Source organism: Panthera tigris, chromosome D3 (assembly GCF_018350195.1).
Source record: "Panthera tigris isolate Pti1 chromosome D3, P.tigris_Pti1_mat1.1, whole genome shotgun sequence".
NCBI lineage: Eukaryota > Metazoa > Chordata > Mammalia > Carnivora > Felidae > Panthera > Panthera tigris.
In genome coordinates this window covers 73,397,557-73,458,504 of record NC_056671.1, presented here as the reverse complement: position 1 = coordinate 73,458,504, position 60,948 = coordinate 73,397,557, and the positions used below count along the sequence as shown (strand labels likewise).

Sequence of the window (60,948 nt, the reverse complement as noted above, 5' to 3'; positions counted from 1 at the left end):
CCTACATGGGGCTCGAACCCACAAACTGCGAGATCATGACCTGAGCCAAAGTCAGACTCTTAATTGAGCCACCCAGGCACCCCTACTGCAAGTTTTATATGTGAAAAAAAATTAGCATCAATTCTTATCTCTCACAGTGTATAATTAACATGAAATGGACACTATACCTAAATGTAAAACTAAACTAAAATTTCTAGCAGAAAACAGTCTCTTTGCAACACTTTACAACCTTTGTGTTTAGTACACAAAGAACACAAACCATAAAAGGAAAAAAATTGATGATTGAATATTAAAATTCAAATATTGTGCTCTTTGAAAGACACCACTAAACAAATTTTAAAAAGCAACCTACAGAATGGGTGAAAATATTCACATGTATAGGATTTGTATTCAGAATATATAAAGAACTTTTAAAACAATGAGAAGGCAAACTAATAAACATATGGACAAAAATGTTCAGAGAGTCACTTCTTAAAACAAGATAGACAAATTACAAATACACGTATTAAAAGATGCCTCATCCGTTGCCTATCAGGGGAATGCCAATGAAAACCTCTAAGAAATAAATACCAAACCCCCACTAAAACAGCTAAAATACAAACACCGGCCTTATTGAGCATGTGGAGAAACAAAATCATGTGCTAAAGGCGAGAATGCAAAAATGGGACCAGCACTTTGGAAACCAGGCTGTTTCTTTAAGAGTCAAATATACACCTGCCATATGACCTAGCTGTTCCATTCTTTGTTTTTTGTTTTTGTTTTACCCAAGAGAAACAACAGCTTCTGTCCACAAGAAATGTGTATCTGAATTTTCATGGCACCTATGGTTGTGATAGCCAAGAACTAAACACAAATGTCCATTAACAGGTGATATAAAACATAGTACATCCATACTTTGGAAGAGAACTTGACAATAAAAAGAAACAAAGCATAAATATATACAACAGTGGATAAACTTCAAATCATTATACTTAGTGAAAGAATCTAGAGGAAAAAAAGAGGACACACTATGTGATCCCATAGTGAAAGAGAGCAAATCAGTATTTGCCTGGGGTAGCGAGTAGAGGGAAAGTGCGAATAGCAAAACAGAGAAATATATGGGGGTAGTAGAAATGTCCAGTGTGTAGATAATGGTTATGTTTTCATGGATATCTTCCATGCCCAGAACCAATATATTGTACAATTTAAATATTAATTTCAATAAAGTAATAAAAAAATTTAAGTTAATGCTACATTATTCTATACCTACTCAATCAGGTTCTCGTGTAGGAGTCGTTCATTTCTTCTTTCAACAAATATATATTGATGCCTTCTATTTGCCAGGCACTGTTCTAGATGCCAGGGCTATGGCAGTGGGGAAAGAGGAGGGTGTGAATGTGTCAGAGAAGAAAGAAAAAGGAAAAAATCTGTACCTTAATGTAAATATATTCTAGTGACAAAAAAAAAAAAAAAAAAAAAAAAAACAGATAATAAAGTCAGAGATGTCCCATGGACTGTGAATAAAAATAAAGCCGAACACAGGGATCAGGAATTACTAGGGGTGAAAGGCTGTGGTTACACTTTTAAACTGGGTGATAATTTAAATGTAGTAACCATGGGGGCGCCTGGGTGGCTCAGTCGGTTGGGTATCCAAGTTTGGCTCAGGTCATGATCTTACAGCTTGTGAGTTCAAGCCCCGCATGGGGCTCTGTGTTGACCACTCGGAGCCTGGAGCCTGCTTCGGATTCTGTGTCTCCCTCTCTCTCTGCCCCAACCCACTCGCATTCTGTCTCTGTCTCAAAAATAAACATTTTAAAAAATTAAAAATAAAATAAATAAATGTAGTAACCATGGATCGGTAATTTAAATAGGATGGTAATTTTAAATAAGGCCTCCCTCTTTAAAGATAACATTTAAGTAAGCAAAGATAGGAAGAAGGCTAGGAAAGTGACCCGAAAAAGGTATTATTTGGTGGAAGAAGCGTCCGGGAAGGGGCAAGCCAGGTGCACTAGCTCCAAAGGACAGGCAGACCAGGTGTGTCCCAGAATAGCTGGGACATCAGTGCAGCTGGACTGGCAGGTCAAGAGTGAGTCCTAACATTGTCTCAATCATTTTCCATGCAATATAGTCTTTCATGTTTCCTTTGTATAAATCATTCCTTTTATTTGAAAAGTAAATTATCCTTCTAGTTCTTTGAATTCTGAGCAGTGGTAAACTAACAGTTTTTAGGAATCTGTATCTTAATTCTTGGTTGTCTGTGTTTTCCTAACATGCTGAGAAAACCCATGTTTTCTGGAAGGCGCAGTGAAGGGAAAATTGCTCTTGAGAGGTTCAGTTGAGTGGTCTTATTCTGACTTTACACTCTGCCTAGAGGAACTCATGAGGAACTGCTTTTGGAAGTCAGGGGAGGAGAAGAGTGTCCATGAAGCCAGATGATGCGTGTTCACAATCCAATATGCTAACTAGCATGACTCCAAATCATCTGTTTCATTATTTTTCATCAGTGAATGAGTCACGATACAAATTTCTCTGGAGAATCAAGCAGATTGAAGTTGTTGGCTACTAACCTTGCTGCTGCTTTTTTAATTTTTTAAATTTATTTATTTATTTTGAGGGAGAGAAAGAGAAAGCCCAAGCAGGCTCCACGCTGTCAGTGAAGAGTCCAGCACGGGGCTCAAACTCGCGAACCGTGAGATCGTGACCTGAAAGAAAACCAAGAGTCAGACATCTAACCAACTGAGCCACCCAGGTGCCCCTATGATATAGCCTTCGTCAAATTGTAATTGTTCTTGGTATAAAGAGCACTGAATAATCCAAACACCTTACATACAGGTTCTAAAAGATTTTCCCTTTCCGCATTAAAGACATTGAAGGTCAAGATGGTCTTCCCCGACCCCACCCCCAATACGGAGCATGCTATAACTATTTAAAATCCTATAAAGCCTTAGGGAAAGCAAGTTCCTAATGACTTGTCATGAATTATTTAAGACGAACCCAGGGGCGAAAGATTCTGCCTATGTGAAACAGCATTACTGCTACCAGGGAGTAAAGTTGAAAGAACAGTGCCAAGGATTTATTTTGCTTGCAGTGGGAGAGTTGTTTATCTCTAAATTAAAAACTCATCATTATCTTGGCAAAGACTGACTAAGTAACATATGGAATGAGAGCAACTCTGGGAATAAGGCAGCCTTTGCAAATGAACATTTAAAAGGAAGCTCTTTGGTTGTGGTCTTGAATTGGTCCTTTCACCAGTCTGGGACTAAGGAAGTTACTACCTCCTGCCTCAGCATTTTGTTATGGGGAAGAAAAAGGTTGTAATACGTTGAGGTGCTTACGTACCATGGAATACTTCAACACGTTAACTGCTAATTTCACACATGTATAATTCAAAATTATTAGAAAATTTCCCTTGCAAAGCCCAGTCTTTAAACAAATCGTAAATGAAAAAGTTTAGAGAGATGGATAAAAATCACTTGGCTAAATCCAAATCATTTATTTTTTCCTAGTTCCTAATGGATACCATTTCAAATATGATACAAGTTCCAGGTTGATACTGATTTAATGTTCTTCATGCACCACACGTTCAGCTGCAACACAGAAATAAGTTTGCTTTGAGTACACAAGATTACTGATAAAAATGCATTTTTATTTGAAAAAATGTGCAGAAACAATCACTGAATACAATTCTCCACCATAGTATTCAAACCCAGACACCACAAAATCATTGGATGCTATGATTTCTGAAGCCACTAGAACTTTGATACAACAAAATTATGATCTAACAGTGTTTGTCAGGCACCACAGTCTACTCAGGGGTGCATAAAATAAAAACACCGTGTTTAAGGTTTTCATTTACATTCATAGCACTAGACAAAACAGTGATCTGTGTAGATGACAGACAAAACAATCAAAAGTGCTTAGCCTAACAATGAGAATAATATCACTTAAAGGTAGACTGTCGGAATACAGTGAAGCACTTCAGTGTTATGTTGAACATTATCTATTTTTAATACATTAAGCAGGATAACTTATTTCTCTTAGATAATTTCAGATGCAGTCAGTACCTTTTGCAAGGCTATGGACACAAAAGCCCTATTTGTACAAGGAGGATCTGACCAAGTTGTAATATACTATCTAGAATGTAATTGGACTCCTTGAAAGAAATACAAGATGACATACAAAATGAAATAGAGCTCATAGTTTTTTCAAGAACTTGAGATATATTAAACATTTCCAATCAAATACAATGACTTCAAGTTGCTAACATTTTATGCCTTCCAATATCCACTTCTAAAATTGGTGTTTTGTCCCTGCTATGACACTTCTTCTCACAAGTGGTTTAAATTATTACTGTAATTTTTATTACTCTTAGCTTATGAAAATAGTGCCTGTTTACGAAAGGGAACATAATTTACAAACCAATTTCTTAGATGTAGTTTCCTTTGATACTGACATGAACTCTATGAGGGACACAGGGTTTATAAGTTCCATATGAGGAGAAGCCACTAAGATATTTAATGGCACACTCATGAGCCCCAAATTGTTCTTTCTGACGAGTCTCCTTTCTACACTACTAGGTTTCCTCTCAAAGAGGATTTAAAAAAATAACGTGGAGAACAGAAAATTATAAGAATACGTTTACTAGGGATAGACACTATTTTGATGTTCCAACAGATATAAGGACAAGAGCCTTTGGTTAAATAAGGGATCCATTAGGTTAAGGACAGACATGCCCACTTCTACAAAATTTGCTAATGATTCTTAAAGACTAAGTTAGTTGAGGGATATTAGCCATGATTTTCGTGACCTGTTGGAAAGAAAAGGAGCCATTAAACAAGTTTGATCGACTCAAAGATGATTTCTTTGTAAGTTTTTTTCTTCAAAAGCTGACACCCTTTTAAATAACCCCATTATTTTGTTACTAATGTTTTTTGCTTGTTTTTTGTTCTATCTATATATGAAGCTAGAAAACATCTCAACCATACACTGTTGGTAAAAGGAGATCTGCAGAGAAGCATCTTTTTGATTCTATTCCTTGAAAAATTAATCAAAATGCAACTTATGAGAAAATTAAGTTCGGATAGAGCAAACAAAATGTTTCAAAGTTCCCACATTTTGATGCCACTAATGAAACATTTGGCGTTTGAATGTTTTTATTAGCTTAGTTCTAAAGGCATAAACTACTTGGTAGATAAAAATGATGGTTAAATATTTGCCATGGATCTAGTTACAAAAACTCTGTTACTAATTCTCCGTTTGTTTTCTACCTAAAAATCAAGCTCAAAGTATGGCCTTCTGTGTGTTCTGCAATATTTAAGAACACTATTCAGACAACATTTAACTCTAACCTCCCTTTACAGCTTTTCCCCAACAATGTCATCACGTTTGGGTCTCAACCTAAGAGTTCTAAGGCAACAAATTTATAAAATTCCTTAGATTTCTAACAATGATTTTACCAGTTCTACTTTGAGGCAAATATCGCCATGGGTTTATAAAGCATTGAGACAACATTCATCTCAGATAATACTCTATTTCTGCTTTCCATGTCTAAGAGCTCAGCGCTCTCCCCGGAAACAAGTTTATATCATATTGGTCGAGGATCAAGGAGAATATATACTGTTTGGTGAATTCTCTGACAACTTTCTCAAGCATCTTGGCATCTTTAAAGATAATAAAGCTTTCCCTAAAATATTCACAGGCACCAGCCTTCTTTAATGTTTTAAAGCTTGGTGGTACAGGGTGAAAGACAACTTTTCCATCCCTTTGGCTAACACCAGCTCTCAGATGTCTCTTTTAAAGAGTTCATTCTCTTAGGAAACCAGAAATTTCAATATTATCTCTTTACAGTTTGAGTTTGAGATGATAACCCCAAAATTCTTCATGGATGAGAATTTTCCTTCAGTGTTTTAGTATAATAGACACTGAAGACAGCATATGTAACCTTTTTAAAAGTGAACAGAGATACAGAGCAGTGAATAATTTTGTGTCATGGACATAGGTTCCAGGTTCCTACTATACCTAGCTATTCACAATTACACATATTGCTTCTCTTTCTGGCTGATGAGTATGTAGATGAGCTTCATCAAACTTATTGATTTCCACTGGATTCAATTAACACTTTATAGGATATTTTGGCTGTTATTAAATTATTCTTAATGTAGTCATGTAATTCCCTATGGTCAACCTTCTCCCTCTTACAGTGGAGACCAGAAAGATATGATTAAAACTCTTACCCAGTTCATTTTATTTTATGTGTGCAGGTTGGCAGAGAATAATTTATGCTAGAAGCATAACAAAGACATCCGCTGATACATGGACTGGACTGGCCCATCTGGTTAAGAACAACAGATGAAATGTTTACTTTGCTTTAGAAAATGCTGGTTTTGAATTTTTTTGCAGTGTATAGCTGATAATATGGAAATGATAGCAAATCACTAGAGCGGTTTCAAGAATTCTAAAACTTACGTAGAGACCCACAAGCTCAATTCCTAGCGTTTTGCACTTTCTCTGCCAATTTATGACTTGTGACACCCGTCATACCAAGATGACATGTTTTCTCAGCTATTTTTTGACACGGTTTTCAAAGGATTTTTCTTTTTGTGTATTAGAAGGTAACCTTGTACCTACTCACAGTTGAATCTCAAGCGATGCCCTTTCCGTGAGAAGCTTAGGAGAAAGAGATGGTGGTAATCATCTCCAGATTCCAGTAACCTCCTGTACGCTTTGCTGAAGATACCAGGATATCTTTCACTGTATTAGTGTCTCTGTGAGGCCCTCTTCTTTTATGACATCATAGGAAATGTGAGCTATGTGGTTGGAGACAAATTTGGTCACAGAGGTATTCGAGGCACTGTGTTAGAGCAATGTAAACATCAAACTAGTGTAAGCACTCCAGAAGTGATTTCTATATCAGAAAGAAGTTTCATCTACATTTTAAATATTTCCCCAAAATACAGTATGGGGGTTTACCAAAGCATTTGGGAGATAACAATAACAGGATACATCTGGGCTAAAAATACATGCTGTTTTGGGTTAAAGGAGGTATGCAATTCTTTAAAGCAGTCTGTATACTAACAAGCAATTTCAAACCAATTTGAAATTATAAAACGGATTATGCATAATTATTAATTCTGAAATAATTAAGTGAAGGAATTTCCAGTAATGGTGACATAGAATTTGGGATCAGATGTCAAACTTGTCAGAGAAAATATTTTTTTAGATCAAGTACTTATTTATAAGTAGGATGCTATTTTAGTTCCCTTGTCTTCTTTAGATTTCCTGCCTCTTGAGAATGCTACCCAATAATTGTTATTTTTATAGGCATAGTTCTATAATTATGGGCATCATCGCCCTCTGCTTCATGCTACATCTATCAAATAATGATCTTAAAATAGACTCCGAAGAAATTCTTGTGAAATAACTGACAATGACAGAATCTTGGCAAAAATAAGTCAATCATACAACTAGAAAAAGAATAGAAACCAAAAACAAACAGCAAACAAAAACAAAAACAAAAAACCAAATCCAAAATAGAATACCTTTAGGAGTTTATAAAGGCTAAACATTCCCTATTACGGAGATGCAGGGGACATCACAATTCGAATCCAAAGAAGACTTGATAAAATGACCATAGGAAGTTTGCCAAATTTTGCCACAGCAACGATTATATTGCTTCTTCTCACTTTACTCTCAGTTAAAACATCTTTGAGCTTGGCTAATAGCTTCCTATCCCCATGGCTCAGGCACTGAGGTCACGAAGAGCATCGTAGAGAAAAACACCATTGGAAGGAACACCCAAGCATGATGGATCTTAGAAGCTGGCCTTATGCTGCAGAAGTCAGAGGAACTGAGCAATTAACACTGAGAATTTTGCAAGAACATCTTAGACAATCCTTTGGATCTGTGTTCCTAAAACTGAGTCAACACCAGATGTAGACCTTAGAGAGAGGCTCAAGGGGAGAATGGGGGACTTGGATTTAGGGTTCCTAATGTTTGTAATTTAAAAATATACAGAGTATGGCAAAATGAAATTTAATTAGCAAATTTTATAGGAAGAGGAACCATCCTATCAAAATTATATACTCATGATAAAAAGAGAAAACTTGAAGCGTGATGCCTTTGTTATAGGTAAAACTGACAAGTATTTAAATAATCGTTTATTTAATATGATTAATTAATGATTTATATGATTAATTAATCCTTAGGCTTACCATAAAGATAAAAAAAAACAATGTAATACCAGTTTAGACACAATACTAAGAATAGGACAATGGAAAATATGTTTGTGATGATTTTTTTTTTAAAAAGGCAGTTTTATGTGAAAAAATAAAATGATTAACCAACTTTTTAGAGATAAGATATAGCTCCACTCTTTCCCTACCCCCAAATATACCTCAAAGGTGGGTATTTTGCCTGAGGTGAAATGAAAACAAATGTTAAATATATTGTTTTATGGCATGAGGTATCATCAATTTTTATGTGATGAATGACATGAAAATTCAGAGCGAGCATAAAACCAGCCACCATTCTGACGTTGTTGCTCTACCAAGTGATACACCTGTATTTTTACAATTGATTCAAAGCCAGGGGTGGGTGTGGAGGGTAGAACAGTGATTCCAAGTTTCCGTTGTTTTTGTAAATTAAAAAGAAACGCACAACTATTAGTCACTTTTTGTTTTCATATTGCTGACATATTTTATCTAAAAAAAAACAAGTAAGGCTAAATAGTTTTTCTTGACTGCATTTCTAAAGAAATAAAGAAATTTGGCAACCTTTAATTTCTCCTCATGACCATTTGCTAAGAAAAATGAAACGTGAGACTGAACAATGAACTGATTTCCAAAATTTTGTTTGAAAGGGAAACCTCTGGAGATTCTCTTAATCCCAAGTGATAATGTCAACTTCTAATTGGCTTGGGTGAAATTTGGCTAAATGACTCTTCCAGACATCTGTGACAGACACATTTAATTTCATTTGTCCAAATGCCATGTTATCATACGTTCATTTTTCTTCCAGGGCATTTCTTTTGTACTTTGTCGTTCACAGTCCTGTTCTTGTCTATTTGCCATTTATTAAGAATATAAAAAGGACATTAATATACAATCTCCCATATTTTAGCAGAAGTCTGACTTTCACACACTCATAAACTTATCAGCAATTAAGCCATCCTAGGACAGCTTATTGGGTGTACATAGCCATGTCATTCTTAACGATCGATTTAGATTTCTTTATTGGGTACGCATTTTTAGCTAAATATGTCCCCCCAATGCAAACTGAAAGGACAAATCAAATTCTATATGAGAAGTAAATCCAATCTTTAAGAAAAAAAATTGTCTTTCTATATTTTCCCTTTACTGGCCTATCCCTTTCCCCCATGTGACATGGTAATTTTTGTTGTGATTTAAAACTCACAGATAATCATCTTGAATACTTTCTTATCTACTCATCTTCTTTATAAACACACACACACACACACAAATTGAGCATCCATCGTAGTGAGACCACATTAGGAAATCTCTGATCTTGTCTGGAGGGGCCTCAGAGACAACTGGTCAATCCTTTGAACACTGTTGACTATTCTCATATCTTAAAATAGATTTTTCAGGCAGAAAAGCAAGATATGCCAGTATGCATGGTCTACTCAACAACAATTTTGTGGTTTGCCGCTGTTTTGGGAAGTAATATTTGGGTGGGGTTTTTGATGATCAGTTCCTATGCAGGGACTAGCAGCCACATTTCTTCTCTGCTGGTTTCTCCCCATCTAGCTTTCCCGAGTTTCCACCGTTGACGGTGTCAGGGACTTGTGTCTTCTCTACACACTGTTCCATTCGCTTCATTATTAAGTCCAGAAGGGTTTCCACGGCTTTCTCCACATTCTGGCCAGTTGCTGCACTTGTTTCAAAATATGGTATGCTTGAATGGAAGAGATGACAAATATTTTTGAGAGGAAGAAATCAGAAAAGACACAACAAGATGTACAAATGAGTCACACATGCAAAAGCATGGCTGGCTGAGAGACTGTGAAATAATCAAGATTTTGCCGGCTGAGTTGGAAAGCATCCTTGTTTTTCCTCAGTGAGTAAAAGCTGGTGGGCTGCTTTTTCCTATGGGTATCACCAATTTTATGGACAAGGAAATGGATACAGGAGGTACTCAGGAATTTGAAGCTAATGCATTACCACTGTTTCAAAAAAAAATTAAGAGGGTAGAAATACCTAAACTAGTGGCAAATATTGCCATTAAAATATCATTTCCCTTTTAATCAATTATCTGGAAATAGGACTTAGAAATTAAGCAGGCACTGAATAGGATATACATGTAAATAAATAAGTCTATATTTATTCGGAATCAAAAGTTTCAAGAAGACATATTTTCAAAGCCCTCAAGGAGAATTAATTCTTCAGTAAAAAATTGGCAGATAAGATGAAACTGTTTTAAATTTGAAGTCTGTGGTGGAACTCAATTCATAATCACAGGGGGGTATTTAACATTTTTGTAATCTGCCATTTAAGCTCAGCTTCGATGAGGATTACATTATGTCCATGCTAGTATTATTTCTTAGAGTTTTACAACTATTAGTTGAAAGGCAGTAGAATATAGTGTTGAAGATCATGAGCTCTGATCTCAGACTGCCTGAGTTGAATTCAAACTCTGCTACTTAGCAGCTACAGGACCGTCCATTGGTCACTTAATCTTTCCATGCCTCAATTCTTGGTATCTAAAATGGGATGACTCCAGATCTCCTACATATGGTTATGAAGGGTTAAATGAGTTAAAGTCTAGGGACAGTTGTTAGCACATAATAATTACCCAGCAAATGTTAGCTGCTATTACTATTAAGTAATTGGTTTGAAAGATCCCATACATTCCCCTGAAAGATCTTTTTCATTCATGTGCCAGTATTGATTCAAGGGGCGTCCTCCTAGTATCAGCCTCATATCCCTGCCCCATTACTAAGCAGCAGTGTGCAAGATTAGATGACATCTCCACGTAAATGACTCACCCGTATTTGTCAGCCAGGTCCCGGGCTTGCCTTTCATTGACTTCCCTCTGGTCTGGCAGGTCCGCCTTGTTGCCAATTAATACTATATCTGGATTTTCACAATAAGCATTTGCTTGCAGTTGGCCTTAGGAAGAAAGCAGATGGACCCAGCACGTTAGTTATAAACAAGTGATGTCTAATGACTGCTCATACTTCAAATTCCTTTTTTTTTCATACTTCAAATTCCTAAACTAATTGTTCACCTCCAGCTTGGCTGCCTACTGGTTATATTAGCCATGTTACTCAACGCTTCTCAACTGCAGCTTCCTCGTTGGTAAAATGAATGAAGATAACGTCTCACAAATCACAGATTGTGATCGTTAATAATAATTCATATGAAGCAACTATATGATCACGTATCAGTGCTCTTCTACATCTGGGGAAATGGACGTACCACTTCATACTATTTGTTCCTCAAATAAAAGTAGAGATAACAGAACAGGATTTTTTAAAGTTTATTTATTTATTTTGAGGGGGGTGGTGGGGAGGGACAGAAAGAGAGGGAGAGAGATAATCCCAAGCAGGCTCCATGCTGACAGTGCAGAACCTGACATGGGGCTCGAGCTCACAAACAGTGAGATTATGGCCTGAGCCCAGATGAAGAGTTGGACACTCAGTTGACTGAACCACTCAGGTAAATAGGATTTTTAAATGTGTAAGTTTACTCTTTCCTTTAAGAGACTGCTACATTTCTCTCTCCTGAAGTCCAAGGTGATGATCTGTAAGAATAGAATGTTTCTGAACCACCACAAGTTCAAGTTCATGGAGAAATAATTTTAAGACAGGTTTTTCTCTTTTCTCTAGGGTACACTGTTCAAAAGAGAGAAGAGAGAAGGAGGGAAGGAAAAAAGGATGGACTGGAGGGTTGGGGGAGGAAGGGAGGGAACAAGGAAGAAAGAAGGAAGGAAATAAGAAATCTATCAACCTATGTTTTTAAAATTACAGGGATTACTTTAATTTCTATCTCAAGAAATGCTGTATGAAACTTTGCCAAGGAAGAAGACAAGGCTTAACCTGTAACACTAATTATTTGGGTGTTAAAAATTAAAGTGTTATGAGACATGCCAATTAATTATCTTAAATCCCAACAGTATCCTTCAGGAATTTTTTTTTTAAATAAGGAAGAATTTTATCTGCCTTGAAAAGGGATGAATAAGTCATTCTCTGAAAAAAATCTAATAATCTTATTGTTTATCTCCTCAGAATCTAATAATACCACCAAAATTTGGATAAAGAAATACAATAATAAACAGAAACAGAGACAGATTCTAAGATAAACACTCAACTGGAAAAGCAATTAACGAAGTCAGAATTTGTTGGTATTTTCCCCCATGGTAGCAAGTGCATTATTGAATTTGCATTTAAAGCAGTAACATATATTAATTATAAATCATATATAATAAGAATAAATAGATATTTTTCGAGCATCTATTCTGTGCCAAACACTATTCCTACTGCAATGGAACAGAGCAGACGAAGCACTTTTATAGAGCTCCCATTCTAGTGGAAGAGAGTCAAAATGACAAGTAAAGAAATATATAATATAATGTCAGGTGGTGGAAGTGACAAAAGAAAATAAAATGTACATTGGGGAGATACAAAGTAAGGAGGTGTTCTAGTGTAGACGGTCGTCAGGGAAGGCTTCCTCCAAGAGATAAATTAGGTTTGAACAAAACCTTGAAGGTGATGAGAGAGCTAGCACACTCCATAAACAGGAGATGAGAAATCAAGGCAGAAAAAAATCAGAAAGTTCAAAAGCCACAGGTAGGAATGTGCCTTTTGTCCCTGTCAGCAAAAGAGACTTTTGGCTGGAGGCCAATGAGCTGGGGGAGAATGAGAGTAAATTACACAGGAATCCAAGGCCTGATATCCATGGCCTCGCAGGTGAGTGAAGGAGTCTGGATTTTATTCTAAGTGATTTGGGAGGTCCCAGAAAAACTTTGAGCAGGGAAATAACATGATCCAATTTTTTAAAAAATATCACTCTGGCCATAGACGGCCCCAACAAATCTAGAAATGATAAGACTATCACTAGTCCCATAGGACAACTTACATATATATATATTATATATATTATATATATTATATATATTATATATATTATATATATTATATATATTATATATATTATATATATTATATATATTATATATATTATATATATTATATATACATTAGGATCAAAATTCATGTTTGTAATAAAAATGCAAATGAAATATTCTCTTTAGTGCTATATCAATTTTTAAAAAAGGAAATCAAATGCTATTTTCCTGGGCTGACAAATATCAATCTGTCTTTAATAACTGATTAGGCTACTTTTAACGTAATGTTATACCTAACTTTCTATTTTTCTATTCAAAGCTTCCTTACATTTGAACATTTTTTCCAAAAATGTAAAATTCCCATGTGAGATGATTGACACACTGTATCTTATCTTCACATGGCTGGTCTGCTCTGGAGCAGTTTCTTACCAAATTCATCCATTGGTTAATTAATCCATTAGTTAACCCATGCACAAGGGCACACATTTTTAGGTGTCAGTGAACCCTCTCAGAAAACACGGCTGCTTTTCCCTGTCTCCTTTCCAGATTAGATGTGGTAGCTTACACAGTTGTAAGAAGTCTTTTAAGACTCATTGGATAAGTGGAATTAATAGCCTTTCAATTGCAATTATAATGACCTTGAATATAGGTGGTGATAGAGCTACATAGGCTTCTTCTAAGATACAATTCCAAGTCACCTTAGGTGAGCCACATTAAGGCCATCACTTTGAAGGTGAGACAGGAAATGCTAAACTCATGAATTCTCAAAGTTAATCTGTGGAACCCAATCTGGTTTCGTGTGGTGAAGCAGAGAAGCTGGGGCCCAAAGTGGCCAGTGCAAGCTAGTTGATCCCACTTACTCATCCAGTTTCTGACATTCAAGAAGCTCTGTTGACTGGTGAGGTCAAACATTAATAAGAAACCCATGGCATCTCTGAAAAATGCAGTTGTGAGGCTCCGGAATCTGCCAAGAAAACACAGTGGATAGTTCTGGAAGTTAGCCCACAAACATATTGCGATGACAATACACACAACACTATTTTCCTTTGAAATGTGAAATCTCCATGGCATCCCTTATGGATTCTCCTACAGAAGGAGAAAGTGGGTAGAAAGAATGCTAAAGGATCAGGGGAAGACATCTGGTTGTAGACATTTTTTTAGGACCACATCCTGGCTTTATGGTCTAGAACACTTATATACACTGAGTTTGTAACATTCAATCACACACTGACTTACACAGCCCCTTGGACTTGTTGGGCCCCTTGCTGGCTCATGGATATCTTATGGTCCACAGGTAAAATAGAAGCCACTCTCAAATGGGGACTTTAACTTAAACTTTTCAATCTCCCTTGTCTGCGCCTAGAAGAAAGTTTGGCACTCGGTAACCTAAAAATGAATGCCCATGATTACATGCAGAAAACCACAACTTGTTAGCAGCCGGAGATGGGGTTCTTTTGCAGGGAAAAAAAACAATGTTGGTGAGAAAACTCTTTTAGAAGCATTCTGGGGGTAGAGTTGATTTTGAGTCTCACATCCATGTCTCAGGAAGAAGAGGGAAAAACCACTGAAGAAAGGAGAAAGAGAAAGATGATTAGGGGAAGAAAGGCAAGGTCAGAGGGACATAGTAGGTGGAGACAGAAAGCAAGAACGCTCATCTCTAGTAGAGGATTTTGAAGAATATACTCTGTCACGTACAGTATAAAGACTTTTTTCCTCGGCTCCTACCTCCTCTACCCCAAAGCCTTCAGTGAAATTGAAGGTGTGCTGAGATACGCTTCAATGTTAAAAATGGGCAAAACCAGAGACCACACAGACGGAGCAGAGAAGGTTTGGGCTATATTGATACAGAATTGAATTTGGAAATAGGGTTTTAGAAGGGCACATAACTTTGAAATACAGAATACCACTTCCTATCCTAAATGTCCTCCTAATTTTTGTACTCCTATGTTAGCCTATTTGTAGATTCTTTGGTTTCCCTGGAGTTCCACTCTCAACCCCTTCCCGCTCTACATACACTCACTGAGTAATCTCATCCATTTCCCTGGCTCAGTTACCACCTGTGTTGGACCCTAAATGAATAGGTCTAGGTTTGTCCTGCCCTTCATGCTGCATGCCCAATTACCTGTTGTATGTTTCCAGTTGGAGGAAACTGAGGCAAATCTAACTTCCCATGTCTAAACCCAAACTGGCCCCTCCTCCTGATTTCTTCTTCTGTCAATGCGTCATGATCCTCGGTGATGCAACATCTGTTCTTTCTCCTTCACCCACTGTATACAATCACTAAGCATCTCCTGACCTTCTCATTTCTGTCCACCTGCCCTAGTTTTGAACCTATTATCTTTCCTGTGAATAACTTCAACAGCCTTCTTAACAGGCTTCCTGCCTCCAGTTTTGTTTGGGACCCTCCCCTTCACTGATTCCTTCCCCCTGGTTATATAAATCCTCTGCTGAAAACATCTAAACAATGATGCAATGCTCTTAAGATAATGACTGAACTCTTTCATAAGCTGTCAGGCTCTGCATGAACTGATCCTCGCTCATCTACCCTGCTTCATCTCCTGACTACCCACAGGCATACCAATCTTCTTTTAGTCCTTAGAAAGTTCACTCTCTCCCCTGGGCTCCCACACACGCTGTTCTTCCTGTGGGTAACCTTGCCTTAATGCTTCCTCGATCTCCCGCCTCTTTAACCTGTTAAGACTCCCTCACTCATACATTATGTATGAGTGTGTGTATGTGTGTGTGTGTGTGTGTGTATGTATATGTATATGTGTGTATGTATCTATATATCTATATATCTATATCTGTATATCTATATATATCTATATATATCTATATATATCTATATATATCTATATCTATATCTATATCTATATCTATATCTATATCTATATCTATATCTATATATATCAGAAGACGTATCCCTTTTCCAAGCAGCCTTCCTAACATCCACATCTGGCTAATGGGTTTCTCCTGGTGCACCTGCTTATCACCCTTTGTTTTCCTGACACTGCCCTAAGGCTATATTGCAAATGCTCCTTATCTATTCAGATGCTACCCTAGACTTGTAAGCCCCAACAGGAAAGAAGTTGTATTTCTAACTTGTTATCCATTACATTTTCACGGTCTTGAACATAGTATTTGCTCATGAAATGTTTGTCAAATTAAGAGAAACGTAAATAAGTAAAGAGACTAGTAAAGGATATAAAATTATTAATGATTTCAATGACTTCAATAGACAACACTCCTTTTAATACCAAAGCAAGGAGAATAGGTATTTTAATGACTTTATTCCCAAATTTGATTTCTTTAGTAAGGCATTAATCATGATAACTCTGAAATACCAAAAATTTCACTCAATTTTTTTTCTTGTGGAATTGCTCCTACCAGTTGCTGGAAGCTCAGAGATTATAGAGCTTTTATAAAAGTTTTCTTTCTCTTTGGTGACTAGCTGTATTCATAAAATTGTCTCCTACTCAGCCACAATAGTGTGGCTAAGACAACTGCTTTCTGTTCTCTTTGAGAGAGAGAAAGAGAGAGAGAAAGAGTTGTGTATGTGTGTCTCATTTAAGGACAAGACTGTGCCATATCCCCTTTTAATTGCCCATAGCACATGACAAAGTTAATTTTAAAACATGTTTGCTGTACAGATTTCATTGGGACAAGCATTTCTGCATCCACAGCAACATGGACAGGACACTGTTATTCTGCCACAGGCTCATATCCTGGACCATTCTGCCCAGCACCCTTGATATCCTCCCCCACCCATTCTTCCCAGGGTTACTCCAGGGGAAAGGTAATTGACTTCCAGTTTTACTCACCAATCTCATTTTGTCCAGTGAGTCAGTAGGGTGGGGAAAGCTAGACCCACATAAAAAAACAAACAAAAGAAACCGATCCCAGAGTCACATTATTACTCTCTCCCTCACTGGGAACTAAGGCTGTGTCCTGTATCCTTGAGGTTTACATAAGGGGTATGATATTTTCCCTTGTGCCCAGGATACCACTTTTATCAATAAGCATTATCTTATACGTATTATACTGCCAGATGTTTTTAGGCACAGGGTTGAGGTGTGAGACACTGTTTATCTTGTTGCGTAGCTACACCTTATATATATACAGAATGCAACATTCAAGGGATGAAAAACCCCAGTGCTACTAAGACTATCCCTGGTATTCCTCCCTTCCCTCATAGAGCAGCTGTCTTAAGGGGGCAGAGGAGAGAAGCCTACCATCATGCTAGGCTGACATATCATGTGTGAGGACATATGGGAACCACATTTTCTCATATTACTTCTTCAAAAGTGAATTAAATTGGTCTATAAAACATACATCTTTGTGACAACAAAACTGACATATGAACAGAGATTCTTGTGAGGAATGACTTCAGAAGAACTAGCAGTGTTGAAGAATGTGTGTAAATGGAATTCACAGTCAAAAGAGCTAACAGAGAGGGCCCAGCACCTCTCCCGGCGTTTACACCCACGGAAAGCGAGAACACTTTGGACGCATTTCAAACACGAAAGTGTTTACAAGCATAAACATTCTAAGACATGTGATGCCGGATTTGGAGGTATGTGCCTTCTAAATATCTTCTCTGACAATCCACAGCCATTTTTTATTTAATCTGATATTGAAAAGCTTCATTAGCTTGTGGTCTTTACCACGTGGAAACCTTAGGTCCCAAAGAAAGATATTTTCATCAAATAACGGAACAGTACCTCCAGCTCTAACTAAACAACACTCCTGTCTACTGAGCTTCTCTTGTCTTGGACATTGTACCAGAGAAGATGCTAGAAAACCAAGCATGGTCTCTGCCCCAGTAATGCGGACAATTTTGTTGGGGTAAGAAGGCCACAGGTGAATCAATAAAAGATTTACCTTACTACAAGGTGGTGTATAATTAATTAACTTAATGGACAAAAGGATCGGTGTCATAGGAGTTCATAACAAGAGGGGATTTGTTTCAAGTGAGTGTTTAGAAACGCTCCCACAAAGGAGGTGGTACATGAGACAGGCCTGGTGAAAAGAGAGGATCAGGGAAGGTGGGAAGGGAGGAAAATATTCTAGCTAGAGAGCAATGGTGTGACCCAAACTTTAGAAAACTAAGCCAGTCAAGTGGTACAGGACAGAGGAGCTGTGCAGAAGAATGGAAAGAAATGAGAAAGGTCTTACCCCCCTTTCCTTAATTCCCTCTTTAGGTTGCACTTATAATAATGTCAATTGCCCACCTTAATTTAATTAAATGCTAAAGAAGATTATTTTTTCCTATTAGAAAGTACAAAGACAACACAAGGATCTTCAGAGATTTTTGAAGATCTGACTTTTGAAATCATACCAAATACACAATGCTAGCTACGGCCAATTAACTATAAACAATTTATTCTCATTTCGTGATATAAATGTCTAATTTGAAACCAGGAGAAGAGTTGTAGATCATCTGACTTTCAAGATCACATATGGCATTCACTTTAAAGTAAGTTTTCTAAGCTGTTTGTAGCTAGAAACAAAGTAATTTACTATTACCGTTCTTGTCCTGCAGTGTCCCACAGCTGAAGATGCACCTTAAATGCTTTCCCTGATGATCCATTGGGTCCCTGTGCATTATAAACCTAAAAGATACAATTTTCATCAGTTGATATTACTTTGGATTTTGTCAACATTCAAATTCTCTGGGTTCACGCAGTATGTTTTTTCTCAATTACTATAATCAAAGTTCAGAGTGCAGAATAAATATTTGCTCTGTTTTTTTCCAGAAGTATCACATAGACTCTCACTTTTAAATGTCAAGTACAAGTATGATTTTCAACACAATTTAGGCATACTGCAAACTTAAATTAGACACCTTCTGTCACTTCCTCATGGAGACAGCAAACATTAGATTGAGGACCCAAGTTCTAGGTTCAAGTATCAACTCTTCATTTCACTTCTTTGAATCTTATTGTCTTACAGCAAATTGAGACCCACAATCTCTTCCTACTTTACAGAGTTCCTGCAAACCTAAATAGCAGATGTGAATGCACTTCTAAAACAGTGAAATGCTTTACAAATACCTGAATATCTTTTACTGTGATGTGGCCTTTCAAAATGACCTACCCACAAAATAGGCACAGAATTTCTTAGTACGTTTACACAAGATATTTCAAGTTTTCCTTTAGTAGCCATTTTTCCAAAGGCCCTTTTTATTAATGTTTAAATTTTCAAAATTATGGCCTTTTGACTTCTTATTTCAGCAAATCATAACAACTTTAACACCTAATCAGCTCTCCTAAGTATGTGTTAGTAAAAATGTTTAAAGGGAAAACTTTGTAAGGACTTCTACCTAGATCAGTGGAGGCATTTGGGAGCAGGGAAGCCACAGGAAGGGAGGGGTTAGAAGCAAGGTTAGAAGCCAAGACTACACTAAAATGTACTGACTATCAGATCAGGCACAAGATTTATAAGGAACCATGAATTTAACTTCTCAACCACTATTTCCTCCCCCCCCACCCCAGTTCTCAAAGAAAAGAGTAGACTTGTGACATCAATTGGAAGCCGCAGCCATGTTGGCAATCACAAATACCTTGGGTGGCAGTAAATCTGGCTAAGCTTATGTGTCTATGCTACATGTCTCACATGTCACAATATCTTTATTCCTGTCATTAGTGTCTAGCATAGGAGCAGAAAGCAGTTGTAATTCTCACTTAAACTCCCTTATCTTGTAAAATAGCATGGACTGGTCTCACATTCTGTTCATAATAAGCTAGTGATTGATAGCTGAGTCTACACATAAATACAAATGCAGCAAGAACTTACAAAGCTCATATTCCAGCTATTTGCCAATCATCCTTTTATTAACTTCTCTCTTAAGAGTGGATAAATGAACACCACTGGTTCTTATTGAGAAACTTAACTCAGATCAAGAGTGAATGCTTTGGCAACCTGGATAGTTCGGGTTTTGAAAGATTCCTAGAGAATTCATAGAATTCATATAGACCCATAAAATATTTATTTGTCCTATATACTTTTGGAGACAAGTGATAGTGTCACTCAACATTTTTCTTAGCAAAAATGTGATTTATGGTTGACAAAATTAAAAATATTCTAAATTGAATTAAAGTGACAGGTTATGAATTTCCTGCAAAAAAAAGACAGACTCCTTGCAATGCAGTAACCATAGCTCCTTAATTCTATTTAATCTGAGAAGGATCAACAACAAGGTTAACATAACAGTATGGATCAAGACTCACCACACGTTTTTCCCGGAAGTCTATCCCTACAGTGGTGATAAACTTGGGATTGAATTTATTGTCTGTGTATCGATAAAGAAATGTCGTCTTCCCCACCCCCGAATCTCCAAGGGCCAGGAGTTTGATCAGATAATCATAGTCCCCATCGGTCATAGTGATGGACTCGGCAGGCCTGCATAGAAGAGGAAAAACAGTAGGTTACGGGAAAAATTGGTTCCCCTTTGCCTTCCTTCAAAACACAACATAAATTTACATTGCAAGCTTAAAATAGTTGATTACTTCCATTCTGCCAATTCTGAGTGACCTTGCACAGAGCAGCTTCAGGAGGAAAAGCACACCTACTACTATCTCACTCAGTGCAAAGCTTTTTACGTCATGTCAGCTAATATGGAACAAAAGGCTATATGATTTTATGACACCCACAGTAGCCACTGCCCCAGTGATAGTACAACTTAAAGAGCCACAGCCCTTGTTTTAAAGCCAGTGCCCTTTGAGACCAGGAGTATGGTGCTAGGAAGAGAAGAAGGTCACAGGAAACAGAAAAGCCTGCCCAAAATGATGCAGGTAGGCTAGGAAGAGATTGAAATTATATATGGGTAGTGGAAGAGAAAAGCCTAGGGGAACATTTTGCATCTAATCATGCATAATGAGCTTTCTATTATGTGCATGCAAAATATTCCTTTTTAATTTAAAAAATTTAACAACTGAGATGACAACCTTTAAAAACATTGATTTGAAATCATTTCAAAAGCAGCATCTAACAATCTTCTGTTTTGAAATACCAAAGCCTCTGTTCTCCAATGGCAAATCTGTTGTATTTGGCATATCTGCTGAATGTTTTCCAGACTTTGAAAAAGGAGAAAATCTAGGAAGAAGAATAGCTGTGGTAATTCTGCTAGTATCTCACCTACCTGAAGGAATGTCATTTGCCATTTTTTTCTATTGCCCTAACCTCCTTTGCCTCAGTCTTAATTTCTTCTGTTACAATGGCTATGGGTGATGCCATGAGTAAATGCCAAGAACACCCGTGCTGGTAATACCTTTGAATTACACTACCACCTACCACATACTTACCGACATTTCCACTCCTGAGGTCAGCAAAACGATTTGGCATTTGGTAAAACTCTGATTCATGAGTTGCAGAAAGGGGTTTATTATAGCCCATGTAAAGGAAGGCCTATAAAGATATTCCTAGAAAAGTATCTCTCCTATTATATGAGACAGAAGAATATTTTCCCACCTTTACAGATCCAGAAAACATCATACTCTTCAGTTATGGGGTGATTAAAATTAACTTCCAACAACAGGTTACCCCATAGACATATCTGAAAATTGCTAGATAATTCTAATCATTTCCTACCTGTAAGAAAATAGTGCACATGTTCATCAATTCAAACAAAACTTTATTTTTTGATGGTGTCACTTTAGTTAGTCATCAAAACTAAAAGGTTTCATGTCTTTGGATAAATAATGATAAAGATGATAATTAGGTACTTAGCAAATCAGTATCGTTACATCATTTGGAAGATCGGCAAATTTTTTACATTAGAATTTTCTAAAATTTGAACCTTACTGCTGCAAAATCCTGCTAAATTTATTATTGATGGATGTTTCTTTAATTAACAAATTGTTTTTGAGTTAAAGTGTTTTGAGAGCTGCCAGTACCTACTTCTATGCTAAAGCTCTCCTCCTCTATAATATGCTTTCTTCACTGAATAGGACTCTCACGGTGAATGTTGGCTGATGGTAAATGTTCTCTCTTTTTTGTTGTTGCTTTTGTTTAGTATCTATACAAAGTATAATCATGGCTCTGGAAGAAATGCTTAGCTTCCATCAACAGCCAGCCTTCCTTAATAAAAGGATATGGGCATCTGAAGTATTGACATGAAATTCATGGGAAAATGTTCTCAGTGACGGTCTATAAAGCAGGGGTTAGTTCTGAGTTTTGATGGTCCTGAATATCTTACCAGGACTTTACAGTTGAAGATGTTGCTGTTCCTAGTCTGAGCCAAATGGGTTGCTAGAGGAGATTGCTGCCAGAGTAGTATAATTTCCCCCTATTTGGGAATATCAACGCCACCATCTCTCTGCCTTCTTCTCTCTTTCTCTCCCAAACTTGCTCATGTGAAACTCCTCTGAAGGATGAAAAAGTCTATCATTTCACCAGTATTACTGGGTGAAACGGTTAATTCTCTTGGGAAAGGTTAAATTTATTCTAACTGAGATATAAGTGACCAATGCTAAATTCTTCCCTGAGCACAAGTCTTGATCAGGGGGAACAAGTTAAAGCTACTGGTTGCCTAAATGCAAGATAAAGTTGGGGGATACTGCAGCTCCTGGAGAAATGAAAATAATAGAGTCAAGAAGATTTAGCAGCATACTTTAAAATTTTGCTTAAAGTTAGCTATGTTTTTTTGTAATATTTTCTGTGACACTGTTAGGACAAGCTTCGTCTTGAGCAAATCTATCTAAATATATTCAATATACAGTATCAGGCCCAAAGATGAAAACTTCTTCAATGTAATTTATCATCTAGTTTCTGATAAGGCACGTGTATACTTAAAACTTAAAGAAGCAAGAGGGGCACCTGGGTGGCTCAGTCGGTTAAGTGTCCGACTTCAGCTCAGGTCATGATCTCATAGTCCGTGAGTTCGAGCCCCGTGTCGGGCTCTGTGCTGACAGCTCAGAGCCTGGAGCCTGCTTCGGATTCTGTGTCTCCCCCTCTCTCTGACCCTCCCCCGTTCATGCTCTGTCTCTCTCTGTCTCAAAAATAAACATTAAAAAAAAAATTAAAAAAAAACTTAAAGAAGAAACTACAACACAATTTTACAAGATGGGGAACATGCTTAATTGATAAATGAGTCAAATAGTTGTGCTTTTAGTTCACACAACATGGTAATCTTCATGGATTGCAGTGGTCTGCGAAGATTTTGTAGAGGAAGATGAACTTGTATTTAATCTTATAACAATGGGAGGACCTAGATATAAGGAAGAAGATACAGGAGCACTGCATGGGAGATGCCTTTCCACCTGTAGAATGGGGCTATCATCAGTAGCCAGCTACATGACCTACCACATATTCCTGATATGCAGTCAATTTGTCTCTGCTGTTGGTACATAAACTCACTTGGGGCAATACTGGAGTTGCCTCTCAGCCAGGTTCTAGTCCAGAGTGAACTGGCTAACCATGGATCAATTTCACTGTGGCCTACACTGGCTGTTTTCTATAAGTGAAGGGTTGTGCATATTTTGTGGCATTTAACAAAAATTCCACCCAAAATGAGTGCAAAGCTTGGCACTATGGAAAACCTTTATTTAGTGTCTCCAGCAGACCAGTTAAAGAAACTGACAAAGTAAACTCGGCATGAGATAGTTTGCCTCTTAAGGTTCTTTCGAAAATGAATTTTATTTCTCATTTTTATATCACTACTCATATATAGTTTGGTTCCTCTTTTATTACCATGTGATTTTCTGAGTCTTAAAATCATATGACCTCAATATTCTATCCTTGGCATGGCAAATATGACACCACAAAGAAAAATTAAAGCCTTGGCAAGGTTTCCTTTTCCAAGAACTGAGCTAAAAAAAAAATGATCTGGGAAGGATCAAAAAGCTGACAAGTTTAGCAGTATTTATTCCTGCACAATGATTGATGGTCTTGTCAGTTTTTGGTTCTATGGATCTAAAAGGAAAGAAAAAGCCAGAAGATTGCTGTGCTTCAGGAAACATGTGGACTCTCTACCATTATCACTGCATCCCAAGCTATACCACAAGAACCAGGAGGTCTTTTCAGATATAGGAACTGAGGCATCATCCTCAGAGCCCTTCGTGGGATGGTAAGGGGCTGGAAAGAGTAGAAAAAAGAATTCAAAACATTTGTGAGGCTCTGCTTAATGAAGAGTCTCAAAGGAAGAGGGAAACCTACCTAAGTAATCCTGTGGTCTAGTCCTCAGTTTACAGATGAGAAGTCACATGCACAGAAGTTAGATGATTTGTGGGATGACAGTTTCTAAAAAGGAAACCCAAGACTGTTTTTTGTTATAATTTGAAATGAAAAGTGAGTTATATAGGTAGAAAGTAGAAATATTTTCATCCTATGGGGGAAGGGAATTTTCTCTGCTTATTGACAGGAACATGATTTTCAGAGTTAGACTATCTCAAATGAGGCTACCCCTAGTTTCTTTCTCTCTTTCTTCCCCTTCATCCCCCAATATGCATCATTCTTGTTCAACATAAATTCCATTTGCTCAGGAACTTAATATTCTTTGTCCAGTGCTGGAGCCACAGGGTCCAGTACCATGGTCGGCATGTATTAGGAGCTCAATACATATGTGTTGAGTATCAGAGCCATGAAAATGCCATAATTAATGTAATTAATCTTTGAGCAGTTGGTGGACGTGGTGTCCCTCCAAGTTCAGGACATATTCTCCCTGCTTCCTCAACTGTGAGGTGAATATTTAGATTAAATAATAACTATGGTACCTTCCAGGTCTCACTTCCTGAGCTCATTTTTCTATTTTAACTTGCACAAGAATATAAAAACTTTATCAAAATAGAATATTTGTATCTTCAAAGAAGCAGTTTCAAAGAACCCAGGAAAACAGAAAATACACAGGGACTGTAATTTTGGAAGTGAGATTTGTTTTGGCAGAGAACGTCTAAACTTGTCAGTTGAAGACGTCACAGCTCAGAACTAGGCTTCTCTGTGAATGCATCCATTCACCCATCTGACACACTCCCATTGGAACCTCTTATTTTGCATGATAGTCTATGTGGCTCTGAGGATATACTCTCTTTTCTCTAGAGGGGAGTTTACCAAATGCTACAGAGATGTATGGATGACTATCACACAGACAGACTTACCCATGCAAACTTTAATGTTCTCTGCATGGGTACTGTTCTCTGTACTTCTCCATGTAACAATCTTAAAAATGCCATGACAACCTATGACCCTGTGATTTGAACTTACTAATGAAAACCAACTTAATAGTCTTAAGACACTTTGGAAAGCTTAAAATAGTAGACAAAGTATCAGTGATATCACTTTGTAGGTGCTTTAAATAAAATAATGCTGTCAAACATAAAATGGACAGATGTTTAATATTTCCTCATTCATCTTTATTTGACTGGCTTATATTGGGCTCCAGAAGGAACATCTTGAGATCTGGAATTCTCATAGCAAAAATGTCATTGAGTGAGTGATGGGTGGTTCTCATTGACTGACCTTGAAATTCTGCTTTCCATAACCACACTCTTGTCCTACAGGTTATAGACGCTACTCAAGGACCTATGTATAGCATCTGTGCATCAGTAAAACAGAACACATTTTCTGGAGGAAAGAAAGGTAGGGGTAATTTAAAACAAACAAACAAACAGAAAGTTTTCTTTAGTGTATTCTTTAGCATTTTGTTCTTTTAGGAAGGTTTTAATTTTCATTTTGATTCTTCTTAATGACTATTTATAATTAATGGATGTGAGCCTATATGGAAAATTCAAACCCAATTATAAATATAAATCAATATCAACTTGATCAAACTGCCTTTACTTAAGCTGACAATGTGTTTTTTGGAGCAATCGCATCTATTTTAAAAGATAAAAGTATCCATTTTTATGATTAAGGGATTCAGTGAAATAGAGATAAACCAAGAAGCTATTGAACTCTGAAGTTCAGCTTACTTACCCTGAAAATAAGGGATAAAAATTCTAACATAAGTCAGCTTTAACTTGATTTGTCTCTATTGATATATTATTCTCACATTCTTTATTATTCTCATATATTAAACCCACTTCTGAGGCAATGAATATTTTATTTGTCTAAATGGTTTTTTTTTCTCAAAAGTCACATTTTTTGCCTGTTAGCTTCATTTTGTGGGAACGTTTGAAACTGTGTGGGGTTTTTTTTTCCTTTTATTTTCTTTACTTCTTATTACAAGAAATTTCAAACATATATACAATGTGAGAGAATAGTAGTATACCCCCATTTATTGATCAGCCAGCTTATAAATTACCAATATTCTTAGGTCTATACCCAAAAGAAATGCAAGCAGATATCCACACAAAAACTTGTACACAAATGCTCATAATAGTCCCAAACTGGAAACAACCCAAATGTCCATTAATGGGTGACTGCATAAACAAAATGTGGCATGGCCACACAGTGGAATATCACTCAGTCACAGAAAGGATGAAGTATGAACACATGGTATGACATGGATGAACCTTGACAATACGCTAGATAGAAGAAGCCAGATGTAAAAGGTCACATAATCCGCAATTCAATACATATGTAATGTCCAGAATAGGCAAACTCATGGAGACAGAATTTCAGTTAGTGTTTGCCAGGGATAGAGAGGAAGGATGGAGAGTGACTGCTGATGGGAAAGGGATAATGAAAATGTTCTGGATTTAGATAATAGTGGTAGCATATCCGTGAATGTGCTAGAAACCACTGAATTGTATATGTTAAAAGGGTAGATTTTATGGTATATGAATTATACTCAGTGGAGTTGTTTTGAAAGCCCAACGAAGTAAGAATGCCATATTTTAATTTACAAATCTTATTTTAAATTGGGGCGCCTGGGTGGTTCTATTGGTTGAGCATCTGACTCTTGATTTTGGCTCAAGTCGTGATCCCAGGATCTTGGGATCAAGCCCTGCACTGGGCTCTGCACTGAGCGTGGAGCCTGCTCGCTCTCTCTCTCTCTCTCTCTCTCTCTCTCTCCCCCTCTGCCCCTATACTCTACTTGCGTGCTCTCTCTCTAAAAAAAAAAAAAAATTTAAAAAGATTAATTTAATTAATTTTAAAATCTATTTATTTACATAAAACTTCTTTAATTTATTTTTAAAATAATTTTTTTAGCTGAGCTCCACTAGCCGGGTGTTAATCAATCCTTGTTTACAATAAAGTCACTTACTAGTAAGAATCATGTGTATTTGGATAATAACACCCTTCTGAATGGAAAGGGCCTGATATGCACTCTATGAGCCTAATTCTCACATTTACATTAATTTCTTATTTATAAAAATCTTCCTTATTTGACAGGGTCCTGCTAGCCAATCTACTGAGCAAATGTGCTCACAAATCAGGAATGAGTAATCGAGAATCCCTGGGACACAGCAGGGCAGACTGGTTGTCAGGAGCCTGTGAAACAGCACCGCAACACAAGTTGGGTGTGCAGAAAACCCAGTGGGTCCCAATACTGGCTGAGCATCAATATTCCCTGGGGTGTTTACAAGTACAAACTCTTAAGGACTTTCCAGAAAGGCTCAATCGGAATCTCTGTAGGCAGGTCCTGGAACTCAGAATTTACATAATCCATTTCGGTATGACAGAAGAGCAGTCAGATTTGGAAACTGTTTTTCTCCCTCTTTTTTCACCTTGAGGTACACCTACAGGAAACTATTCCAGAAGTCTGAGACTCTTAACCTCCTTCAGCAACTCAGTCTAGAGTAGAAAAACCCATTGGTCAAGAAAAGAGTCCGTTTATCTAATTTGATCTTGTTACAGTTGAGAGCAATTTCCTCTTATTGATTGCCATCTGTAAAGCTTGGCACATAGCTAATGGATTCCTTCTTCTGCTGATACACACCATTACATGCCCTCACCATACTTTTCTAGCTACATATCATTTTGTTCCCTCACATACTGTACAGACTGCTCCCCTGACAATTAGGAGTAGTCCTCAAAACATTATTTACTCACTCAAAACACATATACTACATGCACTGAAGACAATGCATAAATGTTTGAATTAAGTAACTTAAGCTTTACAAATGTTTTGGAAGATTTAGTATTTGACCTGAAAAGGTTTTATGTTTGTCTTCATAAGGGAGCCATAGGGCTTACTTTTTATTAGAGAGTCCTACTTTAAAAAACAATGCTTTTGTGGGTCCTTTCACCCAGGACTTTAACTAGGGGGAAAAAAATGTAAATTTCTTGAAATTCAGCAAAGACATTTCATGGAAAGAATCTTTGACCTATATCTCTTCCAGGACTGAGAAAAACCTTTGAGGCAATACAGCACATTAGGAAGTGTACAAACAGAGGTTGACATCTTCCCTGAAGCCATTCAGTGAGACCCAAAAATGGGTTTTCCCAACTTAATGGTTCTCAAACTTGGCTGCCTTTAAAACTCCATGATGACCACACCCTATTTCACGTAAATCTGACTTCTGATGGTGAGACAAAAGCATTAGTATTTTTTTAATGCTCTCCAGATGATTCCAATGTACAGTCAAGTTTGAGAACCACCACACCATCTGTTAGCACTGAGACTCCTCACTGCCAGTGAATGATTCCTAATTTGAACAGCGCGTGTAACCCCTAGTTTCACACTATAGCTAACAGGAGAGCAGAGTGGACCCCATTCATGAAGACATATCATCTCCTGAGACAGTGGCTGGTTGGGAAGATGGTTCCTTTCCCACCATAGGTGCCTGCCTCAGTGGACCCACCAGCTGCAGCCAAGGGACAGTTGCTTTCCCTTATTACAAAAAGGGCACACCATCCTCTATGACAGCAGTCAATCTCTTTTTCCTTTGTAAAGTTATGTGACATATGGAAAACGTTGAGCGTATATATGTAAATTGAAGCTTCAACTCTTAATGTCTCCACATGGAAAAAAGATATGGGTTTAAGCTAAAGAGATGAGCATTTAATAAGATGTTTTCCTAAGTTTTCAGACACTGGGCTAATAATCTTGCAAAATTGTGATCATTTTCCAGCTGGCTGCTGATTTGATGAAGTCTTGCCAAACTTGTACTCCTTTGCTTCATTGTCTGAGAAAGGGCATACTAATCAAAATATCTGCCCACAAATTCTGCGTCTCTGAAATGTGAGGAAGCCAAGTTAGATAGCATCTATGGGCTCACATATCTATAAAAAAAGAATGAGTTTCATATTAACACAATTTTCTCACTTAAACCTAATGCTAGGTAACTCAGAACCATGTAGTTCCAAAAGTAAAAAAAAAGATTAAAAAATCCAAGGCTTCTTTAGGAAAAGAATGTTGGCTGGTTGTTGTTTTAAATTATATTTAACAGGAAGCATTTTATGAGCTTAATAAATGCTGAAACAGATTATATCTACAAAGAATGGAATTAGTCCAAAGAAAGTGCTTATTTATGTCAAACATTCTTTCTGTATTACGTACCTGGTTATGTTAATTGAAATTTCTAGATTAGAATTTTATTTCTGCAATGTGTATAAAACTTCCATGTGTATAAAGCTTCAATGTGTATAAAGTAGAAAATACAGAATGCTATTACATGTGGTTCTTAACCCTTATGTGGTTGGAAAGAAAACAAATAACTGTTAAGTCTTTATATCTGGTAAGTTATTTGAAATGAGCTCTACAACAGAAAATCTATGGCTCTAAATTTAAAAGGTATTCAGGGGAGAGTGAAAAGCTCAGATAGCCCCAAAAATAAATAATCCAGTTAAAAATGGGCGAAGGCATGAATAGACATTTTTCCAAAGACATACAGATGTCCAGCAGACACATGAAAAGATGCTCATCATCACTCATCATCAGGGAAATGCAACTGAAAACTACAATGAGATGTCACCTGACACCTGTCAGAATGGCTAAAATTAACATAGGAAACAACAGGTATTGGCAAGGATACAGAGAAAGAGGAACCCTCTTACACTGTTGTTGGGAATGAAAACTGGTGCAGCCATTCTGGAAAAGAGTATGCAGTTTCCTCAAAAAGTTAAAAATAGAACCACCCTATGACCCAGAAATTGCATAACTAGGTATTTACCCAGTGGATACAAACATACCAATTCGAAGGGATACATGCACCTCAATTTCTATAGCAGCACTATCTCTGATAGCCCAGTTATGGAAAGAGCCCAAATGTCCATCGACTGAAGAATGGATAAAGAAGATGTGGTGTGTGTGTGAATGTATATATATATAAATATATATAAATATATATATACATATATATATATAAATATATAAATATATATATAAATATAAATATATATATATAAATATATATATATAAATATATATATAAATATAAATATATATATATATATATATACACACACATACCAAGCCATCAGAAAGAATGAAATCTTAACCATTTGCAAAGACACGGATGAAGCTCGAGAGTATTATGCTAAGCAAAATAAGTCAGAGAAAGACAAATACCATACGATTTCACTCATATCTGGAATTTAAGAAACAAAGCAAATAAACAGAGGGGGTGAAAAAGCGGCAAATCAAGAAACAGACTCTTAAGTATAGAGAACAAATGAGGGTTACTAGAGGGGAGGTAGGTGGGGGGATGGGTGAAATAAGTGATGGAGATTAAGGAGGGCATTTGTTGTGATGAGCACTGGGTGCTGTAAGTGATGCACCACTAAATTCCACACCCAAAGCTAATATTATACTCTATGTTAACTGACTGGAATTTAAATAAAAATTTGCAGGAAAAAAAAAAAGAAAAATTCATAAAGAGATGCAGGAGTAGGGACAGAAATAACCAGGAGGGCTTCGTGGAGGAGAGGAGATGTGGGCTGGACTCTGATGTGGGAAGGGAAGAGACAAAGACTGGGATGAGCAGGGTGCTCACGTCCTGGAGGCAGCAGGTATACCCCATGCCACTGGATACAGCAAACATGCCTTAGGTGGAAGCAGAAGAAGCATTCTGGGGGCCTTGGCTGATCAAGTTGGATCCGCAGATCAAGTGTTGACCGTGATGGGATGTAGGACACAGCTGTTGGAGTCCACAGCCCTGTGTTTAGAAGTTCAGTTTCAGCCATTTAGCCACCATGTGGCCGTGCGCAAATTACTTAACCCTGGATTGTTAGGGTCTGTACCTGCAGTTGGTTAAGTATGTAAAAATACCTGGCTTAACGCAGTCAGTCATCACAAATTCCCCTTCTACTCTTGCCAAGAACTAGAGAACTACAAAAACAAAAAAAGCGCTCTGACCAATGACACAGTATAACACGACCACAGTGTAATTCATCAATTCATGTAGGTTACTTTGTAACTTAAAATGAAGTCCCCCAATTTCTCAGAACAAAGGTGGTGTAGAAATTTCAGGAAAAAGGCACAGCTACATTTTAAAGAGCTGGTTTTACTTCTACTTGACAAAGCACGAGATTATTTCAGTTACTTTATCCCCTGCTGGAGCTCTGATTAAAAATACAATATGTCAACAATGACTAATTACGGCTTTAATAAGCCTATTGTTTACTTCTTGGCAGTAGCCTAATCAATTGACCACTGTTTTAAACCCACCTAGCATTTTCCGATATAAAACATTTATAATTTTGTCTTTGACAACTTTCACCCCCAGCTGCTCCCAGTGAGAAAAGAAAAGTCATCATTAGCACAAAGATGTTTACAGCTATGCTATGCCCCCCCCCCCCCCCCCCCCCCCCCCGGCCCTGCTATTTAGGTGAATATTCAGGCCTCGTCAGAGCAGAGTAACAGGCAACTTAGTGCCTTGCTCAGAGCCCAGCACAGAGCCCAGCAGGACAGAGTAGTTCTCCATTCGATAATCCTCTTTAACTTTAGGGTTGGTGAACATTTTTTGGATAATAACAATTTGGGGCTGAAAAAAGTCATGAAATATTCAACAGTGTGAGTGGTTTACCAAAATTATACTTATAAAAAGATTGCTACTCAGAATTCTGCATTCTGCGTTTGCCCATTTTTTTTTAACCGAGAAAGGGACTTTCATGTGGGAATATCCTCTCTTGCCTGTTCATATCCATAGTGACTGTTCTCACTGAGAAAGAATCATGACCTCAGCAAAGAAATGCCATGAGTTGGAGTTTTTTTTTATAAACTAAGAATTGTTATAAGACAGTTCTTATGAAATTAGCTTTGTCTAAGTTTCCCAGATTTGTTCTAAGATGAGAGGAAACCATGCAGCAAGCTGCAGGAACACAGATTGGGTTATGTGATCTCTGCAAAATCACCACCCTGGGTGCCCCCCCCCCCACCTGCCCCCGCCCAAGGAAAAACATGATCACGTTTTCCATTACAGATTGACATTTTACTTTCTGGTATTTTTTAACGAAAGGACAAATATCATAATTCACTACATTAAGTCAAAATACGGAAAGGAAAATGTTAACATTTTAGTGGGAAAGATAATCACAGTAAGCTATCTGTCACCAAGAATACATTTGCTATATCTGACACTTTCCAGTTTATGGAAGGTCTGTGTGTGTCTCAAAGAAATTTGGGGAAATCAATCTACTTCCATAACATCAAAGAATGCTCTTCCTCTAACATTTCTACCAAATTTTAAAAAGGAAAATCCAAATATCTTTCTTTACTGTCTTGTTTCCTGAGGTTCCAGTAAGAAGCAAAGGGTTTCTTTTAGCCAGCTATATTATTACGGCTAAAGTGAAAGTTTTCCTGCTGAACTCTGAGCCTATATGGGTAGGTATTATTATTATTACAATAAGAGGAAAAATTATGAAAGCTAAGTGCTTTGCATATTAAATTTCAGAAAGCTTCCAGTTACACTTAATAACAAAATAGAGAAGTTTCAGATTTGTTCTATCTCTATATTTCTGTTGACTTCATTAAGGTGAATATACCACTACATATGACTATTAGGGGGTTTATATTTCAGCATAAAGCTGGCTCTGCTCTTCTCTGATAATGTGACTCAGCAGCTAATCTTCTCACTCGTATTTACACAATGACAAACACAGACTAGCATTAAGTCCATTGTCTTTCCCCTAATTAAGCCAAGGGTGGGACTATAATATTATTCACCTTAAAATCCTTCAACATCATGTGAAAGAGTAGACTTTTCCTAGGGTCTAAAACAGAAACTAGTTTCATAAATCCAACTATAGGTAAGGTTTACTTATTGAAGAATCACAAAGATTAGCAAAAATATACTATATCTCATAGCAGATAGGTTTACATTGTCTTAAGCAAAACAAATGAGTAGGATAAAATACGAGGAATGAGTATAAGAATGCGGGCTGGAACATTTTTCTCCAGCATAACAACATTGACTGGGTTGCATCCGTTATTAATTATAAAGGATCAGCAGGGTCATAATGAGCACAAATGTATGCATGCACACATGCACACGCTTGTGCACGCACGCACGCGCACACACACACAGAGGCACACAAGCTCATCAAGCGTGAAAAGATCATGAGGCCTGTGCATACCACTCCCTAAAAGTCAGTCTTACATTTAACCTGCTCTCTTCAGAAGATACGTCTGCTTTGAATGTTTATGGAGTAAGCCAGAAATATGTACAATTTACAATACAGATTACATAAAGTCACATATTTGCATTTTTCAATACCCATAATTCAAAGCAGGAGAGTGAAGTCATCTTTTTTGTTGAGAGTTTGGTGCAATTTATCCAACATGAAAATCTCCTCTGTCTGTAAAGAGCATGCTGAATACTTTGGAAAGGATTCCTAGGTCTCCTCACCTGGAAGTAAGGTGGTACTGATTTCCTGGAAGGACAGAAGAGGACAGAGGAGGGAGATCTTTGCACAAGGAGCCAGTGGAATATTAAGGCACAGTCTGTCATCAGTCTTGTTAAATCAACCCTGACAGATTCCCCAGGTGAGGGCTTCAAGAGCCCAGGCATTAAATGTGACCCAGGGCGCTTCAAAGCTTCAAAGAAAAGATAAAAAAATTGCCTGGGGACCTGACATGTCAATGGCCTCTCTGATTCCTGCCTTTGATAAAAACTGGGACAGCAAACACATTTACAGAACCTCTGTATGTAGAACACTAAACCCAGAAGAAAGAAGGAAATAAAGGAAGAAAATGGAAATATATATGAGATGATTTAGATACACTTAAAAAGCAACACTGAGGCATGAGGTGAAAATTTGAGAAAAGAATATGGGTTTTATAGTAAAAAATTGGCTTCACCATATATTTGAAGCACAGCTCCATTTATAAAGCAAGGATACTCATCTCCCCCAGGTTCATGCATTCACTCGCCCAACAAACATTTATTGGGCACCTATCATGTGCTGGGCACACAGAGTTTATTGCAGAAATTAAATGAAACGGCATAAAGTCTCCGCTATGTTACCAAGACAACTATAACGGATCAAGCCACCCCTTGTTCTCACCATAGGCCCAGTTGCCACTCCTATTCTGTTAACAGTGGCCCCCTTCACTCTTGAAAAGGTCTCCATTTGAACCAACCGCATGGTCACTACAGCTAATAAGAGTCTCCTAAATTGTCTTCACGCCTCCAGCTTTGCCTCTCCCCCATCCTTCTCCATATAACAAGCAAATTTTCCCTCAAATTATAGTCAGACAACATCATTTTCCTGCTTCACATTTTCCAATGGTATTCATCAAACTGAAAATAAAACCCAGAGTTCTTTTTCCTGCCTTACAATGCTGTATGACCTGGATGACTGTTCTCTATTCTCTCTTCTTTCAAGGAGCCACATTTCATCCTGTCTTAGGGTCTTTGCACTGGCTGTTTCCTCTGCCTATACCCTTCCCCACCCCTGTCTCACAAACCGATTTCTTACTATCATTCGGTTCTCAGTTTAAATGCTGCTTCTTCAGAGGGATCTTGTAGGGCCCCCAAAACTAAAGAAGGCTCCCATTCACTTTCTGTGGCATCACTCTATTTTAATTTTTTTTTCTAGCCCTTCTTCCCAGCTGGTATCTGCCTTCTTGTTTATTATCACTCACTTTCCCATCTAGATTGCAAGCTCTGCGTGGGGAGAATCTGTGCATGCTTTGTTCACTTCGGAGCCTGGCTAAAAATAGGTGTTCAACAAATGTATGCTGGAGACACGAATAAATGCCCTGTTAGATCTAATTTGTGTGGTTCTGTAATAAAGACAGCTGGTCTTGGAGAACTTTGGGTTGTGCAATAAAAACCCTGAACACTCTGTATAAGAAACAGTGTCTTTACCATCAGAGTTACCTTACATGTTGAATCAAAGAAGAAACAAATCTAAAACTCATAAGTACAAAGCTATAAAATTAAAGAACCCTGTGGGTAAGTATATAGTTTCCAACTCTACTAATAGTGGTTTTTAAGATAGCAAAGGCCTTAATATCTACCTCTGCTTCCTTGGTTTCAGACCATGTCCAGTTAAAATACATAAGATTTTGAAGAGATGATAGAAAGGGCTTTATTTAAGTGCTTTAGGGTAAGATTACTGAAGAGGGAACGTCTTTTGGGATCCTGGACCAAGCCCAACGTGTGTGTGTGTGTGTGTGTGTGTGTGTGTGTGTGTGTGTGTAGGTTTCCCCATACCGACAAGCAATTCTCTGACACCAGTAGGGTATCTGAGAATTCAACTCGATTCTGACATTATACCTAGATTCCACAGGTAAAGAGCTCAGCCCCACTAGATAGTCCCCTACTTCCGACACCAACTGAAAGCCAAGGTTACCTGTGCTTCTAACTGCCCAGCTACAAACTGGAGGTTCCAATGACCACCCCCTCCCCAGTACAGATGCCAATTGCAAGCTCTCATTGTTACCTGTAGTTCCAGCCAAGTGGCTATAACCCACAACGCCTTCCTTAAGTTTTATTAATTTGCTTAAACAACTCGGGAAACTTGTTTACTCACTAGATTACTGATTTATTGCAAAGATTATTACACATCAATAGTAGGATGAAGAGAGATACATAGGGCACGGCAGCAAGCAAAGAAGCTTCTGTCCTCATGGAGTTGGGGCCTGACATGGTGGCATGTGGAAATGTTCTGGCTCCCCAACCTGGAAACCCTCTGAACCCTCTCCTTTTTGGGTTTTTATGAAGGCTTCATTACTTAGGCATATTAACTCATTGGCCAGTGGTGATTGATTCAGCCTCCAGCTCTTCTCCCCTACCCTGAAATCAGTAGATGAGACTGAAAGTTCCAACCTTCTATCCATGGTTTGATCCCCTGGCAATAAACCCTCATCCCTTGACACTTTCCAAAAGTCACTTCATTAACATATACCCAGTTGTAATGGAAGGGAGTTTGTTATGAATACCAAGACCCCCATGTCACCTTGATGGCTCTGAAACTAGGACAGGAACTGAGAAGTAGAGACCAAATATTATGCCAAAAGATGCTCCATTGTTCTTATCCCTCAGGAAAGTCCAAGGGGTTTGGGAGCTGTGAGCCAGGAACTGCAGAGGAAGCCCAAATATATCTGAGAAATATATTTTGGTCATCTGAATGATCAGATATATATATTTCTTACAAATCACAATATCACAGAATCTCATGCAAGAAAATTTGGGCTCAGATCCTCATTTCTACAATCTCATATGTAAAGATTTTTTGTTTGCTTGTTTTGAGAGAGAGACAGAGAGAGAGCGAAAAAGAGATCATGCACACGGGGAGAGGGGCAGAAGAAGAGAGAAAATCTTAAGCAGGCCCCACACCCAGCACTGAGCCAGACTCACAGGGCTCAATCCTACAGACCATGAGATCATTACCTGAGCTCAAATCAAAAGTCAGGGGTTAAGCCACTGAGCCACCACTCAGGAGCCCCTGATCTGTAAAGTTCTTAATGATGCAACACATTATTTAAGATCTCACACGTTCATGATACACAATAAAAAATCTGTACTTCAAGAGAAAAAAATCATATTTTAAATGTAAAAAAAAATGGCTACTATTTCAAGAAGCCTGAAGAAAACATCACTATAGAACGCAAATACCTTACACTACATGTCACCTGAAGGAAGAAGTTTGCTACTGAGTAACTGTTTGCTACTGTTTTTACTCTAGACTTGATTCTTAGAGGATATAAACTAATTGCTCAGTAAGAAACTGGAATCTGGAGGCAGGTCCGCCTGTGAACAAATTTCAGCTGTGTTGAATTCTCAGAACCTATATTATAAAGATTTTTAAGGAGGATTACAAAGTCTTTTACTCAATTCACCGGCTTTATTTTTCTGCCTCTACATGTTTTTTTAAAGGTTATGGTTAATCTTCCCTTCTGTGGTACAAAGGCAAACTTCCAGAAAACCTCTTATGTTTTCCCATATATATTTTGTGACAGTTGTTCTGTAACAGTAGCATCTGTAGACAGTGTTTTTGAGGTGTACTGAAAGGCCTTCCTGAACCCCACATCTGCCCAGCCATAGAGCCTAAGGCCCTCATGAAATCCTTAAGAAACAGATACTCCAAAGGATCTAGTGGAAGGATGTTAACAACTGTATTAGAGCAAGAAATCACCAAGGAGGTAATATATTAACTAGTTCACTCATTAGTATTCATTAGGTCGACTCACTAAACTCACTACCTCCCACAGTCACCTAAACTAAGTCTTCCAAGGCATGATTCCCCCTGCCCCCTGCAAAGGCAAGTTTTGATGAGTAGAGGACCTGGTAAAAAGAGACAGAACATATTGTGTTGAATGACTAATGAAAAGGAGGTGAAGGCAGAATAAGGCATATTTGTATTAATGAAATTCCTGAATGGGAAAACAGAGAAGAAATTTAGCAAAATAAGGTCAATGGGCTGATGGCAAGTGGGCAGGGCTGGGGTATAAAGCCATGCTCCTCTCTCTGCTCAGAATTTTATTTCCATCTGGCCCTAAACATGTCAAACCATTCTAAATATCTGTATTGTAACGGTTGAGCTCTTCGGATTCTAAAAGCTATTATAAATAACTAACTTAAGAAAACCACTCTGCCCTTTACCAGTGGCATTTAATTGAATCAATGATAATCTGTACTTTTGCTAATACATTAAGTCTGAAGCTACGTATTGAAACAAGATGCAATAAAATGGTGAGGAGTAAGGGGAAATTCCAAATTATTCAGCCAGAATTTATAATGACACACTTGTATTACTGGATTCTAGATGTAAAAGAAGCAACAGGCAAAAGGCTACCAAAAAATTCAAATGAGTGGTCTGAAGAAAGATAAAGGGAGGTGAAAACATTAGAATGAGATAATAAAAGACCTGGGCTGGACAAAGGGGAATTGTAGAAACTCCAACAAGAGTTGTATGTCATTCTGAGGTTATAAAGCTAGTCCTTCAGGGGCGCCTGAGTGGCTCAGTCAGTTAAGCATCAGACTCTTGGTTTCGGCTCAGCTCACATTCTCATGGTCAGTGAGTTTGAGCCCTGCATTAGGGTCTGTGCTGACAGCGTGGAGCCTGCTTGGGATTCTCTCTCTCTCCCTCTCTCTACCCCTCCCCCCACTCATGCTGTCTCTGTCTCCCTCAAAATAAATAAATAAACTTAAAAAAAAAAAAAACAAGTACGTAGGAGCACCTGTGTGGCTCAGTCGTTTGAGCGTCCGACTTTGGCTCAGGTCATGATTTCACAGCTCGTGAGTTCAAGCCCCACATCAGGCTCTGTGCTGACAGCTCGGAGCCTGGAGCCTGCTTCAGATTCTGTGCCTCCCTCTCTCTTCCCCAACCCACTCGCATTCTGTCTCTGTCTCTCTCAAAAAAAATAAACATTAAAAAAATTAAAAAAAAAAAAAACAAGTAAAGGCTAGTCTGTCCACCTAGAGCAGGTGCATTACCAGTAATGCACAGAAAGGTAACCCACTATGTAGCAAAGGACACATGATCATCATGCTTCTAAAAAAGACAAAATCAAGATATTTCAGATCAATTCATAAAGTTACCAAAATACTAAGAGAATTAATAAGACATTAAAAAGTTGACTTGGTTTCGATTTTCTTCCCTTCTTTTATAGTCTTTGTAGAAAACTTCACTTATAATTTCTTTGTTGCTGTCACAGCATTATTCTTTGGATGCTGGGCCAAAACCCAATTCCAAACTACTGGAATCACTCAAATTATGGTTTCATGGATTTCTATTTCTCTTTCTCCTCCTCCTCCTCCTCCTCCTCCTCCTCCTCCTCCTTCTCCTTCTTCTCCTTTTTCCTCCTCCTCTTCCTCTTCTTCTTCTTGCTCCTCTCCTCCTTCTCCCCCTCCTCCTCCTCCTTCTTCTTTCTCTTCTGTTTTTTTAAGCATCCGCACTTGCCCCGGACTGTCAGGCAGCAAGTGCCCTCTGAACTTCACTTAACCTTAAGGAATTCTCTCTCATCTACTTTTTGTTAAATGTCAAGATTTCAAGGTTGATTCGTCTTCTAAAGATGCTTCTGGATGAGTTGAAATGATCAAAATTCAGAGAACTTAATACCTCAGTGCAGCTCTGTAGTCTTGGAGTCCATGATAATTGTGCTTGGGTCCAGCTGCACTGATTTCCCTGCACTGCCCAACTACCCAGAACACAGTATATGATCAGGTGTTTTGTTTTGTTTTTTTGATGTTTGTTTATTTATTTTGAGAGACAGAGAGTGCTAGTGGAGGAGAGGGGAAGAGAGAGAAAGAGAATCCCAAGCAGGATGCATGCTCAGCATGGAGCCTGATGTGGGGCTCGGTTCCACAACCGTGGGATCATGAGCAGAAATCAACAAGTGTCTGACACTTAAAGGACAGAGCCACTCAGGCACACCAGCATACACTCAGGTTTAAATTTTTTAAGTTTATTTATTGAGAGAGAGAGAGAGAGAGAGAGCACACAAGCAGGGGAGGGGCAGTGAGAAGGAGAGACAGAATCCCAAGCAGCCTCCATCAGCACAGAGCTGGATGCGGGGCTCAAACTCACAAACTGTCAGATCATGACCTGAACTGAAATCAAGAGTCTGACACTTAACCGACCGTGCCACCCAGGTGCCCCCATGTTCAGTTTTAAAAGAGAATGTCAGGACAGCGCAGCAAACATTTGCTGAACGTCAACTATATGCAAGAGACTTTTCTAAGTGCTGTAAACACAGAGACACACACGAGTAGCTAAGCTGGGAACAGAATTTGGTTTCATCTCTCCTCCCTGGATCTGTCCCTCAAAAGATATCATTATCACGAAAAGATCTTGAAACAGATACTCACATTGTGTCCTCTGTGACAGTAACTAGAATGGTTTTGTGGTCTGTCTCTACATCATGCATTCCATAAAACACATCTACAAAGGGGGAGAAATAAAGTATTTGGGATATGCAGGAGTAGACATCCACCCCTCGTTTCAATTCAGTCCTTTCATTTACACATGAAGACATGGGTATGATATACACACACTTCAAGCAGAATAAGATTTCTTAGCAAGAAACACTGCTTCCTTTCCCCCTAAGTCACATAATTATGTCTGTTCAAGTCTTTTTCATAAGCCCTTCATGCTCAGGTGACTCAAGGCAGATGAACCAACAAGCACAAAATCCAGAACTACCTTGTAAAGGATTTATAGTGATGAAAGAAACTTGAACCCCAAGGAATTTTACCTGTTCAGTTTCTCTCAGCTGGTTCTCTCTAGAAGGCATTTTAGCGGAGATAGTTGTCCGCTGAGAAACAGAAACAGCTGTTCTGAATTGTTTTCCAAATTAAAGATTGGCATTTCTGAATACTGTTAAGAAAAGTGGAATCTCAAAGTTAGGTCAGATTGAGATGTGACCCTAACAAGACTTTGGGGTCAGACATGGCTCAAATTCCTTTCCTCTAATTACCAGCTGTGTAGTTTGAATAATTATTTAACCTGGCTCTCACATCCCTCCTGTGGAAATGGGGTCATACAGTATGTGTAAAGCACCTGGTTAGCCAATGGGGAGACACTGAGTAGGTGAAAATGGTCTCGGTATAAAGCACTATCAGCAACAATTTCTTTGGAATCTTTGCATTTCTTTGTAATTACTGTGGCAATTGCAAACATTAATAATATTTCTCATTTTGTGACTGCGGTAAAGGACTCTGGAATGCCTTGGGCCCTATGAAAAAGTGAAACTACAGCATAAAATGTAATGTTCTAAAGAGTTTACCATTTAAGAACTGCTTTGTGAATGATCACCAAAATATACTAGGTAAAGACACGTGTATGTAGTATGTATTTATCAAAACTCATTGAACTGTATACTTGAAATGGGTGCATTTTTCACTGTGGGGTAAATTATCCCTCAGTCGAAGACAATCACTGGGGGGAAAAAAGGTGCTGTTGCCTGAGTACAATCCTGAATGATGTTGATGAACTATTCTGGAGTGTGTGATTTGGGGGCAGAGACTTCTAAAACCATCTCAGAGGGTTCTAATGTGAGAAAAAATAAAAAATAAAAAGACAAATAAGCTGCTAAACAGCATGATGAGTAAAGAGTGTGCCAGAGTTAGCAAATACTATTCAGGACACTCAGTTAAATTGGAATTTGGAATTAAAAAATGTTTTAGTAGTGTAAGTGCATCACAAATACTGTACATTTAACTGGATGTCATGTGTCTCATCCGGCAACTGAACAGTATGATAAATTTGGTGCAAAAAAAAAAGGAGAAAGAAGAAAATATGTATCCAAGTGTTTAATTAGACATGTATAAAATGGATTTTGAAGTTTTGCTTCTGGGAGGGGGAACTAGATAGGAGGCAAGGAAGGGAAGGATACTTTTCACTGTACACTTTTTGTGCCTTTTAAATTCTGAACCATATGAAAGTGTTACATATTTTTAAAACAAATAGAATTATAAAAATTAAAAATAATTTCTAAGGGGAGCAAAGAATCAATATAGGGAGACATAACCAATACATATGATACACTTAGAAAACAAAAGTGATAGGAATCTGTCAAAACACTTTATTCTATTCGACTCTGGTTTTTCAGTGTAGGCATAAATAGAATTCATAGTAACAATCACTTGTTGAGTTGCCAGATTATAATTGGAATTAATATTAGCAGCCTCCTGTTGAGTTGCTGTTACGCTAAGCACTTTACATACTTTAGCTAATTTAATCCTCAGAATAACCCTCGGGGGTTTTGCAAAGGAAAAGGCTGAAACTCAGAAAGGTTAATTAATTTGCCCAAATCACACAACAAATGATTGGCAGCCCTGGGGTTTGAATCCAGGTCGGTCAGAATCCACAGCTTGTTGGTTTTAAACACAGGACAATTACTGTACTGTCTTCCAGCATGTTGATTCCCAAAGTCAGGAAATTTGCAGTTGGACATGAAAATCAATGCAAAAAGGAAGGGCAATGAATGCACACTTCATATATCAGCGTGAGGCACCAAGCTACGAAACACAACACCCTGGGAACTATTTCCTTTTTTAAGTAAATATACGGTTACACCTCACTTCAGGCAATGCTTGTGGTCCTGGACAGTCGTTTATAAATGAGATTTATGCAAATGCAATCATATTTAGAGTAAAACTGGAAGTCTGCTTTTTAAACAAAGTGTGTAAAATATGACTGAACTCAATTCCGTTGTTTTGGGGCAGGGCACAAAATCGGATAGCCTAAGAGTTTGCTAATCGTCCTTCAGAGTTGTATTAATATAAAACATGACTGACAGTTTACGTGTGGAGAGGCTACTTCGCTAAATTACAAAGGATTTAGTCAGTTAAATTAAATTTCTAACTTGAGGCTACCGTTAGCTAATTTAGTGCTCAGAAAGCATGAGTATGGGGCGCCTGGGTGGCTCAGTTGGTTGAGCGTCCGACTTCAGCTCAGGCCACGACCTCACGGTTCACGAGGTCAAGCCCTGCATCAGGCTCTGTGCTGAGGGCTCAGAGCCTGGAGCCTGATTCGGATTCTGTGTCTCTCTCTCTCTCTCTCTCTGCCCCTCCCCCACTTGTACTCTATCTCTTTCTCAAAAATAAATAAAAACATTAAAAATTTTTTTAAAAAAGCATGAGCAAATATTTATTATGGAGAAGCAGAACGCCACTTAACTTATCAAACTCGTACTTTTATCATAGCTTATCAGAGACAGGAATATGCTAGAGGACTAGTTTTCTATTGTGAATTGTTTTTACGAAATTTCCCCCAAATCTATTCTGTACACATCTTACACGTTCCCATGATCTGCCTTGTTTAGATGGCAATGTGTAGGAAGTGGGGGAGAAAAGGGTTTATCTGTTAGAATTGATGATCAAAGGCAAATTAATACTTCAAGAGTCTTTAAAATTAGTAATTTTATAAACAGTTGACCAAAAGCTATCCTTCTTAAGATGAGAGCCACAGACTTGCCAGGATTTCTGTCAGAGGTTGGGATGGGCATGGTGTAAGGCAGGTAACTGTCCCCTCCAGCCCAAGGGCAACCAGAGCATCGCCCTGAGGTTAAGGCAACACTTGACTTCCCCATGTTCAAACTTTGCGCTTTCCATATTACATCAACTCTTCTGAACACCCAGTATTATGATTCTTAATTCAGAAAAAATCAACTCAGGAATGATCATTCAAAGCCGTATCCAGAGATGTTGTTGGCCAGGCAATAGCTCCATTTGTCAATGTTGGTTGCCATCTCGGTAGAGCAGTATTTGTGCCATCATCTAATATTGTATTTTCCTCTTTATTCCCCATAAATGGGAGCACTTTCTTTGAAAGAACAAAATGAAAGAATGTGTATAAAATGCTAGATCTACACCATCAACGATTTTATCTAAATAGCTATGAGTAATTGAAGATTTCATATTACTTTCAGTTCCCTGGAAACAGACAGCTTTCCACCTCCTCAACCCTTACCACCCCATACCATACCGTGAAATTTATTTATTTTTTACATTTATACATATTTGATTCAGTACATCTTTTCCAGAATGCATTACATTCTGGTAAGGGACTGCCAGTACTTAACCCGCATAAAACTCGTGTTATTTCCAATAAATCAAATTGTTTCTCCATTTGATTATATTTGTTATATGTAATTGAATAAATGGGTTTTTTTGTTTACTCTTCTTCATTTTAAAAATAGGGAAATTGAATTGTTTACATCATTTATAAACTATGATGGTTAAAAAAATGTTTTCCTTCAGTTTTCCAAACCTCTTGTTTCTCCCCCCTGTAAGTCAACAGCCTATTCTTACCTAAATGTGTCCTTACCTAGAGTCTGGGGAAATACATGTATGTTTATTTATAAATAAGTTTTATTTTAACATTTCTTTACTCACTATTTGAGCCTATACCTTATAACTCTCTCCAAATTTTATCAGAAAAGTCTTAGCACCAGTGGTAAGATGAATTAGTAAGTAAAAGTGAGCACTGATATTTAAAAAAGACAGGCTTACAAGGCCAGTTTCAGGTATATCTAACCTCGTAATCAACGTGATATTTCTAATTAACATCGTGTTCTTAGCTGGAGTAGTCTAGGATGGGTTGGAGGCCATAGCCTTCAACATTTCCAAGTTGACTCTCTAATCCACAGGTAAATAAATACATATTGTTTCTCTTTCTACAGTGATTTTAGAAGCACAAAAACAACATCCTGCTCAAACATACCTCTTCCTCCAATTTACTAGGAAACCGGGTAATTCTGCCATTACAAGAATTTTATCTGAACTTCTTAAAAAATGTAAATGTCAGCAAAACATGTGTGATAGTACCACATCCCAGTAACACACAGAACTTTAGATCCCCAGGGAAATCCTTCAGAGAACGAGATAGGATTAGTGTCTCAGACTTTCTTATTGCCAATATAAAAGCAATCATATAAAATCTATTTCTACATTATTTACAAAACTACAATTAAAAACATTATCCATAATGGGCTTTGTGCAGTAAAGTTACTATTAGAACAATGATAGAAAAAGACACGTGTCTCTCCCAATAAACTGATACACTTTCTTTAATCCAATAAGAAAAGCTATGGTACTCATTGTTTGCGTTTGTTTCTGTTACCTCGAAGATCAGAATTCAGTTTTTTTTCCTTAATGTTTAAATGATCAAAGGTGCCCTGCTTAAACTACCTTACCTCTCTCTACTTGTCAACTACAGAACTCTGTTCTTGTCTTTTCTATTCCTTTAGCTACTGCACTAAACTTTACTGCACTAAACTGTTCATTTAGTGCACTAAACTATTGCACTCCTTCTGTGGGAGGAAGTAAACCCAGCTGATTCTCGTACTTCATGGTAGTTTTATTCTATAAAGTCACCGTAAATACTGATTTAGTGAACACTGAACCATTTTTCCCAGGGGAAACACAGGATAAACTTCCTGTGAGCCTCTGGTCCCAATATTTCATCACCTGATCAATTTAAACCTCATTTTATGTGTATTTCTGTTAAGGACACCTTACTTAATATTACTGTTGATTCATAAACATTGAACTCAGGACCAATAGCACTATAACTCATGCCTGGGTGAAGCTTATCTGATGCATATATTTTCTTCATAAGGCACATTACAGCCTCCCTGCACTTAAGAGCACTAATCACTTCAGTAATATGCTCGGGGCACATTGTAAACAGAAAAACTACTACCTAAAAGCACAAAAATGGGGAAAATATGGCACTAAATAAACTGTGAAAAGGACACTTGTTTACAGTATGAGAAACTGAAAGGTAGGAAACTGAAACAAGAAAGTAGAGTGTCCACTCGTTTGACCTCAGCTGGGAACAAGCACATCAGGAGACTCAAAATTTTCCCCATGTCTATGCATGCTTGTGAACGACTACAAAAAACACCGGGAGTATTGACGTCTTGGAGTTAAAAATAAATTTCAGCCAGCGGGAAAATGCACAAATAGACAACTGGCAAATTGTGAGGATTGGTTATATGACTTCCCCAAATTAACACTATTATATTTTGGCCAATCAGTGCATTAGACACCATTAGAATATCAGATTATGGAGTAGAAAGGAGGGGCCTGAGAGAATGGGGACCAGGGACAGGTACACTTTGATTATCTTGTGGGAATGAGAGAAAGGTTAGAGCAAAGGCAGGAGGAGCAGATCCCAGGGGAGCAGCCAGGGAGCCCCACGAGGGACTCAGGTCCCTGAGACAAGGATAGGAGAAGCATGGTGAGCCTGAAATGAACACAGCATTAACCTATTTCACAACTGTACTTTCTTCCTATCGCAGTGACCCTTTTATTATACCCATAATTGCTTAACTAGGGGAAGTCATGGGGACTTCTTTTCTTCCCCAATATATTCCTACCCCAAACTTAGAAAAATGTGTCAGGCCATATGACCAAGTATTGTAATGCGAATATGTCTGAGGGAAAAGAGGTCTAATACAGAATGTGCTGATTTGGGCCAAATTGTTAGTTAAAGTTGGAATACCTGGTTCTCAGGGGGAGACTCCACTTTCTAGTTGATATTAGAACAGCCACTCCCATCTTCCCCAATGACACCAGTATAAAGACACACACACACATACACATACACACACACTAGGTAAAAACTGGTAGAAAGGCAGGTTGGGAAAGTTCCTTGTGAATTTTGTAGGACTAGCAATAAAGCATATCAGTCTGTCCAATGAGGATGCTGCACACAGTAGGTCCTCCAGGGACCAACTATGTTAGAAGTATCTCTAAATTAAAACTAATTAGCTCACGAAGTGAAAATTCAGTCTGGTTTTCCATCTCTACTTGGCTTATCACCAACAGTAATAAACCCTCTTGGATCTTTCATTCACTGAAAAAATTACTGGGAATATTCGCACCAGCCAGCCCTGTAGATATTTCAACTGCAGCCATCTGTCATGGTTTATGACTAAGTCAGTGTCTTTTTCTGTAAGGTTATTTCTTGTGCAAAATATTGATATATATTAAACCTATATTTGTACCTGGGTTTTCTTCATGAACTTGGCTTGGTTCTTGCAGTCACACCCTTGTTATTTCAGACCCAACCCTGATTATTATGACACTGCAGCCATCGCCCGGCTTTCCTTCTAGTTCTGTGGCACTTGCACTTCCTGTCCTTCATTTGGACTGTGGCCCTAAACCTATTTGGATGGGCAATTTACATACAGATTCCAGCATATGAGGGATGGTTGCTCTAATAGTCACAGTTTTAAAAACTATTTTAATCTTGATTATCTGAAAAGGAAGAAACGTGGATAGCTCCAGTTTGATCAATGTTTATAGACTTTGAAGAAACATTTCAAGGAAGACTTCATCATTTACAACATTTACATTTCAGAAGAACAGAAATAATAGAAATGGAAATAATAGACATGTCGTTACCGTACGGTATTTTAACATGTTGGAATCAAGTACACTGAGCTGAAGCTTAGGATGCGTCTGATTTCCAAATAAGCCATTTTCTTCTGCTTTTTTGCAAGGTAGTTTAACATTGGTCCCCTGGCTCTGCTGATATGCAGCAGGCACACCACTGTGGCTTCAGTGTTCCTATTATTCTTCCTGGTCAGCAGGTGTCATGCTAGCTGTTCAATGTGTTCAGCATTATACCTAGTCCCTGGGGAACCAGGAGAGGACACAAGAGAGTGAGTATGACTACATCCCTGATGCTATTTTTAAAACTACTTCACGTGCAAGTTCTCTTATCAGAAGCACATTTTTAATATAAGGTAGCTTAGAGGCACGTGGGTGGCTCAGTCAGTTAAGCGTCCTACTCTTAATATTTGACTCAGGTCATGATCTCATGGTTCCTTGAGTTCAAGTCCCGTGTCTTGATATTCTCTCTGTTTCCCTCTCTCTCTTCCTCTCCTCTGCTCACTCTCTCTGTGTCTCAAAAATAAATAAGTAAACTTAAAAAAAAATTTAATTAAGGTAATTTAGCACTACTAAAACAAATTTCCTTAAAAAACTGAAATTATAGGTATACTATTACCACAAAGTTTTAATAAATATGAAATACAAAATATTTAAATATATTAAATAAATATATTAAATACTAAATAGGAATATTAAAATATAAAATATTTAAACACTGTACATGGTGCTAATTTATTTTAGTGCCTTTCTGAACCTCAATCATCAGAAAAACCTGTAGCACAAATTCCGGGCAGATTAAACTACTTGCTGACATAATCCCCAGGGACAAATGGTGTAAGTAAATCTGAGGGGCAGTGATCGACTTTATAGAGGTTTACAGTGTCTGTTCATTACAATATAACACAAAAGCATGAATCGAAGATATTAACAACAAATATTTTTGCCTGAAACTAGCAAATCGAAGGTAAAATTGTTGCAGCAAACCCCCAGACTAAGAATATATTTTAAATAGGCATTTTTCTCTTAAAAGCAAAAGATAAAACCTAACAGCGATAAATATCTTAAACTATATTGTGATCAGTGGTTGGATTTCGGCTTGGACCCATACCATAGGAAAAAGAATTTCTACCTATTCTATTTCTATGCTCCCAATGGTTATTTTCTTTGTCTTTATTGGTATTATCATCTAAGCTTAGATGGATTTGGACTGTCCTCATAAATCACATTATACCTAAAAATTAGTTGAAAGTAGCTATCTAAATTTCCATTCAAACATAAAGTTTTATAGACCTATTTTTCTGAAAAATAGTTCAAAAACTCATGTCATTAAGAAGAGACTGGAAACGAATTCAGTGCACTTGATAAAGTGTTCTAGTAGTTCTGCCAAAAAAAAAAAAAAATCCCATAAAATCCTTCTAAATTCCTGTAGTTATCTGACCTAGGTTTTTCTTATGGCAGAATAAATGGAAGACTGCCGGCATAATCCTTTCTACGACAAGTGGGTCAACAACTTCCATGTCAGTTTTCTAAATTTCACTGACTTGAAATTATTATTTGGAGATAAGCCAAGTACGGATAGAACACCAAGTCCAAATTTTCCCACGATGAACTAATTATAGTTTACTTTAAGGCTATTTCTTATATAGCTACCTTTTGCTACCAGGCATCTGACCTATCTTGTTGCTTGACCACACTTCCAAATGTGTTAATGTGGCAAATAAGGGATGCTGTTTTGCTTCCTATAATCAATAGGTGTATTTTTATCTCTAAGGAAAGTCAAACTGTTACGTTTGTGGTTCCTGTGAATTGTTTAAATCTTCAATTCTGAACCATTTTATTTTATGTAATAAGTCTGTTTTTCTAGACTGACAGGTTAGAAATTGGACTGAATAGTATACTAGCATCTATTTCTGTGGATAACAACTCAGAGGGCAGTAATGGTTTTAACGGTCACTCTAAAATTACCAAGATGCAATCAACCGAGAGATCTTTGGTATTACATACCTAAAACGTTGGCCATTTAGTTTGCAGGTGTGGGCCTGGACCTGTTTAGAGATTGTACAGCCGTTCACAAGCCTATTTCTTATACTAGCAGCTGGCTAAGTTTGGCTCATAAAAATGCTATCATTCCTGATGGAAAAATGCTTAGGCTGGTTAATCAATTACAATTACTTTAGTCTGCAGACTAACCACGGTGTCTGCCAGCTTACCACCTGAGTCTCCTTACATATATTTGTAATGTTTACCCATGAGACAGGAAACCAAGAACTTACTGTCAAGAATACATAATCGGAGTGTGCAGTCAGTTCAGCATCTGACTCCTAAGCATCTTGGCTCAGGTCATATTCTCAGCTCAGATCATGATCTCACAGTTAGTGAGTTCAAGCCCTGCATCAGGCTCTGCGATGATGGTGCAGAGCCTGATTGGGATTCTGTCTCTCCTTCTCTCTGTCCTCCCCCACTTGTGCTCTCTCTTTCTCTCAAAAATAAATAAATAAACAAACAAATTTTTAAAGACTACACACTCAAGTGTTATGGACAGCAATGGTGAGCAGGCCTCAAACTCTATTAAAAGAGTTCCCTTCCTGAGGATTGACTTAGGAGACTCTGTAGAAGGACACCAATGACCATTTCTACAAAAGGACGTTGACTATATTTTCAGAACTGCCTATCTGAACACTTATCTAACCCAGGGTCTGCCCTTAATAATGGAAGATTTTAGGGGCACTTGGGTGGCTCAGTTGGTTAAGTGTCCAACTTCAGCTCAGGTCATGATCTTACGGTTCGTGAGTTCGAGCCCCACGTCAGGCTCTGTGCTGACAGCTCGGAGCCTGGAGGCTGCTTTAGATTCTGTGTCTCCCTCTCTCTCTGCCTCTCTCTCTTTCTCTCTTAAAAATAAATAAACATTTAAAAAAATGGTAGCTGCTCCAGGATTTCTAGGCCATAGCATCACCATCCACTTGGGCCACATTAGTTTTTATTTATAAAGTTCTTTTTTGCCCCAAATCATTCCCCTACAATACTATTCTTAAGCCTGCAACTTCTAACATTAGGTTTGCCTTTGGATTTTTGCTACATAAAGTAAATATGCTCACTGGGCAGGGTAATTCATTAGCTGTTTTCAGTCATACCTACATTAACAAAAATTCATTCATCAGAAAGACTGGTCAACAAGCCATTAATTTCCCATCTTGGAAGCAACAAACTATCAAAACAGAGAAAAATGGACTCTGAGATAAAGTTCTGACAAGGAATAATTTTCCCTTGACTTGTACTAAAAAGAAAGTTCTTTGCTCCACTTTCAATGAGTGTCAAAGAAAAAAAGACTCAAGCAGACATTTTTACCTCTATGACAAAATAGACTATGTAATAAAATTTTTTGTCCAGATAGGAGTTTAGGGGCCATAGGGAAAACGTGGCTTTATAAAAAGCTTCCTTATTTCCAATTATATAGGAGAAGCTGAGAATATATCATTTCTCTAAAATGTCTGCAAAAAAGAATCTTTCATTTCTTTCTTTTTTTTTTTTAATTTTTTTTTTAACGTTTTTATTTATTTTTGAGACAGGGAGAGACAGAGCATGAACAGGGGAGGGTCAGAGAGAGGGAGACACAGAATCTGAAACAGGCTCCAGGCTCTGAGCTGTCAGCACAGAGCCCAACGTGGGGCTCGAACTCACGGACCGCAAGATCATGACCTGAGCTGAAGTCGGCCGCTCAACCGACTGAGCCACCCAGGCGCCCCTCATTTCTTTCTTAATAAAGCTTCAGGACAAAAGCAACTATTCTTAAGAATGTTATGGATTTACCTTAGACACCTTGCTATAGTGTAAGTGTACTTCTGGCAACTCAACACTGGAATGATTATGATAAAAATATTTACTCTTCTTTTTAATTCTAGCCCCAATTCATTTCAGATCCAGTTAAATGGTAATTTTAAAGTAACAGGAATAAAGTGATATTTTCTGCTTAAAAAAAAAAAAAGATATGGAAGCAACCCCATGTTCATCATAGATGAATGGCTAAAGAAGATGAACTGTGTATATATAACAAAATATTAACCAGTCATTAAAAAGGATGAAATCTTGCCATTTGAGACAACATGGATGGGCCTGGAGAGTACAATACTAAGTAAAAGAAAGAAGTCAGTCAGAGAAAGACAAATACCATATAATTTCACTCAGATGTGGAATTTAAGAAAAAAAAAAAACCTAATGAACAAAGAAAAAGAAGAGACAAAGAAAACAGATTCTTAAATACAGAGACCGACTAAACTGACAGTTGCTGGAGGGGAGGCGGTTGGGGGGGGGAATGGATGGAATAGATAAAGGGGATAAAGAGTATACTTACCTTGATGAGCTCTGAGTAATGTATAGAACTGTGGGGTCATTATATGATACACCTGAAACTAACAGAACACTGTATATTAAATATATTTGAATAAAAATAAAATTAAAATTGAAAAAAGGTATTATTCAAGAGCCAGTCTACTCTGTAGACTTTTCTTCATGAGTGCTGGATTTGATATATGTTCTTAGCATCTGGGAGCACGAGAGAGTACATCAGGCCAGGAGAAAAACCCTTAATAGATAAAAAATTTCACTTCTACCTTTATAATACCCTTTTCCATGGCACCCTGTGGTTTGGAGAACTCACTGTCACCCACATCGAGTTCAATTTTGTCTCTAAATCGTTCATTCCTTGGGCTAATTTTGGCAATTGTGTTAAAAGGCACCAGACTCATAAAGATTATGGCTAGGATGGGAGACATGTTTGTTTACTTTAACCTTCTTTTGTCTTTTTCATATCTTGGCATCTATACTGTCTAAATGCCTGAAATCTTCACACGACATATGCAAAACAATTATCCCAAACAGAAAGCAGTAGTAAGAAAAAAGTAGAATTTGCAAAACTGTGCCCATTAAAATGAAAATGATCAAGCTTTTGATATTCTTACACAGTGACCCAGATTTGAAAACTGGTGCATTCAGTGAAGGCATTCCTTAGGTGGTAATATTTCAAACTGAAAATGATGGTGGTTGTTGCCAGTCTTTAATCAAGGACTCATTATCAACGCAAATTTTCACCCTCGACGACGGTATCAGAGTTATAATTGATAGTGATCTGCAAAGGTCCATCGTGAGTTACAGCTTTTACGAAAAACATATTTTTCCAGAATTTGGTGTCAGAAATTATTTATCCGTAACAAAGAACGCTTTACATACCTGAAATCCAGAAGGTATGGAGATAACACCTCAACTGGACAAGTGAGCATGAAGAATGCTGTCATACTGATTACTTAATACTCAGAAATACTTGAAATGGAGAGGCAGTCATATGGTAGTACAAAGAATGTTTTTAAATGTAATAAAAATATTCCCAGACTTTTTCAAACAGTGAACTGGAAACCCTATTATCATGGGGTTGGAGACGAATGGGAAAGGGGAGGTAGGAGAGAAAGAATAACTCTCCCTAAAACTTGGTCAATCATTTGCCATATATTTACATTTGACAATATTTTGCATACTGTTGCAAATTGCAAGAGTAATCATAACTAGAGAATTATTCCTTTAGAACATCAGGATGTATTTTATGTTTTGGTAGGTAGATCTTGAGATTAAATGTGTCATAAGTTCAGTCCCAGCCGAGCTAAAAGAAAGCTAACCTTAAAAAATGAAGAAATGGGAAATAATTTGTTTTAAAATTGCTATTGGCTGGCTATCAGTTATTACAGCATGATATTAATGAGCCAAAATCAATAGATTCAATCCCTTTAGAGATCTGTTAAGTCTTCCATTCTCTCTACTAGAACACATTCCTAACGAGATAGGAGTCATTTTTCACAAGGTGGGGCTGGGAGAGAATACAGAATGGAATTACAGAAAAAGGAAGTGTTACTTGAAGCGATTGCCTGACAAAAAGGGATAATGATGCCATCTTCATAAACTAATAGCTAAAGGCAAATTTAATATATTCTTCCGGTTTAACAATGATTAAAATGATGATAAATATATATAATTAGATGTAATCTTACATTTCCCTTAAGTCTTTTCAGAACACACATACCTTTATTAGTCAAAGCTGATGAGTGCTTATGGAAACAGAAGAAAATCATGAGTCCTATGTTATAGCTACTACTTCTCTCCGAGGGATGGCACCTGGTCCTGTGGATGAGCAACATTTTCCAGCCGCTGTCAGCAGCCTGACCTCTCCCAGGAGGTTCAGATTCTGGAAGCCATTTCCTTGAACATATCAAACTGAACGACCACAGCTACCCCAAGCGTAGTATGTCTTTCTCCCCCAACCTGCTTCATCTTTTTTATACTTAATTTCAGTTTGGGGGACCACTATTCATTCATCTCTTACCTCAAAACCAGCAACTGAGACTTTGTAAAAATTTCTCTTCTCTCTCAATGTCTGGTCAGTGCTACTCTTGTTAATTACTTCTCTAACCTGACGTCTCTTCTCCAACCTTACAATTACTGAGCTAACTTCAGTCTTTCTTTATTTCCCACTTCTAACTGATCTCTCTACAGTTTTAACCCTCTTAAATTTACCTTCCTATTTATTATCACAATATTGCATTGAAACCACTAGCTTAAACCTTACCTGGCTACACTAAACTTGTCGTTCATGAATCTCTCTAACATACCAGATTCTAAGTCCTTCAAGAATAGGAATGATCTTATTCATCTTTTACAACCAAAATACCAAATATGCTGCTGACACATAATAGCTACTTTGTGACTTCTTTCAATAAAAAAAATTCAGATATTTAAAAATTATGCCAGAGATTAAATTGTTATTATCAGTTTTAACATGGTGAGATCTTTTATTGAAACAAATACCACTGTCAACTTTGACTTAACTAATGGCATTTTCTCCAAAGTTTATGCTATCCAGGTGCAGAACGTCAATAAGTCTTCGTGTTCTCATTTCCATCTTCTGGATCAAGTTATCATGCACAATAACATGTTTACTCTAAAATAATAATAGTAATAATAAAATAAAATAAAAAATAAAAAAGACTAACTAGAAAGGAGTTCTCAACTATTTCTTTAATCCTTCTATTCCAATTTCTACACTTTTAAAAAACATAGTTCCTGAAAAATAAGACAGATAAAAATGCTTCTGCTGGTTATAAAATATTATGATGCAAACATGGCTTCTTGTTTTAAGGATATAGTCAACATTTATGAATTCAAATTGTTTCTTTTCTCTTTTGTATTAGTTCTCCATCCTTAAGCTGCCAAGACTACCCTTGTGTGTGGATATTTACTATACTGATTTTAAGAATCAACATTCTTAAATGTTGATACAACTTTAGACTGATTACAGCAGACTTCAAGGTTTTAGTCACTAAAATCATCCTAATTCAACACTTTCCAAGAACTGATAGGAAACTAGCTTCTGGTTTCCTGGGCCTCATGCATGCGTTTATTTTAAATGTCAAAGTGTACTTTGAAAGAGTGAAAAACCATAAGGAGTCAGAACCATGAAGACCACACTTGGTTAGAAACACTGCTGCGAATTAGAAAGGAGAACATTATGATTCAAGGAAATTCATCTTTGCACCAACTCAGTTATTATCATATAGTTGTTTTACAGGAAAAAAACACAACACAGAATTCAAAGAATTCCTCCCAGTTTGCACAGGAAACAGATGCACACCAGGCCCTCTCCAAGTCTTGAGAGGAGACCAAGTCCAGGGGTCGGTATAGTTTTCCCCATCAGAGGACAACACACAGGTCCTTATCCTCCATTTTTCATCTCACCCTCACTTTTATCTAGGGATGCTCTCATCCCCCAGAAAAAGGTATTAGATATGGGGCGCCTGGGTGGTTCAGTTGGTTAAGCGTCCGACTCTTAGCTTCATCTCAGGTCATGATATCACGGTTCCTGGGTTTGAGCACTGCGTAGGGCTCCCTCTCTCTCAAAATAATAAATAAACTAGAAAAAGGGATTAAATAAAGGATAAGATACAAGGGGTAATAAATGTCATTTGGCTCAACTTCCCAGTATAGGCCATCTCTGCAACAAATAATTCTTAAAGTAGCACGTTCTCTGGTCTTCTTTGGTTTTATCCAGTCTCTGCAATGACTTCCCAAGTGGTCTCTCCAGCCTCACCTTGTGCCCCTCTCCACCCCCTGCCTTCCACTTAAACCCTCTATCAGCTTACTGAATGCACCAAACTCTTACCCAGGTCAAGAACTCAGCAGGTGCTTTTGCTCTATCTGGATTGTTCTCTCTTAACTGTCCATCTGACTGTCACCCAGACATCCTTCAGTTTCAACTGAAACACAATTTCTTCAAACAAGTTTTCTTGACCAATCCCAGCATTATTCTTTCCCATTTAAAGAAGTTACTTGTGATCACAATACCTTCTCGACACCCTTTGACTTTAACTCTCTTTCGGTGTTGTCAATTCCTTCCCATTTTGGAACACTATTTTCTTTTATGTAGAAAGAAGAGGGAAGCACAATAGAAACTGAGTAATTCTACTTTCACTCACATCCACTAACTTCCTTATTCACCGCTTTGCTCTAAATTACGCTAGAATCTTTGGCTCTCCTCAGCATTTTCCCAGGCTTCAGCCCACTCTGTTTTTATTCTTCTTCTTACTATGTTTACAGCTCATGCAACACCTTTGTGAGCATTTCTAATTATATGTTCCTTTGTTCATCTGTTCTATGAGCCAGTTTTCAAAATTGATTTGGCTAGAGACTCATAAGTTTCCCTAGTGGTCTCTCTTTAGGGATTAAGTGAAATGCTCTTTCCAGCATTTGTTAAAGTTAGTTTATACGAATGTCTTATTTTTAAGAACTCTGTCTTTTGTCAAAGTTACCAGTGATTCCAAATTGCCACAGGCAATTATCACTCCCTGCTCCTCATCGCACTCTGCATTTTAGCAACATCTGACACAAGTGACCATTCCCTTTTGTTGGAAACACTTCCTGGTTTGGGTTCCATGATGATACTCTTTTCTGGGGGAGGAGGGAGTTTTTTACTGGCTCCTTCAAGATCCCTCAGTGTGAGAATGAGCCAGAGCACAGCCCTTAGGTGATATGCTCAAGACCAGGGCTCTAACCAGCATCCAAAGATTCTTTGTTGCCAAATGTCTATGTTCAGCTGTGACTTCCTCCAAGTGCTCCAAATTCTATGTCCAAAAGCCCAATCTGACATTGCCACATGGGTACCTCAAACATACCTCAAAAGGCTAAAAAGGAATTCTGCATTTCCCTTCGGGTTTTGTTATTTCACTTAGTGTTATCCACCTTAGGAAACAGCCTCACCATCTCTCCAGTGCCTGGTGATCATTTTGGTTCTTCCTTTTCTTCATCCCATCCCTTATCCAATTTGTCAGCAAGGCCTGTTAGCTCTGCGTTCGAACAGTTCCTGAATCTATTTCTCTCCAGGACCACTGTTCCAACTCTTATCTATGCCACTGTCATCTGCTGGAATAGCCTCCTGGCTGGTCTCTCTTCTCCTCTGCTGGCCCTACAGTGTCTTCTCTTCAAGGAGGCCAGGGCGATCTTTTAGAAAGATGGCCTCCTGTGAGGTGCTTCCTTTGAATCGTACAGCATTCTCCCACCCCTCCAGGTCATTCTCATTATTTGATACTAAATTTTTTTAAACAGTACTGAAAGTTGTATAATTGATAATTTGTATATTGACTTACCTGTCTGTCTCTCTAAGCAAGAATGTAATTTCCATGATATTAACCTCTATTATCCACTGACTTAGAAGAATACTAAGGCTCAGAGTACGCTAAGTATCTGTTGAATGAATTTTCAATAGACAATGTCTAAATCATGGTGTCTTCTCACCTCATCCAGAATACAAATCAAAACCCAACATGTCTCTTAGGACTCTCAAAGCCCTCTGTGACCTGGCCCCGTGATCGCCGCTCCCCCATCTCTTGCTACCCCCTCCCCCTCCTCCAGGTGTGCAGGCTTCTTTGGTTCCTGGAAGATGCCACACAAACCCCTGCTAGTTATCCTTTCTGTCTGGAAAACTCTTCCTGCTCACAACCACATGGCTCACCTGCTGACTGCCTTCAGGCCAATATTCAAAGATCATCTTCTCAGGAAGGCTGTCCCTGGGCATCTGATCTAAAGTTTCGACACTCACTGGGCCATGCCACTGACACTTTCTGCATGCCTCCTCTGCTTTATGTATTTTCTCCTAGCACTTATCTCTAATAGATTATCTCCTAGCACTACCTCTAATAGCACTTATCTCTAATAGAGTCAACATAGTATTCGATATAATATACTATATCTTATATTACAGGTGTGTATCGTGTTTACTCTCTATTTGCCCAGTGAAAGGCAAGCTCTGTGGGGCCAAAGATGCTTTTGTCTGCTTTGTCCAACCCCATCCACACAGAGCTCAGACTAGTGTTAGACATCAAGAAATATCTGTTGAATAAATGAATAAGAAACTTCCATCCCTTTTCTTAAAACACTGAGCAGTTTTTTTTAGTTAGAAAAGACAACTAATTAAAGATTTGCTTGATTATGTGTTAAACAGAGCTTTAATCTCATTATTGGTAACCTAGACAAGTTTCCTTCATTCTATGAGAGAAGGTTAATATTTGGAGAACATGAATAATGATTGTGTGAAACAAATTAAGTAATACTCTCAACTCCATTTATGAGTTTTACAATAGGCTTTTATTATGCTTAGTAATGTTGCTACTTCCTACTACCATATAATGAACTTCATCTCTAGCTACACCTAATAATGAGTAAAAAATCATTCTCCTTTAGGGGCGCCTGAGTGGCTCAGTCAGGTAAGCATCGGACATCAACTCAGGTCATGATCTCATGGTTTTTGGGTTTGAGCCCCTCATCCGGCTCTGTGCCCACAGTTCAGAGCCTGGAGCCTGCTTTAGATTCTGTGTCTCCCTCTCCCTCTGCCCCTCCCCTGCTCGCGTTCTGTCTGTCTGTCTCTCTCTCTCAAAAATAAATAAACATTAATTTAAAAAAAAAAAAAAGCATTCTCCTTTAGCCACAAACTCTACAAAGTGACATTCTCTTCATGGGAAACACCGGGTTTGTCCTGTCTACTGTAATTGTTTTCCTTCATCTCGATATTACAATTACTTGCTTAACAGCTGAATAATTGGTTAACCGACCCTGATGAATCAACTCAAGAAACTGGATTGATTGTGAGCTGAGCTTTATGTGAAAAGTTGGTCTACGTTTCATGCGGTACTACTAATTTGAAAGACCAAAAACCTAACATGAAACTTCCCGGAGTCAGGAGGGTGGGAAAAGAGCAGATTTCTGTTCTAAACCACCTGGAGTTTGGCATAAATTCCACTTTTCCAGAAAAAAAAAAAAAAAACCAGTTAAATAAATGAAAAGCAATTCAGAAACCAGCAGATCATGTTAGAATAAAGCCCATGCGCCAAGGAGCTGAGACCAATTTACGAGGGTTACCTTCCCTATCAGGTCAAATGTGCCTATTCCAGAAATGGTCTGTGCGAGTTGTCATTTGCTTACATTTGACAGATTCCCTTTATCCCTTCTTGGCAACTATCAGAACAGGCTCATCCAGTTTCATCCGAAATGTTTTGTCTCCCTTTCGAAAGTACTGATGGTAACATTTTATGGCAGGCCATAGTCAGTTCTTAAGCAGAAAAGTCTTATTAATATTAAACTACCTGTCAAGATCACTCTTTTTTGGTCATCCGTAAGAATCTCCTCTTGCCGTAAAGAAGGGCTGATCCCATCCAGGTAGAGGATCGTGCTGAGAAACTATGAAAAATAACTATTTAGGCGGAACGGCACAAGCCAAGCATGACTCTCACTTCATACTACAATGTAGACTTTATAATAACTTGAGAATTCACCAGGCTATAATGCTGAAGTCCATCTTTTCTGTTAACTTCTCAAATTCAGCACTATACAACCATGCATATATCTATTTATTTATATCACTGAATATGCACGACTGTAACTAAATACTAAGAACGGCACACATTTAACAAAATAGAACTAAATAAAAATTCATAGCTACTGTTACCTTAGATAATAATTTTGTTGCTAATGACCTTGGAAGGACATTTATTAATTTGGGCTTAATTTAATAATGTATCATTTAAATCACCTGGAACCTTATACTCTTAATTTTAGCTCTTGAAATAAAAAGCCAGTAAACATGTTCCAGGTGTGGTGACTTTAACCAAACACAGCTTTTCTCTAGGAATGCAGCCTCCAGCTTTCGCTAGTCACCTGCTTCAACAGCTTTCGAATGATCAAATAATGTTGTGTTGGGTGGGAAACTCTTGGAAGTCAAGGTCCTGTGACCACTTGAACAAGCACACACGCCCTAGTAGCTGCCACGCTTGGATCAGATTTGGAAATAAGTGAGCCAAAACCTGGAAGACAGAAATTGCTTTTGATGTCTCTGCGGCCACCTACACCTGAGGAAGTGCAAGGAAATGTCCTATCACTTACCTGGCTTGCCTCACTAAATGACTTCCCCTTCAATGAAACTCTAAGCATATTATGGTTATGATTACGATTACGATTATGATTTTGCTGGCTGGTTTCGAGCTACAAATGGAAAGAAAATGGCATTGCTGTGCCCGGGGTTTTTTGGGGAGGGGGTGCTGTTTGTTCACTCCTAGCCAGCTGTCGGATACGGGAACAGCCAGGGTCAGCCCCCTCGAGTGTCCCCGAGACCCCGGGTCCCCGCGGCGGCTGCAGACCCGCGCGCTGGCGCCCGGCCCCGGCGCGCGCAGGGCGCATACCCTGCAGGCTCGGCTCGCCCCTCTCGGGGCCTGCCGCCTCCCGTCCACGTCTCACTTCCTTTTCCCCGGCCCGCCGCCGCCGAGAACACCCGGACTGGGTGGGATCGCATTCCTGCAAGAACAGCCCGGCTCGCCCAACTCACCAGCCGGCGAAGTTTCCTCGCGAAGAGGGCCGGGTGTCGGGTTTCAGAAATCTCCTTTCCCTTCCCCAAGCCCGTGAGCCCCGGGGCTTGTCCACGCCAGCGGCCGCTCCGGATCCGCTCTACCGGGCGCCACTCATGGGGACGGCTCCCCGCTTTCCAGCCTGTGGCTCGGGATGGGTCCCCGGCCCCTGCCCGTCGGGACTGCCGGTGGCAGGACTGGTAGCACCACCCCTGGGTCGGCCGAGCCGCGGGGATCTGCAAGGTCTGGGCGAGAAGAAGGCGTGTCTCCCGGTCCTAACGCGGATGTGCCGGGAGCTCACCTAGGGCAGATCTCGCCGGTGACTCAAAGGCTCTGGGCTTCTGGATACGTTCCCCACACTGCCAGGCTGGAGGCCCTCGCAGCGAGCTCATTTTTATTCCTCTGCGTTCCCGTGTTTTCTCTGATATCTCTCATTCAAAGCGCCCAGGGCACTGTGAGAACTGCTTCCATCGCATCGCATTTTCTCCTCCTGGGGGAAGTCTCATGAGCTGCGGGGAAAGCACGGAATTGCGGGTGGAGAACAGAGAAGGGCCCCGGGAAATAAAAGGGGACTTAATGAAATCAGTGTTTTAAAAGCTAGAACCTGTTCGTGTGAAGGCATTAATCAGTGCGCACCATGCTCCTAACGTCACTTCAGAGATCAGGAGGGTAGTAAATTATAGAGGTCATGTCTATGAGGTCAAAGGAAATCAAGAGCATACCCATTCACTGAACCAATATGGGTTAAGTACCTACTCTGTGGCAGACCCTGCTCTAGAGACTTCCAGCTCCTTCTGTCCACAACAAAGTTCCCGGCTGGCTCTCCTGAGGTCACATTTGAGACA

General features: G+C 38.3%; 1 protein-coding gene and 1 long non-coding RNA gene across 4 annotated transcripts; both read right to left on the bottom strand.

Moving 5' to 3' along the window:
• Positions 1–2,639: 2,639 nt before the first annotated feature.
• LOC122232671 lies at positions 2,640–8,094 on the bottom strand. 2 transcript variants are annotated; one of them, XR_006210054.1, is made up of 4 exons: positions 6,611–8,094; positions 6,213–6,310; positions 3,500–3,566; positions 2,640–2,681 (listed from the first exon to the last, which is right to left on the bottom strand). It is a non-coding gene; the product is annotated as an uncharacterized LOC122232671 (long non-coding RNA). The 2 variants fall into 2 exon arrangements; XR_006210055.1 differs by lacking the exon at positions 6,213–6,310.
• A 94-nt stretch (positions 8,095–8,188) lies between these two features.
• On the bottom strand, positions 8,189–60,470 carry RAB27B (RAB27B, member RAS oncogene family). 2 transcript variants are annotated; one of them, XM_042962662.1, is made up of 6 exons: positions 60,085–60,470; positions 20,292–20,463; positions 18,589–18,674; positions 13,923–14,026; positions 10,982–11,105; positions 8,189–9,891 (listed from the first exon to the last, which is right to left on the bottom strand). In XM_042962662.1, exons 2-6 carry the CDS (start codon positions 20,442–20,444, stop codon positions 9,702–9,704), a joined length of 657 nt encoding a protein of 218 aa, XP_042818596.1. In that variant the 5' UTR covers positions 20,445–20,463; positions 60,085–60,470; the 3' UTR covers positions 8,189–9,701. The 2 variants fall into 2 exon arrangements, with proteins under 2 accessions (XP_042818596.1, XP_042818597.1); XM_042962663.1 differs by lacking the exon at positions 60,085–60,470 and adding an exon at positions 21,532–21,586.
• Positions 60,471–60,948: the final 478 nt, after the last annotated feature.

Excerpts from the sequence above, each read along its gene's own strand:
- RAB27B (XM_042962662.1), bottom strand. The coding sequence starts at position 20,444 with ATGACCGATGGGGACTATGATTATCTGATCAAACTCCTGGCCCTTGGA. Across the intron at positions 14,027-18,588 it reads GACACTGCAGGACAAGAACG|ATTCCGGAGCCTCACAACTG; the intron begins GTAATAGTAAAT and ends TTTTCTTGGCAG. Across the intron at positions 11,106-13,922 it reads GAATGTCAGAAACTGGATGA|GCCAACTGCAAGCAAATGCT; the intron begins GTAAGTGGGATC and ends TTTCTTCCTAAG.